This window comes from Ochotona curzoniae, unplaced genomic scaffold (genome assembly GCF_017591425.1).
Source record: "Ochotona curzoniae isolate NIBS_2020 unplaced genomic scaffold, NIBS_Ocur_1.0 contig_3527, whole genome shotgun sequence".
Lineage (NCBI taxonomy): Eukaryota > Metazoa > Chordata > Mammalia > Lagomorpha > Ochotonidae > Ochotona > Ochotona curzoniae.
This window is the reverse complement of record NW_024465897.1, coordinates 1136311-1208399: the sequence shown is the minus strand read 5'-3', so window position 1 is coordinate 1208399 and position 72089 is coordinate 1136311. Positions and strand designations below refer to the sequence as shown.

Genomic DNA, 72089 nt, shown 5'->3' with positions numbered 1-72089 from the left:
TTAAAAAAGATTTATTTACTTTTATTGAAAGGTGGATGTACAGAGGGAGGAGGGAGAGAGGAAGATCTTCCGCTGATGGTTCACTCCCCAATTGACCACAACGGCCGAAACTGAGCCAATCCAAAGCCGGGAGCCAGGAACTCTTCTGGTTCTCCCATGCAGGTGCAGGGTCCCAAAGCCCTGGGACATCCTCAACTGCCGTCCCAGGCCACAAGCAAGGAGCTGGATGGGAAGCAGGCTAGCTGAAATTAGAACCAGCGACCATGGGATCCCAAGAATGCAAGGTGACGACTTTTACTATTAAGTCATCATGCAGATAGCGGCCTTTGTTTCTTAATTCAGTCTAATAATCTATGACATTTGATTAGTTTAACCATTTACATTCAGAGTTTAATGTGTATGGATGGTACTTTGGTCCTGTCATTTTAGGAATGGGTTGTTTATTGGTTTAGTCTTCTGTTGTCATCCTACTGGGATGTTCTTCACATTTGCCTTTGGTTTTGTTGGGTGCTATTCCTCTTCTCTGTCAAGAGAACATCTTGAAGTATCATTTGTAGGGCAGGCTTGAAAGAGGCAAATTCTTTTAACTTTTCTTGACTGTGGAAGAATTTTATTTCATTTTCAAAGACAAAAGAAAACTTTGCTGGATATCTTATCCTAAGCAGACAAATTTATTCTCTTAGAATCTGAAATATGTCACTCCATTCTCTTCTGGCTTGTAGAGTTTCCTCTGAGAGGTCAACTATGAGCTTAATTGGCATCCCTTTATATGTCAATTGATTTTTTTCATGTGCACATTTAAGGATCTTTTCCTTATGTTCAATTGAAGAGAGCTTGATGAACATGTGTCTTGGTGAAGATCGCTTTTGATCAGGCCTGTTGGGTGTTCTGTGTCCCTCCTGGATCTTGTCTCCCAATTCTCTCACTAGATTAGGGAAGTTTTCCCTTATTATTTCATTAAATGCATCTGTAAAATCAGTTTCTTTTCTGCACCTTCTGGGACTCACATAACTCTTGTATTTGGCCTCTAAATAGTGTCTTTCAATTCTTGAATACTTTTTTTGGCCTAATACAGCTCTGCTTTTTGTTTGTTTGCTTCTCCCCTTGATGACAAGAAATATCTTCCAATTCTGAGATTCTTTGTTTTGCTTGCTTCATTCTCTTCTGGAGACTCTCTACTGTACTCTTAATTTGCTCTACTGTGTTCTTAACTTCTGATATATCTGCCTTCAATTGCTTTATTGATGCTCTTGCATGTATAACATATCCTTAAATTCTTTGAACTCTTGTATGTGCTTCTCATTGCTGTTCAGAAGCATTATAATGAGTTTTTTTTAATTCTGTATCCCCCATTTTCTCGATGTCTTCCTCAGTTAACTCTGAGGTTGACATAGGCTTTTGCTCCTTTGCAGGGGAGTTTTCAGTAATATTCACTGTGCCTCTGCATCTTCTTTTGCTCTTGGTCACTGCACTTCTGGTTAGCAGAGTCTTCTCCTTGGTGCAAGTTTCTAAGCTGTGTCACCCACAGATCTACAATATGATTTTACTTATTGCAGTTGGTACACAACTTTTTGGTGCAGCCACTTGTGCCACTCCCTCTAGGGAGTTCCACGTCTGGGTTCTTATGCTAGATTTCCAGAAAGAACCCCACAGCCCTTACTCCTGTCTCACTGGCCTCCACCTCATGTGCTAACATGCCAACGTTACACTGTTGTCTCAGTAACCTTTCTCCCCTTTCCTGTTGGAGCAGGTCCCAGGATTAAGGAGACACCAGGTGTCCTATGTAGCTAGATTGTTGGTGAGGGTGATCTTGCCAGCACCTGTTGGATATTAGGTCTGGGTGTTACACGAACCTATTTTGACCCATACGTTTCCACAGTCGGTACTATTTTCCTGTGGGACCAGTGCAATCCACTGAACTCAGTGAGTTCTCACAAACTCAGCACATGCACACTTCACTGTTGACCCCTGCAATCCTAAAGCTTTTGCCACACTGCACAAAATGTCACCTAACATGCCCTACTAAAGTTCTTGACCTGCTGGCTGTCAGGTCTGAGGCCTCTCAGACCTGTCTTAGGTGGAACCTGAAGAATGCCACGTTCACTGAGTCAGAAATGAGTTCACTCCCAGCTCAGCATATGCTCAGTCCTTTCCCTTGCCTTTGCCTCCTTACGCAAAATGGCTTCCATTCGGCTCTAGGTAGCTGACTAGGCTATGAAATCCACCCTGTTCTTGTACTGCCAATCTGGGGTCTGTTGCTCTGTTTCTTCTCCTGGTCAAATCAAACGGACCAGCAGGATAGACAGTTTTTTGTCTGGGTTCACCTCCCAAGCTCCCAGTGAAAGTCTCTTCCCAACTGGCTGCTGGTGGAGTTCAGATCACCATTAGCTGAATGTCAGTCACTGCAACATCACACCATTGTTTTCACTGTTTTCTGTGTCTGACTGTTCTTTTTATTCGTGGTGTTTATTTTGTTTTATGATTTTTCCTTTAAGGGAATGTGTAGTAACTATGTCATAGAGAGTATCATATTCAGATGTGAAGACACAATACAGTATGCATCTCTACTTTCAAATCAAAGATGGACTCCCAGTGATACTGTTAAATGTGTCTTGACAACAGGACTGTTTGATATTTTCTGTACCCACAATGTCAGGACACAGTTAAATAACAGAAAGATGGAAAATAAGTTGCAGGGAAGGAACTTGGGGAAGGGACAAGGGAAATCCCAGAACCTATGGAATCATCTTATCAAATTTAAAATAAAATAGAAGAAAAAAAGAGAGAGATGAACAAAGGTGGCCTGGTAGCACTCCACTTCCTTTTCAGTTTTCCACAAGATGAACCCTCGTAATGCATCAAAGTTGAGAGGATACAAACAAATTAAACAATGTTTGAATATTTAAAAGAAGACAAAGATGAAGAGGAAGAAGAGCTGCCCATCCTGCTTATCTGCCTGATTCGACCACAAACAGAAGCAGAGTAGCAGAGCCCAAGCAGGTTGATGCCCGAACAGGATGGATTTCACAGCTCAGACCCCCACCAATGCCACATTGAGCAGCAAATCATGTACTAAGGGAAATGCTGTTGGGTCTGGAGGAAAAGAGCAAGCTGCACATGCACGAAGCCAAGTGTGAGCTCAGTTCTGGATCAATGGATGGTACTAGTTCCATAGCAAAAAAGTATTCACTTGGTATCCTACAGGTTCCACCTAAGACAGGTCCAAGTGCCCCCCAAATCTAATGTCCATCACGCCCAGACCTCCACAGAGCCACATTGCCCACCGTTTTCTATACTGAGGAAAAGGCTGTGGGGCTGGAGGAAGAACGGTGAGTTCTACACACGCTAAGTTGGGAGTGAACTCATGTCTGTTTCAGGGCATTACATTGGTGTCACAGGAAAAACAGTACTTACTTGACATCCTACAGGTAACACTCAAAATAGGTCTGGGTAGCCTTCAGATCTAACAGCCAGTAGGTTCCAGCAAGACCAGCACCATAGGCAAGCCAGTGATTTAGGACAGCTGCAGTTTTCCTAATATTGGGAACTGCTCAAACTGGGTATGGGAGAAAAGCTGTGCAGGCAATGGTGCCGCCACAGCACAAGATCACAGGGGATGGATAGAAGTGAGTCAGGAGCTGGGACTACCGAGTATGTGGTGGAAGCCTGGCGTAAGAGTCCAGAACTGAAACTAGCTGGACGTAGTGACACAAGTGACTGCACATGAAGTATCGGTACCAACTGCAATCAGTAACATCGACCTGTTTACAAGTGGGAAACACACATTAGAAATGGGCCCTAAGGAGAGGAATCTGCTAACCAGAATAGCAGTGACAAGGAGCTAAAGACGGCTAAGAGGCACAATGACTATTACTGAAGACTCCCCTGCAAAGGAGCAAATGCCTTTGTCAACCACCAAGTTAACTGAAGAAGATATTTTTTTAAAAAAATGGGAATAAGGAATTTAAAAACCTTGTTATAAAGCTTCTTATCAACAATGAGAAACCCATACAAGAGTTCAAGGGATTCAAGGAATATGTCACACAAGAAATACCAACACTGAAACAAATCAAGCTAAAGGACAGAACATAGCAAATTAAAAATTGAACAAAAGGATCAATAATAGAATGAGTGAGGCAAACGACAGAATCTGAGAATTGGAAGATATTTCCTTCAACAATAGGGAAAAAATCAAAAAGCTGGAAATAGAACTGAGTCAAGCTAACAAAATTATTCAAGAATTAAGAGACACAAATAAAAGGTCAAATATAAGAGCTATGGGAGTTCCAGAAGGTTCTGAAAGAGAATCTTGGTTTAAAGCTGTAGACAATAAAATAATAATGGAAAATGTCTCTAACTTGGAGGAAGAATTGGAAAATAAAACACAGGAGGGCACAGAACTCCCAATAGAGTTGACCAAAAGCAATATTCACCATGATACTGTGATATTCAAGCTCTCTTCAGTTGATCATAGGAAAATGTTTCTTAATATGTACATTAAAAAGTCAATTAACATATAAAGGAATCCCAATCAGACTTTCCTTTCTCTCACAGGAAACTTCGGACCAGAATGGAATAGAAGTGACACATTCTAAACAATAAAAGAGAAAAAAATTTCAGGCCACAATCACTTACCCAGCAGAGCTTTCTTTCATCTTTGAAAATGAGAGAAAATTCTTCCACAGTAAAGCTCAAAGAAGTGACCTCTTCCACCCCTACCCTACAAATGATACTTAAAGATGTTCTCTTGACAGAGAAGAGGAATAGCACCTACCAAAACCAAAGGCAAATATGGAGAATGTCCCAATAAAACAAAAATAGGAGCTTGGCGCAGTGGCATAGCTGCTGAAGTCCTCACCTTGAACGTTCCAGGATCCCCAGTGGGTGCAGGTTCTAATTCTGGCAGCTCCACTTCCCATCCAGTTCTCCTGCTTGTGGCCTGGAAAAGCAGTCGAGGATGGCCCAAGACTTTGGGACCCTGCACTCGTGTAGGAAACCTGAAGAAGTTCCTGGCTCCTGGCTCCGGATTGGTGCAGCATCAGCAGTTGTGGTCACTTGCGGAGTGGATCATCAGACAGAAGATCTTCCTCTCTGTCTCTCCTCCTCTCTGTATATCTGACTTTGCAATAAAAATAAATAAATCTTTTTTTTTTAAATCTTAAAAAAAAACAATAGAAGTCTTAAACAATACACAACCCATTGCTAAAATGACAGGAACAAATTACTACCTGTTGATACTAGCCTTGAATGTAAATGGCTTAAATTCATCAGTTAAGTGTTATTGATTAGCAGACTGGATCAAAGCAAAATCTATCTGTTGCTTACCGGAGACATATCTCATCAACATAGATATGTGGAAACTGAAAGTGAAAGGATGGAAAGAAGATATTTCAGGCTACTGCAAGGGGAAAACAAGCTAGTACAGCCATTCTTATATCAGATGATATCAGATGATATAGACTTTCATGTGCAAACATTAAAAGTGAAGAAGAAAGGCACCATGCAATGATCAATGGATCCATTCAGCAAGAAGAGCTCACCCTTCTAATTTCCTGTGATTTTTTTTCATCTCTAGTTTTACTTGGTTTTCCTTTGCTAGTCTGGCTAAAAGCTTCTTGCTCATATTCTTTAAAAATGATTTTTTGTTGCTATTTGTATTTTTTTCATTTGAATTCCATTTATTTTTGCTGTGATTTTTATGATTTTGTAATTCCTGTCCTTTTTTTCTTTTTGAGTAAATTTTGAGATGCACTCTTAGATTATTTATTTGAGATAAGTCGATTTTTTTATAATTATGTGTTGTGATAACTGTACCTTTCAATATGGTTTTTCTGCATCTTACAGGTTCAGATAATTTGTTATTTTTTCTTCAAAAATTTTTTTCTTATTAATTTCTTCAGTGACTCATAGCTCATACAGTAGCATCATTTTCTTTAAGGTTTTTTATTTTTTTTATTTATTTCTTTAGCAACACATTGGTTATTCAGTAGCATGGTATTTAACTTCATGGTGCTGTAAATTTTTCATTTTTCTTCCTGGTCTTGATTTTGTTTTATGGCTTTTCATTAAGGGGATGTATAGTAACAGTGTAATAGAGAATATCATATCCAGATGTGAAAATACAATGCAGTATGCATCTCTACTTCCAAATCAAAGATGGATTCCCAGTGATATTGTTAAATGTATCTTGAAAATAGGATACTGGACACTCTGCCATTGTCCATGCCTGCAATGTCAGGATACACTTAAATAACAGAATGATGGATTTATGACTGCTCATGAAGGACTATTTTATTGTAATAATATAGGGGAAATCAGTGCATGGATAAGGGGTTGGGGACAGTAGGTAGAAAAATCCCAGAGCCTACGAAGTGTACCATAAAATAATAAATATTTTAAAAATAATAAAATAAAATAAAAATTGTAAATCTAGCTTGGGGGCCTGAACTATTGATAATAAAATTCAAAACTGAAAATGATAAGGGTTTCTGTCTAAAATCCAAATTATTTTATTGTTTTCTATATTAGTTCAATACCCTGATGTCCACCAAACACAGTCCATATTAAAAACATAGAATTGTATCTCCAAGCAAAATTCTGATCATTTGCATCATGGAAGGCATGAAATGAGACTCAAATACTTGGGTACCTACTGCCCACATCATGGGACAAGATTCATAGCCTGTCTTCATACTTTGATCTGCTCCTCTATGGATTCGGTGGACATCAAGGATATAACACTAAATTAAATATCTCTCTGTTTATGTCTCCTTCTGTGTATCTACCTTTGAAAAGAAGTAACACAATAAAAGTATTAAAATGTACCCAAGAAGTAGCACAGAGGTCTAGTAGGGTAAGCAAAAACTTGGAATGACTGCTTCCCACCTTCAGGTGCCTCATGTAATGCCAGCCTACTCCACATTTCCAATCTAACTGCCTCCAAATGTGTGTGGGAGACAACCTCTTCTGACCCACATACTGGGACTTCTGACATGGAGATCCAAATGAAGTAGCTACTTCCTAACATCAGCTAGGCACAGCACCATCTTTTTGACTTGTTTGGGGAGTGAATCCTTAGATAGATCATTTCTGGTGCTCTCTGTCTTTCCTCTCCTTGTGTCACTCTCCCTTTCAAATAAACATAAACATTCTTAAAATATAATCGTCACAACACAAAAGACTCATTGTAATGAGATAATTCCAAGTGCATTACTGATTTATGTAGAGTGATATAAAGTTAGTGGTGGACATGTTTTACAATTATTTCTACTCTAAGGTCACATTCAGTAACATCATACCTTGCATGCAAACTCAGACTGGAGTCTTTATGTGTTGAAAAGTGGTATGAGAGGCTGATGGGGAGGCTCAACAAGGTAGTCTTCCCTCTGTACTGCTGACATCCTATTTGGATGCTGGGTCAAGTCCCGGCTGCTGCACTTCCAGTCCAGCTCCCTTCTCTGGCCTGGGAAAACAGCAGAGGATGGCTCAAGTCCTTGGGCTCCTGCACACACTGGGGAGACATGGCAGAAGTTCCACACTCTTAGCTTTGGATCATTTTAGCTCTTGCCATTGCAGCTGTTTTGGAAATTAACCACTGGATGAAGATCTTTATCTATCTAGCTATCATCTATCTATCATTCCAGCTTTAGCTCACCTTCTCTCTGTATAAAAATGCCTAGCAGATTAAAAAAAAATTTCTAAAAAAAGAAAGTACTATGGAAAACAACTCAAAAATAAGCCCTCGAAAATAGCACGAAAGCATAAAATATTACCTCAAGTATATCATTGAGAGTAATTATGGAGGAGACCGAAACCTTTTGAATGTATCCCTGGTAGAGACATTTCTCAAAGCTTTGGTCTCTGCTGGGCATCTGTCAGTGTCTTGAATAAACAGGAAAATGATGCCAAGTTTGTTTTCACTGATGATTTTTTTTTTTGCTCTCAGCATTTAGGAAAACATAAAATTACAAAAAGAATATTTCTTGATTTCGACATTACATCATTGAAGACAGCATTAAAATACTATGCTCCATGTCTGCTTTTCAATTTCAGGAGGCGACATTTGACAGCCTGTAATGTGCTCCTTTTTAACTGTCACAAGACTTTTGGTTCAGTGGAATCCAGCCTGTGGTCTTCCAGCCGACTGCAGTCTGCCAGAAACCACAACTCTTTCTTTTTCTCTATAATCAGAAACCTGCAAGACAAATGTTGAAACCGAAAGTGCACTTGGTTTCAATAACTTTACTGCAGCAAACAAGTTCCCTTTTCTTCCACTCTAGGGTTTCAAGGGTTTACAGGTCTATCGTTATCACCAGCCTGTGTGTGCAAATAAAAACAATGCATTAAAAGAACAGAGGATGTGGAATTGGGCATATTACTTTATTCTCACTCTGATAGGTTTTTTTCCCCATCATTTGGAACACCAGTTTTTAGCTCAGTCTAAATCCAGTGGTGTAATCAGAGTTCCTCCTACTGAGTCTCAGCGTATCCCTGCACCACAGGATGGACTGTTTCCCTGCTCTCCTACATATGCAGCTCACTGCTGCATCTGTGCTGACTCTGACCCCCTCTCATTTCCAACAGAATCATCCACAAATTCCTGTTCTCTGAATCCATGCATGCTGAACTCCATGTGCAGACACAACTGAGTCATTATAACAGAGACCCTCTACACAAGGGCAAAAGTGCCACCAACAATGAGTGCAGGGAAGAAAAAAGCTGAATTAATGTTGAAGAAGCTTCTTTTCTGGTCTTGCTTATGCCTCTCACTGTATCAACTCTGGGACATTCCAGCATCCTGGGATACCTGTGTGGATTTCCATAACAAAAGAATGGAAAGAAGAAACCTTGGGGGTCCTGCCTTGGCCTAATGTCAAAAGCCGTGGGCAGTGGGATGATGTGTGACACCAAGTGTGTTTCTGCTCTTATTCACTGATTTCTACAGTGGCTGTCTAGAGTCTATTGATGACGTCAAGACCTACTTATGCCCTGAGAATCTACACTCAGAATATCACTTGCCAAATTCAACACATATCTGTGGATAAATAGGAAGGATCGTTCAGAATAGCATAATTTTCACTTGTGTCACATAAAATGCAAGGCCCTGAAGGACTCTGATTCAAGGATCTCACTGGTTATATAACCAAAAAGAACTTATTGGAAAGGAAAGGCCGAGTCACCAACACAATGATTCTAAAAATGTTGGCCCACCTTGATACACCTGTAAATGCAGACTTGCAAATGATTTTTTTTTCTGGGATGCATTGTAAATATTTGAATCAATGGAAAACGATCACCATAACATGTTGTATGCTTTAAAAATGGAAATTACAAAACAAAAATCACTTTACTGGAGGTATCTTATAGCAACTGTTGTGTAATTTAAGATAAATTAAATCTTTGAGTCCAAAAATGTTCAAATCCTTATTAAATCCTGGAAAGGAAACTGTTATTTCACACAAGTTAGCTGGGGATTTATGGTAACAATCCATGGCAAATGCCTTGAAGGAAACCCAATAAACATGCAACAATTCTTTTCTAGTCTTTTCAAAGGTCAAGTGTGATCATCACATGGAAAAATTTATGCTCCATCAATGTGTTGCAAAACAAATATATCACAAATACCCAGATGTCAAACTCAATTTTGAATAATTACATTTGAACGCAATCTCTAGCACTCACAGGAAATTTTAAAAAACACACTTAGACAAATTTGATTTTTTTTCTTCATTCTACCTTATTTACTTTATCTTTAAAAATTGACTGGTATTAACATCTGTACTTCTCTACTTTTCCTCTCTTGAGCACATATGACCACTTCCCTTGGGTCTTTGATACGGGAAGTGTTACCCTGTGCCTTGTGTGCTTGCTTTTTTCTCTGGCCAGAATGGTTATCCAAGTTTCTCCCTGGATAGAGTCCCGCCTGCATCCAAGGCTCAGGTAAACAGCACCTGCTCCTGCAGGATTCCTCACCTGAGACTCCCCATCCTCAGCCAGTAAGTAACTGCATTCGGCTTTGGGAACACTTTGTTGTTATTGCAGAATTTTGATAGGTTACAGTGATTCTGGGAGCATTTCCTCCCTTTTTCAGTACAAAGTAAACTAGGGAAGACTTTAAGACCTGATTGTACTTTTCTTGCATTAAAACTGCAGCAAACAGCACAGCTCATAAACTGGAGAGAGGCTCCACGGCTAAGACTAACATTGAGTACTCCTGGTTGAATAAAGGCATAGATGAAAGCTCAATCTACAAATGAGTGTGTAGTCCTGAGAATTTAATGTAAGACAGTGTGAGGGAAGCTCTAACTGCAACAACTGTCAACTCTACAATGATTATCATTGTTCCATATAAATATTTTCTCTTTCAAAAGTGTCATTGCCCTCTAAATTCCCAAAGGAGAATGAAGAGCAGAGGTTGCTTTAGAATTCTAACCCACATCAGCCTGAACAATGACCACATCACCATCCTATTCAACAACTCCTGCCTTAAGGAATCAGTGGTTCTGCTCATACACTAGAAGGAGCATTTTAAGTACAAGTCAAGAAATAGGCAAAAATGAATTCCAAGAAATACAAAACTGAGTGACTGAAGTCTGAACAGTGAATAGCTAATTTATTTGATTTAACCAGGAGCAGAAACAGAGCAGTAGAACCAAAGCAGGTTATGCGGGAACAGGGTGAATCTCACAGCCCAGACCCTCACAGGAGCCACTTTGGGAACAATTCTGTGCAGCAAGCAAAAGTTGTGGACAGACTGAGCATGCACTGAGCTGGGAAAGAATTCATTTCTGGTTCAGTGAATTGCACCAACATGGCATCCTACAAGTACCACCAAAAATAGGTCTTCATAATCCCCCACACCTAACAGCCAGAAGACACAGATCTCCACCAGCAGCATGTCAGGCACCATTTTGTACAGTGTGGCAAAGGCTATGTGTATGTGCTGAGCTTGGAGAAAAATCACTTGCAGGTCAGTGCATTGCATTGGTCTCACATCAAAAATAATACCACCTTTGGCACCCTATCAATAAAAATAGGTCCAGATGGCCCTCAAACCTAACAGCCAGTCAATTTTGGTAAGATCAGTACCAACAACAACCTAGTTATTTAGGACACCTGGTGTCTCCCTAACCCTGAGAACTGCACAGACTAGAATTGGTAGAAAGCTTGTGCAAAACAATGATACAGCCATAGCCATAGCATGGGATCACAATGTGGAGAGTGGTGATCCAGGTGCTGGAGTTATGAAGAAAATGGTAGAAGTCTGACGCAAGTACCCAGACCTGAAACTTCCTGGAGGAAATGGCACAAGTGACTGCAAACAAAGAACCAGGTACCAAACACAATTAAGTAAAATTGAACTGTAGACCTGTAAGTGACACAGTTTAGAAACCTGCCCTAAGGAGAAGAGCTTCTTCACCAGAAGTACAATGACCAAGAGCAAAAAGAAGAGACAGAGGCACAAGGAACATTACTGAAGACTCCCCCAGAAAGGAACACAAGCCTTTGCCAAGCTGAGAATTAACTCAGGAACACAACAAAGAATGAGGATACAGAATTTAGAAAACCCACTATAAAGCTTCTTATCAACAAGGAGAAGCACATACAAGAGTTCAAGAAATTCAAGGAATATGTCACACAGGAAATAGCAACAATGAAACAAAATCAAGCCAAATTATTGGAAATGAAGGACATATTAGAGCAAATTAAAAATTGAGTGGAAAATTTTAATAGAATGAATGAGGCAGAAGACAAAATCTCAGAATTGGAAGATAGTCCTTTTCACAAGTTGGAAGCAGTCAAACAGCTGGAAGTAGAACTGCTTCAAGCTGAAAAAAAAAAAAGTATTCAAGAATTAAGACACACTAGTAAAAGGCCAAGTATAAGAGTTAGGGGAGTCCCAGACAGTGCAGAAACAGAAGCTGGGTTTCAAAATGTGTCTGAAATAATAAATAGAAACTTCCCTAATCTGGAGAAAGAATTGGGAAACAACATCCAGGAAGGGCACAAAACTCTCAACAGGCTTGGCCAAAAGCTATCTTCACCATGACACATGATCATCAAGCTCTCTTCTATCGAACATAAGGAAAAGATCCATAAATGTGCATGTGAAAAAAACCAATTGACATAGAGAGGAATGTCAATTAGAATCACAGCACCTCTCACGGTAATCTCTGCAGCCCAGAAAAGAATGGAGCAAGATAGTCTAGATTCTAAAAGAAAAGACATTGTCATCCCAGAATAACATACCCAGCAAAGCTTTCTTTGTCTTTGAAAAGGAAATAAACTTCTTCCACAGCAAAGCTCAAAGAATATGCCCCTTCCAGACCTGCCCACAAACAATACTTAAAGATGTTCTCTTGAAAAGGAATAGAACCCACCAAAACCAAAGGCAAATGTGGAGAACATCTCAGTAAAATAACAACAGAAGACTAAATCAAACAATGAACAAACAATTGCTAAAATGACAGGACCAAGTTACCACCTATTCATATTAACCCTGAATGTAAATGGCTTAAACCCATCAATCAAACATCATAGACTGGTAGATTGCATTAAAAAACAAAACCCATTTATTTGGTGCCCACAGAAGACACATCTCACCAACAAAGATCAGTGGAAACTATATCATGGATTTTGATGTTGTCCTTGTTATTTTTATTTCTCCAAAACACTTTTTTTCTCAAATTCTTCAGTGACTCATAGGTCATACTGTAGCATCATTTTCTTCAAGAAGGCTTTTGATTTTCAGCAACACATTAGTCATTCAGTAACATGTTATTTAACTCCATGGTGTTGTTAATTTCTTTTTTCTTCCTGTTGTCGATTTTGTTTTGTGGCTTTTCATTTAAGGGGATGTATAGTAACTGTGTAATGGAGACTATCATGTCCAAATGTGAGGGTACAGTGCAGTATGCATCTGTACTTCCAGATCAAAGATGGACTCCCAGTGAAACTGTTTACTATATCTTGACGATGGGATCCTGGACCCTGCTCTTTCCAGGCCCATGATGATGAACATGCAAATGTGTATGGGCAACTATTGTAATAACAGAGGGGCAATCTGCGTGTGTAGGTGGGAACTTAGGGATTGGGTCCAGGAAATCCCATAGCCTATGAAATTGTATCGTAAAGTAGTAATGATAATAATGATGAAAAAAGGAAGATTAAAGAAAGACCTCAAAAAAATAATAATAACAGGGTTCTTCACAATCTCAATCACCTGTGAGAGTGACATAATCTTTGGGAGACAGACTACAATTTCTATCAACCTTGTCAAGGTGTTAGTGCTCAAACCCCTTAAAAAGTTTTGGGTTTTGGGGAGCACTATGGCATAGTATGCTAAGCCTCTGACCAACATTCCATTAGGGCACCTCTTTGAGTACTGCCTGCTCCATTTCCAATCAAGCTTTCTGCTAATGGACTGGGAAGCACAGTGAGCTTAAACATGTTTTGGTCCCCATTGGGAAGACCCACCCACAAATGTTGCCTGCATCTGCTTCTGACTGGTGCTCCTAGATAAAGCTGCATCTGGTTCATTTCCTTTCTGTAGAGTTCAAGCCCATGGACAAGAATATTTCTTCCCAGATCTCTAGAAAGCTAAATCACATTCCCAAAGTAATTTCGAATTGTGGAATGCAGAGGGACAGCAAGCCACAAGAAGTCACCAAATAAGTGGGGGAAAAAAGCTGGAAAATGTTTTGATGATTGGAAATTAGCAACTTTTACAGCAATCAGAAATTGTGTAGTGCATCCATAATTCTCAGGTAAAAGAAAATGACTCCCGAGGAAACATGATTGAATTTCCCCAGCTCAAATTTTCTATAACACTACATTCAGAAAGGTATGCATTTATGAGGTTTTATATGCATGAGAGGGAAAAGGATATGAACAAATACCATAAGAAGGAGGCAGAGAAGCTTGGTTATCTAGATAGCATTGTATTATATTAGCTTAGAGTATATGAAATCTGTCCCTTTTACACTTAAGAAACCCTATTAAAGCAAGAGGAAGAGGACCAGCATGAAAACCGAAAAAACAAATTACGTGAAGGTAGCAACATCATCACCACAGTTAATATAGAAACAATGATGACAGTACAAGGTCACATCACTGGGTTTAACATGGAAGTAATTTCACTGTGGAAACTAATAGTATTAAATTAAAAATAGAGGCCAACAAACCCGGATGAGTACAAACAATACTGGAACATGTTAATATTGAATTAGAACAACAGATTCTGACACAGCGAAGAACAGATCTAAGTAAATAGCTAACGAACTGAACCAATATTTCCATCAGTGTGAGGATTAAATATTTAAAGTATACGTATCAGATTCAGCCAAGATATGTAAGCCTCCATTTTGGAGAAAGAGTCGAGAACAATTAATTTATCATTCCTGGAACTAGCCCTATCTCTGAGAGTCTCAGAAGATAATGATTGCTTCTTGAAAAGGTGAGCCATGACGAGCCAGGCTGTGCATAGAAGAAGCTCAATTACTTTCTCTATTCATCTCCTATCTCATCAAAACTTCCCAAAACCACAAAATGGAAACAATGGCATTATGACCAGTGTTTCAATGAAAACTGATGCCTGGTTTTAGGATATTTCTCATCTTTACCTTTAAGGCATTATATTGAGATTATTTTATATTTCTCCATAACCTCAGGAGGTTCCCTGCAACATATGCATTAAAGTCTAAAAGATCAGTCAACTTTCCCTCCCTAAATCAATTACACAATTATTTACTGGCAACTTGTGCAAGGTGTAAACTGTAATATTATTTCAACCCCAAACAGCCTGTATCTCATGCAATAAGATATTGTGATGTAACCAATGAACCAACAATCTATGTGAGTCAGACTGCTTATGATCTACATCAAAAAATTGTAAAATCTAATAGACTTTCAAAACCCTGTGCTACTCAGAAATGGGGCGGGAAAGCAGAGAAATCTTCTTTCTCTTTAGAATGTGTGAGGAAGACGTGAAGTATAACTTATCAGGAAATAACAGGTAACTTATAGACAACAGATTCAAATCAGCATTAGACAATAGTAAAACTACAAAGACATACGGGGGAATCAAGAGCAATCCTAACAACCTCTGAACAGAAGGTCATATGCACAGAGCAGAGGGGATTCCAGAGTGGAGCAGGAGGACAGGAAGAGGCTTGTATCCCAACCCTGGAGACTCTCAGATCCTCACCAAGGACTATTAGTACGGACACCAAGGACTACATCCCAACTACCAAAGAGACAACAGGGAATAGGAGTGCCTTTAGAGGCCAAGAACTCTGAGGTTATTCACCCCCTCTTGGATCTACCACATGAGATGGATGAAGCCCAAATCCTTCCTCGCAGGATCCAAGATCATTGGAACAACGCCCAGGAACCCTGAGCAGTCCACAGAAACAGAACAGTAAACTTCCTTCGGGACTAGGGAGAGGAGCTTTCTCTGGTCCTTACTTAGTTCCAACTTTGGCTCCCCACCTTCTCCTGCAATGACCATCAGGGTTGCTCTAGACCCTCCCCCCCAAACACACACACACATTACAATAGACAGGCAGAGAACAACAAGGAAAGCTTAGAATCAGACAGGAAATGGTCAGCATGGACTCACACATACCTAACTAGGTAGGGCACAAATATTAATTACTCCTCACTAAGGTAATAAAGATTTCTCTGCACACCACTCCTAAAATTGTTCTGCACTTCAACTGTTGACATATGCCTTGTTAGAATTATAACCCAGTTTAGACTATCCTAAAATCTGCCAAGTTCAGCAAAATTATGCTTCAACACTATAAACTGCTAAATACTAAAATGAAAATAGACATGAGAGAGCTGAATAGTACCATATGTAGCCATTTTAAGGTGTATAGCAGCCAGTTCTGTGTGTAAACTAAAATTGAAATGTCAATGAAGTAGTCACAGATGTGGTTAAGAATTTGCATTTTTTAAAACATATTGGTTACTCAATACCATGTCAATTAATTGCATAATGTTGCAAATTGTCATTGATGTTATGTTGTGGCTTTAAATTAATCAGGATGATATTCTGCCAGCTCTGCCTTCAGACCAGAAATGGTCTCCCCAAGAAGCCGTTGAATTTACCTGAACAATAAGATGCTAGACTCTATGCTTGGTATACTCTTACAATAAAAGAATCTTGACTGAATTTGAAATGTAATACAGCAACAAGGTGGAGGGATCCACCATGGAGGGAGGGGTTGGGGGATCCCCAGAACCTATGAAACTGTGTCACATAATGCAATGTAATTAAAAATATATAAGAGAGAATTGCAAGGTGTATGACCTGAGGTGTTTGAACTAGGTTAAAGAGACCAGTGGTCAGGGACCTAGAGGTGACAAGAAAGACTGACTCAGAGAACATTCAGATCCTGTGTGTAGTACACACATAGAGATGCAGGAGACAAGACAGAGCTAGGAGAAGACTCCATTTCATGTCCGTTTGGGTCTGAAAAACATGTCTCAGTGCCAAGTGAAAGTGATAATCAGGAGTCCACAGACTTTCAGGGTCTCAAACAGAACAACATGGATCTCTAAGAAAATTCAGCACAAAATTCATTTAGCACAAGAATCTCGGTCTATACACAAAAACAGACCCAATTGAATCTGTAGTTTCCTGGTAACCACCCACTTTGTGTGATGAGTTGAAAGCACTTAGTGAATGCAGAACACTGCACTCATACCTCATCTTCTGCATCCTCACTGTCTCCCAGGGAAGCAAACTTCTATATCAGTGATGTGCTTGCAACAACTAGAGAGAGATGAAGTGCCCACCTCATGGATGATCACACACCCTGGCTGAGTCCTGGCTGTCAGGTGTATGTTTACTGTAATCCCAATCCATTTCATGCCTCTTTCACCCTGAAAGAAAAAGAAGAGAAAATCAGTAAAGACTGGAATGAAAGTGAACATATCACTTAATCGGATTTCAATAAAAGGAAGCATTTGAGTTATTGATAATAATTTTTGCAATGCAACTATTTGATTATGTCAGTCTCTACATTGTCATGGGTCCAAATGCTCCACCTCCTGGTTTCTGCATCCAGATAGGACTGGCTGAATTCCACGTAGGTAGATCTGTGAATCATGGTCCAATCACAAACTAAATATATGAAACTCCTTTCTTCCCTGAAGAATTTGGGTGGCTCCCTAGAGAATAAATACAGCAGGACTCTGTGTTCTCTACACAGTATACCACTTCAACTCGGACACTAACAAGCAAAGATCCAACAACAGCCGCTCAACATGAAGCTGGTCATGGTCCTCATGCTGGCTGCCCTCCCCCTTTACTGCTATGCAGGTGAGTTACGAGCAGGGAAGGCAACATGGGCTACAGCAGATGGTAAATGGAACCATGTTGTAATTCCAGTAACAGGTCAGTTTCAGTACAAAGGGCCAGCTATAATAGACCTATCAATCATCACCACTGTTGGGAAAGAGCTGTGTTTTTATGGATTTTGTCCCTGCCCTGGAGCTGTATGCTATCCAGTGTGCCTCACCATTGAAAATAGTGCGGTAAAACCCAGGATGAATCTCAGGAACATATGTTAAAATATACATTCAGAAGAATTCAGGAAGGGTGTGAAAGAATGGTACCATGACATTGTGTTCACTGTTGACTTTCCTGACTAAGGCACTCGAGAAAATCCTGCACGGTGAGAGAAAAGAGGGGGCCTCTGAGAGAAAAATTCCAAGTGACTGGATGACCCAGTACACCACATTGTCGTTTATTTTTGCAGATGGTGCACAGGAGTGGAAACCTGAAAGGGATTGTGTTGTGGTCAGAATTATGTAAATAAGCTATGCAATGATCCATGAAATGATCTAGTCAGAATCCAAATCCTGACATCTTTCTAACCTTCCCCAAAATACAGGCCAAAGCAGGGGATTCCCAAGCTCTGTGGTCCGCATTGCATTGTTTATAAACAGCAGAGCTAATAGAGCTAGTGCACATATTAAGTTTGAGATCTGTTACCCTTGGAAATCCTGTTGTTGCTCTGAATTATAGTACTGACTTGATATGTTAATTGGGTTTTCATGACTTTACCTAAAATACTTGGTAGTACTTACAGTGTAAGTGGTTACATACCAAACAAGGTTTATCTTGGCTCATGGTGTTGGGGGTTCCAACTGTAAGGTCCAGGAGCCGCGTTGTTCTGGGGTTTGATGAGAAGAGCAGAATGACAACTCAAGGAGGACTGCATGATGAGCTTAGACAGACCGTGGGAGTGCACTGTCTTCCCCACCTCTGTGACTGTAGCATTTTGGATGTAGTCGTTTATGGGAGGGAAGGAGAGACACAGATCCTCTACGGCCGATTCACCGCCCTGTACATTTAAGGTAGAAAATTATGGGGCGATGGCTAATATAACTAGGACTCCCAACCACATTCCACATCAGACTATAAGCTCATTTTCTCATTCTTACTCCCCAGGTCTTGGCTGCCAGTTAATGGGGGACTTGGTCAGTAAGACTGCCGACGAAGCCGTATCGATAGAGGAATACGTAGCATTTGTGTCTGAATTCATAAACACTGATACTGAAAGAGAGGCTGTGGTGAATTTCAAACAGTGTTTCCTCAATCAGGACAACAAGACTCTGGAAAACTTTTTAGCCTTAGAGGTAATGTTGATTATGTTCTATGCTGTAAATCACTCACCAGGAAGACACAAGCTCTTCATCTATCATCAGTAATGACAGTCAGTTACACTCATATCGATTTAGTCAGTTAAATTAATTTTGTTTTTAGTATGATATCCTACTTCACTTCAAATCTACAATCAGTGAACATTTTTAAAATGTAGCAGGTAGAATTAACAAACATCTTTCCTAACACTCACCCAAGTCCATGCACACATGACTATAAAACACACATGAAGAGCTGTGACACAAGCAGAGAGACACGCACACTCTAAACTATTTCACTGAGCAATAATTTTGGAGGAGACTGAAAACTATAGAATGTGTCTCTTGTGGGAGAAATTGCCCTAGAGCACTGGCCTCTCCTAGGCATCCATCATTGCACTCCAAATGTAGAATAAATAATGATTCCAAGTTTGCTTTCAGTGGTAATTTTCCTGCATTTTTTTTTAGAAAAAATTAATAAAATAGCAAGAAATCTTGATTTCAATATTACATTAATGCAGAGAGTGTTGAAAAGCTATGTCACATGTCTGATTTTATTTTGCAGGATATAATAACTGACAGCCTGTACTGTGCTCCTTTTTAATTGTCACAAGGCCTGTTTCTCAGTGGAATCCAGACTACGTTCCCCAACTGTGTGCAGACTGCCAGAAACCACAACTCTGCTTCTTTTTCTTTCTGTAATCATAAAGCTGAAAGACAATTGTTGAAACCTGTAGTACATTTGATTTCAATAAACTTATTGCAAGGAACTGTCAAGTTCCCTTTTCTTCCACCGTAAGGCTGCAAGGGTTTACAGATCTCTGACACTGACCTGTGTGTGCCGAAGATAATGCTGCATCAAAGAACCAAGGACATAGGACTGGGCAGATTGTTTTGATCTTCCTTTGATAGATTTTTGTATTCTCATTGCATTGATCACATTGTTTTCTGAGCGATAATCGTAGGATGAAACATTAGGTGGGATGGGTACATACATTATTGAAAGCAAAGGGCAGTGTTGTCTATAAGCCCCAAAAATCATTTGCGTTTTTGCCTGGGTGACTGACTAGATCCTATCAGAACATTACTTGCCCCAAGATTTCAAGACCCAGCCAGGCATTGTGTATTCAGTCAACTAGGCACTGCTGGGACACTGCTCCCTTCCCTTGCCAGACTGTCTTCCCAGACCTTTGGGGTCACACTGGGCTCATGGTCTTCTGCGCAAGTGTGTCCAGATTGCCCCTATTTAATTTCAAACAGCTGCATTTATCTTCTCCTGGATACAGCTCCTTCTACTGGTTTCTTGATATCCTACCACAGAAGTTTCTCTCTGAATTTTTGGTTCATGTTTATAATTAAGATGGAAAGAAGTCCCCAGGGTTTCCTGGTATGCCTGTATACCAACATTACGTCATTGCCTTCTCTCAATGGAGTTGAATTTTTAACCTTGGTTAACTGTCCATAACAAATATAAAAAAATCAAACTAGTTGATAAATGAGGTCAGCAGAAAGTAGTATAACTATTATTTTCTCTAACTTGAAATCCCCAAGAGTGGAGTAATTTAGCAATTTTTAAAATAATGTGTATTATTTTATTTGAAAGAGTTACTGAAATAGAAGGAGAGACAGAGATAGGGAGACATTCCAATGTTGGTTTACTTCGAAGTGGCCACAATGGCTGGAGCTGGGCCAGTCTATGCTAGGATTCCAGAAATCCATCTGCGTCTCCCATGTGAATATAAGGACCTAAGCATTTGGGCCATCTTCGTTGCTTTGCCAGACACATTAGCAAAGAGTTGGATCAGAAGTGAGGTCATTGGGACTCATACTGATGTCCATACGGGATGTGGGCAGCACAAGTGGAGGATTAGTGTAATACACCATGGTGCTGGACCCCAGCACTATGTCCAGGCACCTGCGTGGTAAGGTAATGATGGAAGGAAAGTTCTGGTTCAGACTGGATGAGTCTGCAACAGAAACACTACTGGTCAGCTGTCATTAAGGCAAAGGGTACCCAATGAAATTTTGTGAATGTGCACAGCTATAGCTACTGTATGGTTCCCAGACCCTTTATTTCCTCAAGTTGTCTCCCAGTTATAGGCATACACCTTAAGATCAGCATTGACACATGAAACAAAGCAAAATCAAACTGTATAGACTAAAGAGAAATAAAATGATGGACTACAGTAAGGACACAAACAGATGCAGAATCATTAGAATGGTGAAGCAGAGAGGCTGTGATCCCAGGACAAGATCATGGCAGAAGAATACCTGGAGGCCTGAGGACACATATAAGCAGCAGAGTCAGCAGAGCAGTGTTGCAGTTACCAGGCACCCCAGCACAGGTCAGCGATTAGTGACCAGAGTTCTCCCAGTGGTCTAGGGAAAAGAGAAGTTCACCAGGAGCTCAGGAAGTAAAGCCAGGAGTAGACATGTCCATCCCCCTGATTTGCCTGGTTTGACCATGAGCACAAGCAGAGTGCAAAGTCCTAGCAAGCAAGTGCTGAAACAGGGTCTATTTCACTGCATATTCCTCCACCAGTGCCACATCAGGTGCCATTTTGAGTACTGAGAAAAAGCTGAGGGGCTGGAGTAACCACAGCAATGGATAAGGGCTAAACCATGAGTGAGTTCATTGCCAACTTGATGCATTGCACCAAGCCCACAAGGGAAAGCACCCATTTTTCATCCTGCAGTTTCCACCCAAGATCGGTCTTCATAGCCCCTAGACCACAGCAGGCCCAGACACCCACCAGTGCTATATTGAAGGCTACCTTGTATATTGAGAAAATAATGGAGAGCTGGAGGTTAATAGTGACCTCCACATGTGCTAATCTGGGAGACAACCCATGTCCAGCTCAACACATTGCACTGATACGGCAGAGAAATCAATACTAACTTGACACCCTGCAGATTTCACTCAAAATAGGTCTGGGTAGCCTCCAAACCTAACAGCTGGCAGGTCCAGACCTCCACCAGTGGCATATTGGATGCCATTTTGTGTAGTGAGGAAAAGAACAAGCTGTACAGATGCTGAGCCAGGAAAGAACTCACTTCCAGTTCAATGCATTGCACACAATGGTCTCACAGAGAAAACAGTACCAACCTGGCATCATGCAGGTTCCACCCAAAATAGATCCAGGTGGCCCTCAGATCTAACACAGAGCAGGTTCCTGCAATCAGCACCATAGATAATCTAGTGGTTTAAGACAACTGGCGTCAAGCTAATCCCAGGCACTGCTCAAACTGGGAGTGGGGGAATGACTCTCCAGGCAATAGTATGGCCATAGCATAGGATCACCAGGGTTGGAAAGTGGTGAGCCAGGAGTTGGCACTATGAAGACCACAGTGGAAGCCAGCATAAGAACCCAAGAATGAAACACACTGGAGGGAGTAACACTAGAGAATCAAATGAAGAACAGGGTACTGAATGCATAAGTACAATTGAACTTCACACAAGTGGGCAACACAATGTAAAAATGGGTCCTATGGAGAAGAATCTGCTAACCAGAATTACAATGACCAATCAAAAGAAGATGAAGAGATACAATGAATATTACTGAAGACTCCCCTGCAAAAGAAGCAGATGCTTTTGTCAACCGCCAATTGAAAAAGATACTTTAAAAATGGGAGATAAGAAATTTAAAAGCTTTGTTATAAAGCTTCTTATCAACAAATGAGAAGCATATACAGGAATCAAGGAATTCAAGCAATATGTCACACGGGAAATAGCAACACTGAAACAAATCAGGCTAAATTATTACAAGTGGAGGGAACAGCAGAGTAAACTTAAAATTCAGTGTAAAGCCTCAATAATAGATGAGTGAGGGGCCCAGTGTGGTGAACTAGTGGCTAAAGTCCAGGATCCCATATGGGTGCCGGTTCTAATCCTGGCTGCCCCGCTTCCCATCCAGCTCCCTGCCTGTGGACTGGGAAAGCAGTCAAGAATGACCCATAGCCTTGGGACACTGCATGGGATACCTGGAAGAAGTTCCTGGATCCTGGCTTTGGATCGGCACAGCACCGGCCATTGCAGTCACTTGGGGAGTGAATCATTGGATGGAAAATCTTCCTCTCTGTCTCTGCTCCTCTCTGTACATCTGACTTTGCAATCAAAAGTAAAACAAATGTTTAAAACAATAATAGATTAGTGAAGCAGAAGAATCTCAGAATGGAAGACAGTTCCTTCAATGATGGGGGAAAAATCAAAAAGATCGAAAAATAACTGAGTCAAGCTAAGAATTCAAGAATAAAGAGATATGGGCTCAGCAGCTTGGCCTAGTGGCTCAAGTCCTCACATTGGATGTTCCAGGATCCCATACAGGCACCGGTTCTAATCCCAGCAGCTCCACTTCCTGTCCAGCTTCCTGCTTGTGGCCTGTAAAAGCAGTCGAGGACAGCCCAATGCTTTGGGACCCTGCACCTGCATGGGAGACCTGGAGGAAGTTCCTGGCTCCTGGCTCTGGATTGGCACAGCACCTGCCATTGCGCTCACCTGGGGAGTGAATCATCAGACAAAAGATCTTCCTCTCTAATTCTCCTCCTCTATATAGATATCTGACTGTAATAAAAATAAATAAATCTTTTTTAAAAAAGAATAACGAGACACTATTAAAAGGCCAAGTATGAGTAGTGGGAGTTCTGGAAGGCACAGAGAGAGAAGCTGGGTTTAAAAATGTATTCAATGAAATAACAAAGGAAAACATCAATAATTTGGAATAAGAATGGGAAAACAACATGCAGGAGGGACACAAAACTCCCAATAGTATTGACCAAATTGATCTTCGCCATGACACATGATAATCAAACTCTCTTCAGTTGATCACAGGGGGAAAGTTCTTTAAATATGAACATGAAAAAAGCCAATTCACATATAGAGGAGCCTCAATCAAACTCACTTCTGACCTCTCACAGAAAATTCTACAGTCCAGAATGGAAAGAATTAAGAAGACTGAAAACAATCCAGGGAAAAAGCCTGGTCTATTCAACAAATGCTGTTGGGACAACTGGATAGCAGCTTGCAGAATTAAGAAGCAAGACCCATACCTGTCACATTATACAAAAATCAATTCTAAATGAATCAAGGATGTAAATCTGCATTCAGAAACCATCAAACCATTAGAAGAAAACATAGGGAGCACTCTCCAAGATATAGGAATGGGGAAAGACTTCTAAGAAAAGACACCAAAAACACAGGCAGTAAAAGATTAAATAAACAAATGGGGCTACATCAAACTAAGAAACTTCTGTATAATAAAGGAAACGATTAACGAAGTGAAAGCACCAAATAGAATGACAGAAGATCTTTGCACACTACACAAATGAAAAGAACATAATATCCAGGATTTACAAAGAGCTTCAGAAACCCAGGGACATAAAAAAAAAAACTGCAAAGAAATGGGTAAAGCAAATGAGCAGGTGTTTTTCAAAAAAACAGTTTCAAATGGCTAACAGACATGTGAAAAACTGCTCAGGCTCCCTGTCAGGTAAATATAATTGAAAACCACATTGAGGTTCCATGTAACACCAATGAGATTGGCTTACATTCAGAAATCTACTAACAACACCTGCTGGCATGGAAAAGTACCCTCTTTCACTGCTGCTGGGAGTGCAGGCTAGTACAACCAGTATAGAAGTCTGTATATAGAGTGCTAAGAGAACTGAAAATTGACCTGCCATATGATCCAGCTATTCCACTGCTGGCAATATATCCAAAGGGAGTGAAATCTACATATGAGAAAGCAATCTATAATCCTATATTTACAGCAGTACAATCTACAACGGCAGCGACATGGAAATAAGCCAAATGCCTATCCAAAGAGGAATGATTAAAGAAGCCATGGTACATTTACTCCATGGAATATTACTCAGCCATTAAAAGAGTGAAATTCTACCATTTGTAACCATATGGTCCAACTAGAGACCATTATGCTCAGTAAAGTAAGTTAAACACATAAGGAAAAATATCATATGTTCTCTCTGATATAAGACAACCCTTATGCAAAATATAAGATCAAAAATACATGTATTTATATTTATATACAGTCTTCTAGAGGAACTATGTAATAGATACTACCGTATCCAGATACAAGATACAATGCAGTATGCACCCTACTTTCAGATCAAAGATGGACTTCCCATGAAACTGGTATATGTATCCTGACAGTAGGATGTCGTCCTTGCCTACAATATCAGGATATAGTTAAATAGCTGAATGATGAACTTATGACTGCTTTAAGGACTGTAGTATAGGACCTGTCACGATAACCTAGTAGCTAAAGTCTTCGCTTCTTATGCACCCAGCATCTCATATGGGTGCCAGTTCGTATCCTGGCTTCTCTACTTTCCATCCAATATCTTGCCTTGGGCCTGGAAAAGCAGTAGAGAATGACCCAAAGTCTTATGACCCTGCACCCAAGTGGGAGACCTGGAAGAAGCTGCAGCAGTTGTGACTACTTAAGGACTGAACCAGATGATGGAAGATATTTTTCTCCTCTCTGAAAAGCTGACTTTCTGATAAAAATAAATATTTTTTTTAAAAAAAGGGCTACATTATAGCAATAAAATAGAGGAAATCAGTGCTGGGGAGAAAAATCTGGCGGAGGACAAAAATCTCAGAGTGTTTGGAATTATATCACAAAATAAATTAATTAACCAAAAAATTGAATTAAGAGATTATGAAAGGAGAAAAAGAGGCTGTTGTAATGTCATGCAAAGAGGCTAATATGCTCCAAGAAAATATTAGGACAAATTGAAATCTACACAGGACTAAACTTAGCATCGTCTGACACATGCATGAAAATTTGATATATTGCTTAAGAACATTAATTATCAAAATGTGTGATAAGACATAGCAACAAACATAAGCAGAGTATATTGCAAAAAATGAGGTAATACTTAATAAGAACACAAAGTATCTTGTCATTATTGCATGAATAAAAATAAAACTCTCCAAAGACTCAAAAGAGAATAAAAACATTTTTCATGGGCATTCCCCAAGTGTGGATGATCCTTCTGAGGAGATAGGGACCCAAGGTGTGATGACCATGCAGAGGAAGATCGAGACACGGGAGGTGCAAAGCAAGTGAAGCAGTACACGCTTTATTAAACTCAACAGGTTACCTAGGCAACCACAGAAAGATAGCCCACAAAGAAATGAAGCAACAATCACCGTAACAGCCAAGGAATAAACATATTTTTCAGGAATGGATTCTATCAAACCAACTAACTGAGGAAGGTGATGTGATTTGCTACAAGCATCTAATGAGAAAGGAGGCACAGAGAGGCACTGCTCATTCCAAACCACGCTTGGCCCGTGAGATAGTCACAGTTCCATACAAGAAGCCTGCTTGCTGCTAGCACTCTCAGCCAGCTGGGAGTGTATGAGTTCTGGGTCCTCTGGCATCTGATGAACTGGTTCAGAGGCACACATCCAAGTATGATGATGATGGTGAAGAAGAGATGACCCAGGGGCACTGAGTGGGATCTAGAAGAAGATAACAAGTAGGAGGAAGTGAAGCGCTTCAGATGTGCGGAGGAGCCTGAGCAGACCCCTGCACCTCAGGGTGATCCCAGAACACTGGGGAACAGAGAGGCCCACACTCCTGCCACCATCTTGCTATTCTGGAACCTACTGTCAGTTCCCTGAGTGTTATTCACTAGTGGTACTCCTCATTGTCCAGCAGAGAAAGTACATTTAGAAAAAAATCTAGTACGGTATGTATACGTGGAGAAAGAAGATTTCCTGTATTTCATTTGCACAATTTTAAGAGTGAAATGATACTTTCCACTCTTTCCCCCCTTCTTCCCACCTCCTTTCTTTTTTTTTTTTGCTCTTTGTAATAGTATTCTTTCCACTTACTTTATAATCACAAGCTTAATTCTCCACTGATTAAAGATTTCAAAATCTGAAAGTAAGCTGCTGAGCTGTAATTGGCGAACGTGAAGCAGAAACCTGATCTTGCACACAGTATTCTAAGGGCAATCATTACCATTTAGCTCTGACAATCAAAACCACATCCAGACCACCTCCACCAGGAAGGTGCATGGGTTATGTACCTTAGTACTGACTTGTTGCTGTAGCAAAGTCTGACTGCCAGTTTCTCTATAAATTTTTCTGATTCCCCTAAAACCTATATATTCACAACTGTGAAAGATCTATAACCAGAAGGATCATATGATCATTGGAAAAAAAAATCCTAACCTAATGGAGAAAGTCTGGTTAGAAAATCAGCAATCTCATGTGGACCATATTAAGCTCAGAACCAAACACTTCACAAAAATGTCAAACCAAAAAAAGTTTGTGGTTTTAGAGGGGGAAGAAAAAACACAAGGAGAGTCATCCAAGGACTGACACCTTGCCCTTTTTCTGCTTCCAAATATGTTTTCTGTGCCAATTCATTAGACACAATGAGGTTAGATCATGTCATTGTAATGGTCACTTCAGAAAGAGAGGGGAACAGAGACCCTTGTCAACCCCGTCTCCAACCACCTCCTCTGCTTATCTCCTTCCTCCGTGACCTCAAGTTCCTCATCCAGGAGCATGACAAGCAGTGTTAGTGCCAAGGACGGCACACTGACATTTAGTGTTGGGATTAGCTTTGACCTGAACCTTTACTAATAATTCAAATTAAATGAGCTCTCCTTTATTAGTAGAACTGGAAACAAAGAAAGTAACACAAACAATGAACATTTTGTTAATGGAGAGTGATCATCATAATACGTCCTATAAAAACGTAGATATTTAAAAAAAAAATCACTTAGGTCTGGTGCCATGGCCTAGCAGCTGAATCCTTCCTTGCCTTGTGTGTCTGGATCCCATATGAGTGCCAGTTCATGTCCCATCTGCTCCTTTTCCTATCCAGCTTCGAATCTGTGGACTAGGAGGGCAATGAAGGATGGCCCAGAACCTTAGGACCCTGTATCCATGTGGGAGACCTAGAGGAGGCTCCTGATCCTGGCTTCAGATTGGCTCAGCTCTGGCCATTGTGGCCACTTAGGGATTGAACCAGCAAATGAAGGGTCTTTCTCTTTGTTTCTCCTTCTTTATGTATATATGTATATATTGGTCTTTTAAAACAAAAAAGCAACCACTCTACTGGAGATACCCTGTAGCCATTGTGGCATATTTTCAAATAAATTAAACATACAAGTCCAGAAATACTCAAGCAGGTCCCCCACTAAATTCTGGAAAGGAAACTGTCTTTTTTTTTTTTTCCATTGCATACATCTTCAGTTGGCTTGGGGTTTAAGGAGGCTATCCATGGTCGATGCTGTAAACCAAATCTCACAAGTATACAATATCACTTTTCTCATCTTCTCCAAGGTCAAGTGTGATCACCACACAGAACAGCACATGCTTCATCACTGTGATGTAAAGAAGTCACAAATGTCCTGGTATCAGACCATTCGTAAATGAGTAATTACAATTGGAGTTCGTACCTCCTGTGAGTTCTGAAACTCTCATGTGAATTGCTTAATCATCTAAGATGTGTTCATTTTTCTTCTGTTTTCCTTACTTTGTCTTGATTAAACTTGGCTGCCGTTTGTATCCTATGTGACTGTTCTTTCCCTGTCTTGACTGCAGGTGGCTTCTTAGCATCCCTGACACTGGAAGTGTCCTTCACCTTCTGGCTTCTGTGCTTACTATTCCCTTTGCCCAAAACAATTTCCAAGTTCTTCCATGGATACAGTCCTACCTTCATCCAATGCTCAGCTAATTGACACTTGATCTTGCAGAATTACTTACTAAAGGTCCTTCCTTATCAACCAGCCTTATCAATTTAGCCTTGGGGTTATTTTCATGTTTTTGAAAGATTTTTATGTGTTTCATATATTGTAGGAGCATATATTTCCTCACTCATATGGAAGTATGTTTTAGATTATATAAGATCTGATCTTACTTGCTCCTGCACTAAACCTGCAGCACACAGCAGTCTGTGCGGGAGAGTTTCCATTGCTGCTACTAACACTGGATGGAGGCACAGATGAAGGCTCCCTCTACAAACAACCTTGCATTCCTGAGAATTTCACATAACAAGTTTTAGTTATGGCAGTCATTAACTCTACAATGACATTCATTGTTCCATATATTTAAAAAGTGGCCTTTCCCCTGTCACTGCCCCCAAATTCATGAGCAGATGTTGCTATCTGCTTGAGCACAAATCACATCCCCAATCACCATTCAATAATTCCTGCCCAAAGGAATAAGTTACTCTGTTCATTCACAATAATCATTGAGGAACTGGAAAGAAAATTCTAAGTAACAAGGAATGGAATAGACAAAAACAAGTTCAGTGATTTATATAACAGTGAAATTCTAAAGTTAAATCAATTACGATTAAAAAAAAGAAACAGGAAAATGCCATTATAATTACATATTAGCAAACTTTGATCCAACCAGAAATCCCATTTAATATTCATAGTCTTCATGTGAAAAAAAAGATAGCTCCCAAAAAAATGTTGTATGATTTCTTCCAGGTCCTCATGTATGCACTCACACCTGGTACAGTCATGAGGGTCTGTTTGCATAAGAGCAAAGAGAAGAACAAAAAAAAAAGTAAAGGAACAGAGGGAAGATGGTTATTTTCTTAGAGTTGTATCCATGAAATGCCTGACATCTTTCCTCTTTGTATCAATAAAAAGGAAGAGTCGGAATATCAGCAGGAAATCCAGGGGAGTGTGTGTGTGGAGGAAAGGAGTCACGGATAACCACAGTAAATATAGAAACAGCGACGACATACCTGCAAAGCAAATTCTCACATCTCTCATGTAAAGAGTCAAAGCCCACAGACTGCCATAACAGGGAGTAAGGATAAATTGTGGTATGCATCTCTATTTCTGAATAAAAGGAAGATTCCCAATGAAACTACTAAATAGATATTGACAATAGGATGCTGGACTCTCTACCATTATCTATACCTACAATGTCAGGACACACTTAAATAGCAGAATGATGGACTTGTGACTGTTGCTGAAACACTTAACTATTGTAATAATATAGGGGCAAACATTGCAGGGGGAGGGGAGAATCAGAGAGGCAGGAGGGGAAATCCTTAAGCCTATGGAACCATAAAAATATATATATGTGTGTGTGTGTATATTATATGTGTGTGTATATTACATGTGTGTGTATGTATACATATAAACTGGTTCTAAAAACAAAAGATACAGAAGTTATTTCATAATAAAATATGATTTATGGATAAAGCCCACATACACAAGGGATTACAATCAGGTGAGAAATGTTGGTATTGAACTAGAACAGCAAATTATTCACACATCTTAGGTTGATGTAAATAGTTAATGAATCAAGCCAAAGCTCATATGGGTTTGAGGATTAAATACTTACGTATACATATCAGGTATAGTCAGGTTGTGTAAAGTTCAAATTTGTGGTGAAGAGACCAAGAAGAACCAATAATTGCCTGGCAACTGATCTTGGTTTTGTTACCTCATCTGCTTGTAGCCCCAAGATGTTGGTGGACCAGGGAGAAATCAAAAAGTAACGCTTGCTAGGGAAAAGGGTATGCCAAGATGACTCAGGCCGCGCATGCAAGCATGCCAGAGCTCACATCTTTCCTCTTTGTATTAATAAAATACTCACTATCTTGTTAGTGAGTAATAAGATACTATCTTCTTCATTCAAGACTCCAAAATCCTCAAGCAGGTGTCAGGACCTAAAATGAAAAGTGAGACTTGATCTTAGAATGCTTGTGAGCAACATTTACCAAGGCTTTCTGTTGAAGCAAATTCCTATCTCACCATCAATCAAGGAAGGTTGTTTGCAAGATACTCATCGAAGTCTTTGAGAATTAGCAGATATTCCTTCCCCAATTTCTTCGCAATGTTTGCATGACAAGTATACATGGACAAAAATGGCAAGGTGTGTGATCTCAGGAATTTGAAGCAGTTGAAGAGGCCAGCAATAAGATTCGTGGCAACAATCTCAGACTTGCTCCGAATGCAATGCAGTATCATGTGCATGGGTAGACACATGCAGATGCAGGAGAAAAGACAGAGCCAAGGAGTAAAGTGTAGTTTATGTCCAGCTGAGACTGAATACGTTGTCTCAATGTAAAGTGACACTGAAAGATGGGAATCCACAGAGTATCTGGGTCTCAAACAGAACAACATGAGTCTCTAAGAATATTCAACATGAATTCCCATAGTACAAGAACACAGTCTGTCCACAACGACTTATCCAAATGAATATGTAGTTCCCTTGTAACAAGCCCTCATTATGTGTGATGACTTGAAAGAACTCTGAAATCAGAACACTGGACTCCATACGTAGGTCTGCTGCTTCTTCATTATCTCTCAGGAAAGAGAAACTATTTATCTGTGTTGTGTTTCTCATAACTGGAAAAAGACGACGTGCCCACCTCAGGGAGAATTGACCACCCATCCCAGTTGAATCAAGGCAGTTAGATGTATGGTTACTGGCATCTAAGACCATTTCATATCTCCTTTCACCCTGAAAGGTGCTCTGGTGCTCCATATATGGGGGTACTGAGGTGCAGATCGAAGGAGACTCATGTGCTTTCTGTCCAATAATCTTGTAATGTGGGCTTGTTTCCATATTTAATTGAATATCCATAGAATATTTTCATGCAATTAAAACACTAGCTTTAGCTTTGCATGCTTGCATTATTAGAATGCTCCAGCTGCTTGATTAAACAAACACCAAAGAGGTCTCAAAGCTGGTTCCACATTGAAAAAAAAAAACTGAAAAACAGAGAAAATAAAGATTAAAGTGAACACAGCAAAAGTCAAGAGGAAGGGAAGAAAAGGAAAGGAAACATTTGAATTTCAGATTGACAACAGTAATCCCAACACAACTTTTCAATTATGATTGTCATGGGTCCAAATTCACTGTCTCCTGGTTTCTGTAAACAGATGGAACTGGCTGGGTTCCATGTGTATAATTTTGTGCTTCCTTGGTAAATTTCAGATTAAACTGTGATTCCTCCGCCTTGTTCCTGGAAGAGGTGAGATTACTGCCTAAAGAATAAATAGAACACATCTCTGTGCTCATCAGCAGAGTAAATTGCTCCACTTCACTAACCAGTGAAGATCCAACAACAGCTGCTCAACATGAAGCTGGTCGTGGTCCTCATGCTGGCTGCACTCCCCCTGTATTGTTATGCAGGTGAGTTCTGGGCAGGGAGGGCCCTTGGGAACTGCTGTTGGTACCTGGATCCACGTGGGTGACATCTTGATTTTTCTACTGCCATACAGGAAAGCCACAGTATAAAGGGCCAGAGCTAATGTTCACCACTAGTCCCTGAGATCACGTAGCTTTGTCATGGGCTTTGTCCCTGCCTTGGAGTTGTATGTGTGTTTTGTTACCATCCAGCATGCCTCACCATTGATACAGTACTATGAAACCCATGAAAACTCTCAGGACCAAATGCTAGGATTCATGTTACAGGGGAATAAAGGAAGAGATTGCTGGAATGGCACCTTGAAATGTTGATCACTGTTGAGTTTCCTGACTTCGAAACTCAAGGAAATTCTTTGCTGTTAAGAAGAAACAAGGGAACTCCCAGGAGATAAGACCCAGGCAGCTGGATGGCCCAGTGTCCCATATTTTCACTTATTCTTGCAGATGAGACACAGGGGGAGAAACCTGAAAAAAAAAGTCATGATCACAATTATTTAGATAAACTATACCAGGGTCCATGATGTGATAAAATCAGATTCCAAATCCTGACATCTTACCCTCCCCACAGTATAAGTCGCAGCAAGGAACTGCCTGAGCACTGCTTTCTGTGTCACGTCACTTATAAATAGCAAAGTCGCTGTAGCTCTTGAACATTTTAATTCAATATACCTACTGTTCTTGGAAATCTTGCTGTCATTCTGAATTATAATACTGAAGTGATGTATTGGTATAATCTTTATGACATTAACTGAAACACTTGGCAGTAGCTTCATACACAGCATGGTTTATTTTGTCTCATGGTTTTGGAGAGTCACAGTGGAGGTTCCCCAAGAGTCCTTCTGCTAAAATTACTGTGATTCCATCATGAGAGCTCTACCATAGCATCCTGTTCTAATTCATCACTTGACGAAGTCCAACACCCAGACACCACAATTGTAAGGGGAGACACGTAGAGCAAGATTTTCAGGAGTCTAGGGACCCAGAGCTTGAGTTTCTCAACCTACAACTGAGAACATTGGACTTCCATACATAACCTTTTTATTATTATTATTACTGGAAAAGTAAATTTAGAAAAATAGAGATAGAAAGAAAGATTTTACATCTACTGGTTCACTCCCTAAATGGCCACAATGACTGGAGATGAGCCAATCCAAAGCCAGGAGTCAGGAGCTTCCTCCAGTCTCCCACGTGGGTGCAAGGTCCTAAGACTCTGGGACGTTCTAAAGTGCTTTCCCAGGCAATAGGCAGGGAGCTGGAAGGAAAGTGGAGCACCCAGGACATGAACCAGCATATGCAAGGCAAAGAAGGATTTAGCCACTACACTACCACTCTGGGCCCACTTCATAACCTTATTGAGCCATAGGTCTAGGACTTCCAGATGGCTCCCATCTCAGGCTCTGTGTCCTTTTCCTCATATTTACTCCCCAGGTTCTGGCTGCCAGCTTCTGGAGGACGTAGTAGAACACACCATCGATCCAGAAGTGTCTGTGGATGAATACACAGAGTATCTTGACCCATACATCCACTCAGATGAAACTAAAGAGGCCGTCGAAGAGTTCAAACAGTGCTTCCTCAGCCAGAGCAATGAGACCCTGGCCAACGTTAGAGTCATGGTGGTAATGTTGATTTATTCATGTTGATCAGGAAGGAGCAGGCTCTAAATCTGTCATCAGTAATGACAAGTAATCAGTGATCAGAACACTCCATTAAATTTGTCACAAGGATGATTTTCCATGTCACTTTAGAAATCCAAAACGAATGACAATTTTTCAAGTCCAATCACGTAAAAGAAATTGGAAATATCTTTGTTAATCAGCATTCGAGTCCATGTACACAAGGACTCAAATACACACATACAGAGGGAGGTGAAACTCCAAAACACAGACAGACAAGTCCACATATGGAAACATCCATAAATATTTTTCTAAGAGGTAAAGTTTGGTGTTCAGAGACATTAATTGCAGGGTAATCAGCAAAGAAATTTCTTATTCAAGAAGTGGCAAAATAAGTATTATTTGTTTGTTATCCAGAAAATAACACTTATGTCAATTCTACATAAACTTTTTTTTTATTGGAAAGAAAGATTTATAGAGAGAGGGAGAGACAGACAGAAAGATCTTCCATCTGCTGGTTCACTCCCCAGAAGAGTTCACTCTGGTTCACAGCCAGGGCCAATCCAAAACCAGGAACCAGGAGCCTCTTCCAGGTTTTTCTTGCTGTAGGCTGTTTTGAAAAAAAAAATGTGAAGAATTATAGAAAACATCTTGGCTTCAATATTAGATCATTGGAGAAAGCACTGAGAGGCTAGGTTATGTGTCTGCTTTTGTATTTCAGCATGCAATTTATGACAGCGTGTACTGTGCTCCTTTCTAACTATCCAAAGAACTTTGGCTCAGAAGAATCCAGACAATGGTCTCCAACCTGTGGACTGCCTGAAACCACAACCTTCTTTCTCTTTGATTGAAAATCTACAAGACAGTTGTTGAAACCTGGAGTATATTTTATGTCAATAAAATCATTGCAGGAAGCTGAAGTTCCGTTTTCTTCCACCATAGGATTTAGAGGCCTCCGCTGTCACCAGCCTGTATGTGCAGATTCAACTAACATACTAAAAGAGCCAAGGGTGTGGGGAAGGCTGTTTTATCCCCCTCAGATAGCTGTGGTGGTTACATGGATCAAATTTCCTTTCTCTGGAACATTACGAAATGGACTTCATTGATTGATGGGCACATTCCATACTGAGGAACAAATATTTGTGTCTATAAGCATAGGTCATTACCTTCTAGTTCAGCTTGGTGACTAGATCCTATCAGAACGTTACTTGCCCCAAGCTTTCAAGACCCAGCCAGGCCCTGTGTATCAACCACCTAGGCACTGCTGGGATATTGCTCCCTTCCCTTGCTTGACTGAAGCTGGGAACCAGACTATCTTTCCAGACCTTTGGGGTCACACTGAGCTCATGGTCTTCTGTGCAAGGGTGTTCAGATCTCCCCTGCTTATTTCCAAATAGCTGCTTAATTCCAAATAGCTCCTGGACACACGGGTCCTTTCTCCAGCTTTATATTTCCCACAGTGGAAGTTTCTCTCTGAGTTTTTGGTCCAATTGTGTCATTCATGAGAGAAAGAAGCTTTCAGAGTTTTCTTCTATGCTTGTTAGCTGACATCACTCCCTTGACTTGCTCTCAATAGCCTGAAAATATTAACCTCTGTACACAGCCCACATAAAACATATACAGTGAAATCATTTGATGAGCAAAGTCAGTGCAGCAACTATTTTCTCCAGAGGCTTCCCCCAGAGTGAAATATTTCAGTTAAAGTGGTGTTGAAAGCTCTTGTTCAGACTGATTGAGTTTGCAACTAAAACACTGCTGGTTAGCTGCCAGGTAGACACTGATATCTTCTGAGTGTGAATGCCAAAAACCAATGTTTGGGTCCCTAGCTTCCCAGATTTCCTCACCTTGCCTTCCTGTTATGGGAATACACCTGTGGATCTATACATTTACCAAGACAAAGTAAGAATGAAAGAAGCTCCAGGCCATGAACACTCTAGGAGTGAGAGCAGAGATACCTCAGGCTGTTGTCTTCAGAAAATGGAGGAAGACTGACACAACTGACGGCATCAACCATCCCTAAGATGGATGCCCAGAAGCCAGGTCTAGAGACCTGCAGGGCAGGCTCAGTAAGGTTCAGTGGGGGTCACTAGTTACACACCGGCCTGGTTTTCATGGTCCCACCGTTTCTGGTGCAGAGGACAAAATTGTCATGGTTTTCTTCTTTCCATCCACTAGGGTGCATTCCCTAAATGCCTTCTCAGTCAGATCCTGCTCTCACCTCACTCTCAGACCCTAGCTGCAGGAGTCATGGGCGGTGTGCCCATCATTTGCTGCATGCTTGTACTTCCCACACTGCTGCACGGCACCCTCCTCTGTCTGTAGAATTTCCCCTTGGAATCCCCCACAAATGAATTTTTTTTAAACATTTTATTGAACTATATTTGAAAATAGCAAGAAATGGACATAAGTGTGCAGATTAATAACATTTAGTTCTCTGGCCACATTCACAACTAACAACCAAATTAAGAACAAATAGGGACCAACATGAAAACTTAACTGGCTAACACTCTAGCTGCAAGTGCTGGCATCCAACATGGGTACCAGTTTGTGTCTCAGCTATTCCACTTCCTATCCAGCTCCATGCTTGTAGCCTGGGGTAACAATAGGAGATGGTCCAAAGCCTTCGGATCCTGCACTCAAGTGGAAGACTCAGGAGAAGCTGCTGACGCTTGGCTTCAGATCATCTCAACTCCTGCCATTGCAGGCATCTGGGGAGGGAACCAACATATGAAAAATCTTTCTGTCTCTCCTTCTCCCTGTAAACCTGCCTTTCCAATAAAAGTAAATAAATCCTTTTTTTAAAAGTCCTTACTATTTCCCCCTCCATTTATTCTTTAACCTGTGAAATAAGAACATACTTTCAGGGCTGGTGCTATGACATATCTGACAGAGCAATCACCTGCTGCACCAGCATCCCATATGGATACCAGTTCAAGACCTGGTTGCTCCACTGCCAATCCAGTCCCCAGCTAATGTGCTTGAGAAAGCAGCAGAAGATGGCCCAAGTATTTTGGACCCAACACCTGTGTGGAAGACATGGATGAAGCCTGGCCCAGCCCTAGCTGTCGTGGCCATTTGGAGAGTTAAGCAGCAGATGAAAGATTCTCTCTCTGCCTTTGCTTCTCCTTCTCCATAACTCTGCTTCTCAAATAAATAAATAAATAAATCTTTATTAAAATCACAATGTATTATCATAAACACGGTATGATTTGATAAGGCACTATTTATAAATATAAACCAAATGATAGGATATTCATACAATTTTATACTCTATACATCAGCTACCAAAAATAGAACACACAAAATTTGTCTTTCTGGTTCTGGCTTATTTCTCCCAGCATAACATTTTCACGTTACATTCATTTTGTTGCAAATGCTGGGATGTCTTTTTTATATGCCAGAATAGTATTCCACCATGCATAAACACCACATTTTCTTTAACATGTCATAAGTTGATGACATCTAAGTTGATTCCATATCTGAACTATTGTGATTCCTGCTGTTATAAATACAGGCATACAGGTAACTCTTTGATGTGCTGATTTTATGCTCTTTGGATATATTCCCAGGAGTGGAATAGGTGGGCTAAAGGGTAGACCTAATTTTAATTTTCTGAGGGCTCTTCATAATACTTTTCATACTAGCAGCATAATTTTGCATTCCGAACAACAGGGTATTAAAGTCTCTTTTCCTCCACATCCTCACCAGGATTTCATGGACTTTTTATTTTTACATAATAACCATTCCATCAACACACAAAATCAGTAGCATACATGTAAACCAGTCTTAAGCTTGGGGACACAGGTATTGTGTGTGGGTCCATTATTGTAGGAGGCAAACTTTTGCATGTAGCATGTTTAACAGCATCTTGGAGCTCTACCCATGGATGCTGTATGACGCTAGGTGCTAGGGACAAAGGTGCAGAACACTGAGAAATACAGAGACAAAGAAAGTTTATTAGATAAATGTAAAGTATATACAGAGCTTTACAATTTAGAAATTGTGGATGTCTCCATCACAAGAATTTCTTAGAACTTCGAGAACAACAATTATCACTTTTATTACCATGTCCTTTATTTCTGTCAAAGAGGGTTGGCTTCCTCTGGAAAGGGTCTGTGAAAGTTTTGTCTGTGTGTCCAGCCACACACATTGTCAATATACACTAAACATGTATACGTGGCCACAGAAAGCTACTGATTTTCTGTTACTTATCAACTTTGTTTGGAACCCTGAGAACTCCTTCTTTAGGAGACACAAGCATGATCCATAACTGAAGTAATGTGCCTCTCTCAGTTAGGGCTGATCATTTAGATGGACTGAGTTACGATTTGATTCATGACAGAATGAGGACCATGATGCTTATTTTAAAACTTGAAAACATCTTTCAACGTGGGTGCCCTGTAACAAAAGGGAGCATTTTCAGATGAAGAAGGAACTCAGACTGTACGTTCTGCAGGTGACAAGACAAACCTGCAAGTTCTAGGACATCAGAATGATACTCTAAGTCCCAGGCACATAAACAACTTCTTCGGTTATCAACCATTCACACTTGGATTTCAAGTAAAGGATTCAGATATGGTTTGTTTGCTGTGTAAAAATACTCACATAATCTTAAAATTCCAATCCTGTCCAAAGTCAATTGTGTTCTCAGCACACAACAACCTGAGCTCCAGCTATTGTACATAAAAATATCACAGGTAATCCAAACAGCAAACAACACATTCACATGTGACTCAGGATGTGACTCAGGATTCACATGTGACTCTGACTCCCACATCTCCTTTTTTTTCGGAAGGCTTAAACTATATTTGTCCCTCTTGTTTTTATTACATTCAGTTCATTCCTAATTAAACTTGGCTGACATTTCCACTGTATATGTTGTGTTTTTCTTTTCCTCCCTTGAGAACACGTGGTCACTCTCTTCCTTGACCTCAACAAAAACCATCTTCTATCAGGATTCTGTACTCGTTTCCCCTCTTCTTAGAACACTCATTCCCCAGCTCTTTCCCTGGAGGTGGTACCCAGTTCATTCACCTGTCAGCTTCACCACCTACATCTCCTCCTATAGGCTGTCCTGAGTTGCTTACAGCAAGACCCTCATCAGTCACTTCATCCTACTTTTGGAATGACTTTGTTCTTCTTGCAGCTTTTGCCGCCTAACCAGAACTCTACTAAACCAGCAGGTTTTCTAGTTGAGTCCCTCATTAGAAAATGAGCTCCAAAAGAGAAAAGACCCAACTGACTTTTTCCTACAACGGCACATACAGCACAAAGATCAGAGTCAGGACAGGGTGTAACCACAGTGATGCTTCACATTGAACAATATTACGGTTGTGTGGTGAATGAACACTCTCTGTATGACTAATCGCTTTTTCATGATTTCCTCATTTATAGCACATAAGAAAGTAACTTTAACCTGTAATTTTTTGTTTGGTTGTTTGTTATTTTTTTTTTTTTTGAACCTGTCATTGATACTGTCTCAACCCAGATGTTTCGAAGAAGGGAACTTGCATTATTTTTAACATATTGTTTACCCAATACTATGTCAATTAATTCCATAATGTTGTATATTGATACTGTGGCCTCGTTGGGGCTTTTAACTGACTGGATCTTTACTCTGTTAGACCTATTTTCAGACCATAGAAGGTCTCCCCAAGAGGCCACTGAACTTATCTGGACAATAAGACGCTGAACTTTATGCTAGGCATGTGTCTGCAAGCAATGAATCTCAACCGAACTTGAACTATGGTTATGCAACAAGGTGGAGGAATCCACCATGGGGGGAGGGGTATGGGAGGGGTGGGGGGAATCCCCAGCGCCTATGAAACTGTACTACACAATACAATGTAAGCAACAATAATAAAAAAAAAAAAAAAAAAAAAAAAAAAAAAGAGATAGGAGGTGGGTAAATTAAAATCTCATGGAGCTCAAAAAAAAAAAAAAAAAAAAAAAAAAAAAAAAAAGAAAGTAACTGTCAGCAGTATAGATGCTTAACATGCATTTTTATAATCATTTCACCCCAAAAAAATCTCACAGACATCAGAACTATCAGTTGCCCCAGAATCACAAACAGTAATTTTTGTGACCGAAATCCGCATCTTCATGACCACAAATCTCAACAACATTCTCTAGCCAGCACTGCCTGCACATAGCAGTCACTCACTCCAGTAACACAGCATCCTTTGAATCACAGCATGGAAAATTCTACAAAACTGTTAGTCGAATATAAAATAAGCTTTCAGATGTATGAGTTGATTTCAACAGTTCAGTTAAGGTAGAGAAGTGGTTATGAGAAAAGAAAAGAAAAAAAAAACTCCAGCTCATTTAGACTTATTTAGACTTGAGTGAATTCTCTGCCAAACTTCAAACACCTTCTGAAAAAGTTGCGTATGGGTGAGGGAAATCTGCCCCCAGAAAGAAGGTCAAAGACTGCATCTAGTCCAGCTCTGTTTTCACTAGAGTGCAAAGTCATACAGTTTCTGAAACTGTTTGCATTATGAAGAAGAAAAGGAGAGAGAAGCAAATAGAAGACTAAGACTAGGAAGTTAGAAAATGGAACAAGGGTTGGGAGGATACGTACTGTGATGTTTACAAAGATTATGAAATGATTAGTTCAGGATAACACAGGTCGCAAAAGCAAAGCAAAATGGGATTCTATCAATCTCAGAAGTTTCTGCACAGCAAAGGAAAGTCATCAATATAAAAGATACCCAACAGAAAAAGGAAAAAATACTTGTGAATTACCTGACAAAGAAGTAATTTACAACCACAATCCAGTCAAGAAATAGGAGATCTCAGTAAACACTTCTCAAGGGGATAAATGCAAATGGTCAACTAATGTATGAAAAAATGTTCAACCTCACTAGCCATCAGAGTAATCAAATCAAATCTCATGAGCGTCCACCTCACTCCCCATCCAAAAGACAGGGAGTAAAAATGTTGTTGGGGATGTGGACAAAGGGAGATTCTTACAATTAGTCCAGTCATTCTGGGAAAGGGTGTGAAGTTTCTTAAAATATGGAACTAGAACTTCCATAGGCTCCAGCAATCAACTTTTAGGTATACACCAAAACGACCAAAAAAAAAAAAAACTGTATCAAAAAACTACCTGTACCAGCATATTTATAGCAGCATTCTTCAGAACAACCAAAATATGGAATCAACCAATGCATCCATCACAGACCAATGGAGAAAGAAAATGTGATATACATGTATATTAGACTATTATCTCCACTATCAAAAAAACAACAAAATTCTACAATTTGCATCAAGCTTCACACAATTGGAAGACATAATGTTGAGTGAAGCAAGCCAGACACAGAAAAGCAAATTTCACATGAGCTCTGCTATATGTGGGAACTGAAATTCAAAAAAGAAAAATATCAGAAGACAAAAGAAAGAGAGATCTCTGTGTATCAATATTGCTGTAGTGCATTTTGCCAAGCTTTGTTTTACACCTTTGTCAAACAGGGATGAAGAATGTTATTCTATTGGAGAATGGTATTGGGGCATAGTGAATAAAGCTACCACCTGTGTGACTGCCGTCCCAGGTGCCAGGGTATGACCCTATTACTCCACTCCTGATCCAGATCCCTGCTAATGGCCAAGGTAAAGCAGCACAAAATGACCAATGTGTTTGGGACGATGCCACTATCATGAAAAACACAGATTAAGTTCCTGATTTGGGGCTTAAGCTTGGCCCAATGCTGACCATTGTTGTCATCTGGGAAGTGAACCAGTGGGCTGAAGATTTCTCTGTCTCTCTCTCTCTATGTATGCATAATTCTGATTTTCAAAATAAAGTAACACACTATCTTGAAAAAATTGTTATTATAAGAAAGATTAAATAATCCATTGAAACCATTGTTCCTTACTGTGCACGCTTTTTCCCTTTTTCTTATACCCTAATATTTCTTTCATTTATATCTTCCAAGCTTCTATATTTTTCTTCATTTTTATTTTAATCAATAACTTAGTTGCACTTACAAATAGGAAAATAAGACCCAAAGTTTCCAAGAGAAATCACTTCTCTTTTGACCTTCTTTAGTGTAGTTGTCTACAAAAGGAAAGAAAGAACGAAAGGAAAGAAGGAAGGGAAGAAGAAAGGAAGGAAGGAAGAAAGAGGAAGAAAAAATAGGAGAGGAGTGAGGAAATGGAGGGAAGTGAGAAGGAAAGAAAGAAAAAAAGCAAAGAGAAAAAGAATATTTTCAGTAGTGAGTTCCCCAGATTTGAGGCAAGAAAACAAAAAAACAAGAGACATACAGCAAAATCAATTCACTTTATCAAGATATAAAACATTCTAATTTTGCAGTGAATGTCCTTGAAAGACAACGGATACTAAATGCAAATATTCTAACAAGATACAAACTTTATTGAAACTGTATTCCTTGAGAAATGAAAAAAAAGGGGGAAAATTAGGTCAAGTGGGTTCACACAGATTAGATGTCAATGAAATCTGTCAACAAAGGCAGAAAGCAAAATGTAACACTATATTGTACTGCTGTGGTAGAACTTTTACAAAGTAAGACAAATTCACACTGAGGCCACCCAGGAAGTAGTTCAGGTTTCTGATGAAGGGAGGAGGATCATAGATTGGGAAGAGCCCCACAGTTTGTCTCTTTGATGTTGCAGAACAATGGACCTTAATTTCTCCATCAATAGTGAAGTTTGGGCAGTCCTGAGGCTAAGAAACCCTGGCAAGCACTGAAAACCCTGGAGTCACTGAATTCAAATGAAGAGAATTCTCCCGTGTGGGATGGGGTCGGGATGGAATTCTGCCTCATGACCCCTGAACATCTTATCACTGAGACTACAGTGTCCTCAGGCACTCCAGGTAATGACAACTACCAAACCTAGGAGGTGATTGATCTCACAGCTAGACTGAAATCATCAACTTTCTGGCCAAAAACATTAACCTTGTCTATATTCACTTGGCACTATAAGACGGAAGACAGCAAGAGTATCCACAAGTTTGCCACGGAGAGCAGACATTGTAACGAAGACATTGTTAATAAGAAGGCCAAGAACACTTGAGAAGGGTCAGAACATCTCTGAGCTGATGCTCACTTAGTATTTTTAGTTTATTTTATTTAAAAAAACACACACACAGCTTAGTAAAGGAACCTACATTTTAGAAATATTTGAGAACCAAAGAAACATTTCTGTGTTTACCAACTTTATTCCAGGGTTATGAGGGGAGAAACGAGGTTAACAGCACCACAGCACCATCACTGTGTATTTTGATAAGCGGGATAGGAGAAAGGGTTTCTGATATCAGAAGACATTTCCAATATAAGGGATCTCTCTTTCCCACTCAGACCATCCAGCAATAATTCTGAGTGTGTGCTAGGTTTACTAAATTTGTTGGCAGTTGGGATGTGGATATGATAACCAGTCACTGCATCCACTGGCTGACTTCCCTGATGAGACGTAGGGCACTAATCGCCTAGGATCTCCTGGCTTCACAGTCAAGGGAATAAATGAGCAAATAACTTCATACAGTATGTCGCTTAAAACAAATTGCTGATTTGTACCCTAATTGAACATTCTTAGAATTTTAACAGCAACGACACATGTGTTTCAACTTTATATGACATTGAAACTTAAAACTTGGATTTTATTATTAATGCATCACTTTATCATGAGAAAGAGGTTTATGTATTTTACATATAGAGAGTGCTTCTTTCATTCTTCAAGTAATGTTATATCATTCATATTTTTCATTCTTACTGATGCAATCGTGCAAGGTTGCCTCAATGGGCATACAAGAAGTGATTGAATCTAATGGAAGTGATGTCATACAGCTCTTTGTATTTCTCCGAGCTTCAATTACAAATCACATTGCAATGTACATCTCTGAATTATTTTACCACCAACCTTTGATCTAATTACAAGAAAGAAAAGGAAATCACTGCATATAGGAAAAGATATAGCCACCTACAGCATAGACACATTATATCTTATAAATTCATAGAATTCTGCTTTTAGAGTCAACACACTTCTTTAATATTCACATTGATGAGTACCATACTTTTGTCTTTGGTAATTAGAGATTAGTCTGATGATTCAAAGAGAATTGCAGTGATATTCGGTGGGATCCTGGTCTTTGACAAGCATGTCTGTTGGATAAGGCATTGGAATGACCTTGTCAAAGACCTCATGAACCAGGGATATGGTCACAAATTTATGATCCAACCGTAAATAATCCCTGGGATTAATTCTCAGCCAAAAGGACATGGGTGACCAAAACATCCTGGTGAGGACAAGCATTGTGTACCCTTGGAAATAATTAATATGTTTCCCTCCAACTTTCAACTTATAAACATGGTTCAGATACTACTACCGAGGATATTATTACTGTAATAAGCTATACAACATATCCAAAATACAATACCATAGAAATCAAAGCACATTATTATTAAGAGTAAATAAAGCACTTTCATTGAAATCCCACATTCATATTTAATTACGTATGTTGGCAAAAAGAGATGACTTATTGTGGAAGACTTACTTTATATGGTTTACTTTTTGTTCGGTGATTATGTCAGCTGACATACACTTAGCTATTGCTCCTATGTTGAATTATGCACAAATTCCACAAATCCTATGAGTTTGTTATTGCCATTTTCATCCTTTATATAGGAAGCAACTGAAGCTGTGAGGGGAAACAATTTGCTGAAATTCCCACCTTCCACCCAACAAAGGCCGGAATTGAGCCTAACAGTAGATGTACAAAATTGGTTCTTCCTAACCTCTCAACTAAGTAATACACTCTTAAATTCTTTTAACACATCTGTGATTGTCAAATAATTCAGAATAGCTGAAATCTTCAATTGTCTAATAATTCTCCAGTATCGATGTATATGATTTGATGATTTGCTCATCTCCGTGAGTAGTTTCATAATTTTCTCATAAATGTTTGCCTATTTACATTTCAATATACTTTTAGTTGAGCTGTTGTCAGAAGTAGTTTTTTCCATTTATTTAGTGATGGTGAAAGTCTGTCTATATGGATTTATTGATGTTCTGTGTTGATTTTACTTCCAGCTAATACGAGCCATTTTCATTAATAACAGTTTTGCAGTTAACAATCTTAGATATGCCTGCTTTTACATAACGTGTCTATAGATGGTGTCTTGTTTTCTCCTGCATCTGTTCAAATGCATCTTCCCCTTTATTTGAAGAAGATGTGCTGATCACACCTTTTCACCTTTTCTGCCACTTTAATGGAATGTCTACTTTAGAGCAATTATCCACTCACTGTTGGGTCAGACAGAAAGTCCAGAGAAATATGCCATCTACCCCTCACACTCAATGTCTCCCACGATATTCTACACCTGTACCGCATCTGACAAACATACAATGGGACATTAATATAATGCAAACGGCAAAGTTAGCATTACCAGTTTGCTCAGATGTGTGCATTTGGGGGCTTGAAAGCAGGAACCATGAGATCTAGTCACCATAGTGGTATTGTAGAGAATAACATCCCTGCTCTACAATCTGCTGTGCTCTGCCCATTCATAACTCCCACTCCACCCCTATGGCAATCGTTTGTCCTTCTGACATCTCCTCACATGCCTTTCAGGTTGTGCTGTAGCTGGTATCATGTACAACCTTCAGATGACCTCATTCAGTCCCGATAGATGCCAGGTGCCAAATGCAGGGATCCAGTCTTTATTTCCCTGGCAGAATATGAGCTCAAATGTTGAAGTGCACTCTATGCCAAGCAGAAGCAAAGACTGATGTTGTCTACCACCCAAAGTCATGGCCTTCATTCTTCCCACATGACTAGACTATTCCAGACTCATCATAGTTCCAAGGCTATGGAAACAGTAGTTGGGCTACTGCTCTGTCTCTAGGATATGCTGGTGCAGCTGAACTGAGCCTTGACGGCCACCCCACCCCTTGCCTAAATGAAGCTGGTAACAGGAGGTGTTTCCTGACGTGTGCTAAAGCACTGGGTAAGCGGCAAACCGTGCAAGGATACATCTACATGAATGTCTCCTATGGTGCACGTGCCTTTCCACTAACTTCCACTTCATATATGATACCAGACATTGAGTTATTAACACCCATGTTTGTGAAGGGTAGAAATCCTCAGAAATTCCTATCATGCTTTCTGAGTGCTACCACACATTAGACTTTCTCTTTCTGAAATGAAAACATGAAGCTCTGTAATTTGTCGATACCACAGTTTAATTGAATATGTCAGAGAGGACTGAGGTTACCAAAAAAGGGAGGCAGCCATTTTCCCCAAACAAAGTCTCAGAAAGCAAGATATTTCAATGATTTTCTTATGTGGTGAAAATGTTGATGGACCATGAGGTGATGAATAGAGAGGTAAAATCTTGTTGAAACTGCAGCAGTGAAAAATACACGATCAACAGCCCTTTCAATAATGTTTTTGCTAAATCTCATTGGTTTTGACATTTTTGCTTTTATTTTCATTTCTTCAAAATGGTTTCTTTTCTCTTTCTAAATTCTTCACTGACTCATATAGGTCATGCAGTAGCATCATTTTCTCCAAAAGGTTTTTTTATTTTCTTTTTCATTTTCTTAACAACACATTAGTCATTCAGTAGCATGTTATTTAACTTCATGGCACTGTAAGTTATTTAACATTCTTCCTGTTGGTTGATTTTGTTTATGACTTTCATTTAAGAGAGTTTATAGTAATTGTGTAATAGAGATTATCATATCCAGATGTGAAGATACAATGCAGTATGTATTTCTACTTTCAAATCAAAGACGGACTCCCAATGAGACTGCTAAGTGTATCTTGACAATAGGATGCTGGACTCTGCAGTGTCACTGTCCATACCTGCAATGTCAGGATACACTTAAATAGTGGAATAATGGACTTATACCTTCTTATGTAGGACTGTGCTATTGTAATGATATGGGGGAAATCAGTGGGAAGAGGAAATTTGGAAAGGGGATAAGGGAAATCTCGGAGACTATGGAATTGTATCATAAAATATAAAATAAAGTAAAAAATAAAATATAGAAAACCCAAAAGAGAGAGAGAAGGAAGGAAGGAAGGAAGGAAAAAGGAAGGAAAGAGAAGCACACTGGATCAGCTGTCACACGGAGGAAATGGGGTAATGGGGTCCCACATGGGGCCTTCTCTGTATCTGTTCTCCTCATTCTGAAGTACACACACTCGCTCACAGCATCCTGTGCCTTCTGCTCTTGTCCTGCTATTATCAGATCATGTGCAAGATTCTTCACTGACAGATACAATAAACATTTAATAATAATGATCTCAAACGCAAACTGAGCAGCACACCTGGAGGACAGAGCAGAACTCTCCAGACTTTCCTCTTGTGTACACTGACAGGTATACAGATTAGCACTGGTGACGATCATCCATGCTTCCTACTAAGGACTCAGAGCCAGGTCTTGTGGCCACCCTCCTCTCTAGTGGGCAGGCCTAAGCAGGCTCACTAAGTACAAATAGCCCTGGGCTTCTGGGACTGGCTTCACCGCCCCTACAGAGAAGGACAAACCCCACACAGTGCCCCAGAAGTGAGAGCTCAGAGCGATGAAGCTGTTGGTGCCTCTCCTGCTGGTCACTCTGGCCATCTGCTTCTATCAGGGTGAGTATCATTTGCAGTGGCTATGGTAGGGTCCTTGTCCACACACCAGGTAATTCTAATGCAAGTGAGGTCTGGGACAAATAACACTTCCAAAGTCTCTTCTTATTTAATAAAAATGGACCTCCAGGATTCAGGCTTCATGATAATCTTCCCATGCTAGGAATCTTGACAAGAAAATCATTGCAGGAAAATTCAGGAAGAGTGATGAGACCGTGACTCCATGGCTGGCATGGAGCCATAGCAGCAGTGGAGTGTGGTGCCTAATCTCAGTATGAATTTGAAGTGCATTGACTTTTAGTCCTGTGACTTAAGACCAAATCTTAACCTGTTCCAGCATCTTCTTGTCCCTCTTATTTACAGCTCACAACGTGAGGGAGAATGAAGTGAGATTAAGGATGGCAAGAATCCAGCTGTAACATAAAGATAGTATTTGTGGTGATCGGGAATTTTTCTCCTCCTACACATGCAGATTTTAATGGATCCCACAGATTCTTACCCATGCATTCAAAGTCATTAAAATTGAAAGAACCTGCTAGAATCCCCAGTCTGAGCAGAACCAGTTGTCCCTGAATCTTTGAGTGAGAATGATGCAAGTGAGTTAGCAAGGGAGACATTAGAATTCCTGGTTTTCTAAGAGTGCTCAGCAATGGTGGTAGACCTATTGTATAGGTTAGCATTATGATTCCTATTTCTATAGAGTTCATGTTGGCCATCCTTTCAGCCATCCCATGCAATAATCATTTTCATGCTCTGAGGAATGATCCAAAGTCTCTCAGACTCACTGAGAACTCTCACTTTGTGAACCTATGCCTGGTTTCTGCATTTTCCCTTTGATTCTATTTTTTCATGTTCTCTCTCATGTTTGGTATTGTTGAGGATGAATCCTACGGGTACCACACTGGAACTTTTCAATGTGCAAGAGGAATACAAAAGCCATGAATTCAAGAGGAAGTAAGATACAGAAAACACATGTTTCCAGGTCTGCCCACAATTCCTGGTAGGATAGAATGATGCAAAGTTCCCTTCACTTATCCTGTTCAGGGATTCAAGACACCAGCACAGAATTAATCAGTGTTTATATGTGGGAAAGATAATCCTGTGTCTCTGAAGTTTAATGTTTAGCTCTGTCTACAGGTAATAGCATAACCTGAGTTTCTTCTGCTTAGTCTCAGAACATCCCCTCCCCACTCACCATTTCACCGGCTGTCCTCCAGATTCTCACTGCTCTGCCTGTGTTGACTCAGACATCTCCTTTCCCTTTGAAGGTGGACCATATCCAAGTCTGCTGAGCATTCACTGAATGCTTCAACAAAACAAAAGGGAATTCCAGCAAGGGAAAGAAGCAGTGAGAAGCAGTGGGTGCATTTTTTAAAAAAAAAATAGATTAATGTTTGAAAAACAGCTTGAACATTTGCTATGCAATTTTTAGGTAATTGCAATATCATCAGAATTTTTTTAATATCATTGCCACTATCATAGGTTGCAAACAAAAAGCCCTGGGGATCCTGTTTTTTGTCCAATACTATAGACCCTGGACAGTAAGAAGACCTGTCAAATGTATGCTTTATTTGACTCTTGTTCTCCAGCTGAAGCAGTGGTCTGTCCAGCCTTCTTAAAAGAAAGCACACTCTTCTTATTTTCTCCGGAATCTGTGCTACGACTTTCACTTTCCAAATACGATGCACCTCAGGAAGCTATTGATGCAAAGGTTGAAATACAGAAATGCACGGATGAGATGTCCTTCGCAGACAAAACAATCATTGCAAAAATACTGGTAATTTCTTTTCTATTTTACACATAGTGGTGTGTTGGGTCACAAGGGGAGGAATTGGATCAGCTAGTTGTCGGATGAGGTGACTCTATGACAGGGCATCTGCTTTGTCGATGGCCCTGTAGAAGGTGATCACAGGCCACTACCAGAACAACTTCCAAGTAAAACCTAGTGGTACATGGCATCTTTCCTAAAGAATTCTCTTTCTCAGGTCATTTATCTAGATGCCATGCTGGTCAAGCAGTACTGACAAAAACAGAATTCCCTGCAAGGATGCTAGGAGGATGCACCCTGTTTGCTCTCTACTTCTGAGCATTCCTGAGCCTGAATGCTACCTCCCAGTGCACCTGGTCGCTGTAGAGTCTCACATGGTGTGTGTGTGTGTGTGTGTGTGTGTGTGTGTGTGTGTGTGTGTGTGTGTGTGTTGGACAGTAAGCCAAAATGGAATGAGGGAATTGGAATTCTCTCCCAGGTCTTGCAGATCCGGGAGCCCAATCCTACTAACTCCTGGCACGGTCACGGGATACCTTCGCTGCTTTGTCTCCTGCAGCTTCCCATCAATGGGCAGCACTTACCTAACGAGTTACCAGGAAATCTGATGATTAGGTTGTCTTTCAGTCTGCCTACCTTGCTTGTGAAGAAGCTTAGCTGCAAAGGCTCACAAATACTGAAGCTCAGTTCGTGAGTCATGAGGCAGAATTGCTACCCTAGGAGCCTGGGCATCTCCTGAACACACAACATCCCCCTCCGAGTTCTCTACAGAATCTCACCACCTTGTGTCACTCCTATAGGGGAGCACACAACAGAGATCTGTAACCCTCAAACCAGAAATAGTAACTGCTGGACCCTTTTGTCTTTTTCTTAATGTTACCTCTTCCATTTAAAACATGCAGTATACTGTGGGTCTTCTCAGACAGTATGCAAGATCTCATCCACAAAGGCATATATATCACCAAAAATTCCTTGTGGATTGAAACTTTTTCTAGCATAATCGAAAGATTTTTAAATTTTCATTGCTATTATTATTTTCCATGATGCAGTTTTGTAAGTACAATGATTCCACTTTCCCTCCTGTGTTCCCCCTCCCGCTATCCCCCCCACACACACTATTACAGTAGTAGAGTCCTTTAGTAACAGCTACCGTTTAACAGTCTGCCATTTAAGTGCATCGTTGAATTGTAGGTATAGCCAGAGGTAGAAAATCCAGCATGATATTGTGAAGGTACATCTGTTTCATTGGGACTCCTCCTTTTATTCAGGAGTGAAGTTGCACACTGCAATGTATCTTCACTTCCTGGGATAGGTTTTTAAATTTTACGTGTCTAAGCCCTTTTGGACGTCCCTTTACAATTCACCTACTTTGAGAAGGCTACCACCACCTGGTGTTTTTATTGGCGATAGCTGCAGCATTCCATGCTCTAGCTTGCCATCCACCCTGTTTTGGGCCCTGTACCTCTTCATAATGCTTTTGGGAATTAAAATTGTACTAACTTCTAAGTTGTTATTAACTATCAGATCTTGGAGCAGTATGGCTGAGCTCAGCTTTTCTTCCTTCTCCCCCTCTGTTTTCAATTTTAGACAAAAGTGACTGTGAAGTGTGGCTTGTGAAAAGTGGACATCATTTGATCGTGGTTTCATTGTCTTTCCCAGGCAGTCTGCTCTTAGTGCAACATGTAAAGGTTTCAATGTCTTGCTTTAATAAATTACTTTCCCTGCACCTCTCCAAGTGTCTCGTTTTTACCCTACACACCTGAAATGGGGCCCACAAATAATGAGTTTGTCTTCAGTGTTAGTAATGTTGAGTTGCAGAGACCCACCAAATTTGTCACCAGTAGCATCCTGAGGTACAGGCAACAATGAAGTCCCTGAAGCAAATTACAGCTTTTACCTTTCTTAACAGATTTTTCATTCACATGACCATGAATGACGAAGCATAAAAAGTAACTCCGCAGTTTTGCTGGTCTTGTCCTCAGAGACGCTAAAACCTCTGTGACTGCCCCATCCCATGGTTTGTATCCAGCACCAGCCCTAAAGTGATGTTCTGGTATGCTACACAGCCAACCTGTTCAGGTCCAGCTCTAGCACATCACTTAAACCTATAGTAAGCCCAGTATTAATTACTTGCCAACTTTCACGGTCCTACATCTGTCTTCAGGTGTCTATCCCACTTGAATACTGAGTCCAAACACAGAGAGTTCAGCAGTGTCAGTCAGCTCACCCAAACCCTGGCAATGCCAATGCTTCTTTCTACATCTCTCATGACAACCGTACAGAGGAGTTAACTGCCAGCCAGAAAAATTCTCTTGAAAAACCCACTCCATCATCACCTCAGAAACTAAAGTATGAAAAGCAAAGGTCCCCAACCTGCTCTACTTGCCACAAATTCCTCCAAGGCCAATGGATCTCGGACAAATGGCCTGACTCAGAAAGAACATGGAGCCATCATAGGCTTCTGGCTTGGATGCCTCCAGTCAATGTAACAAATTACAACTACACCACCATGATGCCTCTGAGGCAGAAATGAGACTCTACCCCCAATTATCCAGAATGACTAGATGGCAAACATTCCTAAGGTTTCCACGTAAGAGGGTTTATTAATAGCACATCTACACTCATGTGTAATACTTACAATTATATCATTGAGAAACGGTCAGTAAGATCCTCATCTGTTAAATATATATATCCCATCATAATGTATTTATGCTTTCTTTTTAAAAAGTTATTTAATTATTTTAAAGAGAGAGAGATTTCTAGTCTGCTCCCCAAATACCCACTATTGATATAGGGCAAAACTGGGAATATAGAACCAAATCAAGGCCTTGCATGCACACAGCAGGAACCCAGTTGGCTTAAGTCATCACTGGTACTACCCACGGTCAGGTATCCTTAACTGATGTCTTGATTCTAGGCCAAATGCACAACTCATTCTCTGTATTTTATAAAATATCACTCAATAGCTCAGTATAAATTTACCATATTGAGGGTCATGTGAAATTCAAAACATTATATTACTTTTTAAATATGTGAAAGATACCATATTCTTTCTATTTAAATGGTTGTATTGATCAAACCTGCTAAGATAGCACCAAGTGCCTAACTATGAAAGAATATCTATTCTCTTTCCAAAGTCATGATTAATGAAAAAATGAAGTAATAATTCATTTTGAAGGAATATTGTATATTTGCTTCATCAAATTATTTAAAAACAAATTCATTGCAAGTTACATTGAATCCCTCACGTTAGTTAGTCCTAACATTTCCTTAAGCATCATTTCCTTAAGCTTACAGAGATGATTAGAACTAGGTTTTCATGCAGCCCTCCCTTAGTGATATGGATTTTTATGATCCTCTCCATATTCATGCTGTATCACTTACTAACTGGGTGCACTTAGACCTTTTTATATACATAAACATTTTATTTTATTTTTGATGATGTTTACACAGCTGATCGAGGTAGAAGACGCAAAAGTTAGGGGGAAATGGGTGTGATCATTGCTTCCAAATTTTATATTTCTTCTTCCTGTTTCTGGGGAGAGAACACAAAGAGAGAAGCCACCTCCCCAGTACCCAGTGACGGGAAACGGCCACCCAATATCAACCTAGGGCCCCCAATATGGCCCATATTCCAAGGGTTCTGCCCAAATGGTCTTGCTAGTTTTGAAATGCTGTTGATCTTGCCAATCCAAGAGTGAGTAAACCTTCCAATGTCCATTGGTTGACACAGTTGACTTTAGAGTCGCCATTCACCCAGATATTTGCTGTCAATGCTTACTCCAGCCAACAGAGCCAGTAACATGGACACAGAGAGGGTCTGGGGATGAAGCACCGACAGGAGACCAGTGATGATGGACTCCTGCGAAGTCTTGCTTTATTGCTTCTTCACCTTTCCTTATATACTCTTCCCTTTACATTCTTATTTAGCAGGATACTGGATACAGATGAGTCCAATTAGTCTAGGTGCTTTTAGCTGCAATCCTATTTCCTATTCCTGCTTAACGAGTGCTAATCAACTCCTTAGCCCACAACAAATGCTTGGCTAGGATAGCTGCCAATTTGTTCTGCTCTCCTTCCTCTGCTTTGATACCAGATGCCCACTGCAGGCCTTGATGGGCTGCCATATCTCCTGGGACAGCCATCCACTATTCTGTCTTTTCCACTGAGATGACCCAGACCTCCAATCCTGGATGTTAGACCCCAGGTCCTTGCATGCCTCCACCTGTGCCATCACCAGACCCCTGCAAACCCACACTCAAGCCCCCACAAGTGTGCCCCTTGGGTGGCCAGATAGCTTGCTTTGATGCCATTGGTGCCCTGGACCACCCAGCCAGGGCCCCACAGGACCTAGCACCCACTGTGCAAGTGGGCACCAGGACTTGGATCAGGTAACTCGGGCCCTACCAGACACCCCTGCCCCTGAGGCTCACGGACCTGGCACCCACCTTGCCCAGACTAGCATGGCTCACCTCACTTCAGCATCCCTAATGGTGTTTTAGCCCAACCTGCAACCCATCCTTGTTCTTTAATTAAATTTAAAAATTAATAATAAAAAAGAAAAACTTACTCATCCCCCCTTTTGCCCATCTCTTAACTGGATTGTATGTTTTGTTGTTGTTGAGTTTCTCGAGTTCTTTATAGATTCTGAATTTTAATCCTTTATCAGCTACACAGTTTACAAATATGTTCTCCCATTCTTTCAGTTGCCTCTTCACTTTGTTGACACTTGGCCTTGTACTACAAAAGCTTCTTAGTTTAATGCCATCCCATTTAGCTATTTTAGCCTTCATTGCCTGTATTCCTGAGTTCTTTTTCAAAAAGGCTTTGCCTATTCCAATGTATTATAGAGGTTCCCTGATGTTTCCTTATAGTAATTTGATGATATCTGGTTGTAGATTTATATCCCTCATCATAGGAAATTAACCAAATAGAGATCAAAACAGTAATTCATAAGATCAATGAATCAAAGAGCTGGTTCTTTGAGAAAATCAATAAAGCAGATACCCCACTAGCCCAACTAATCAAAAAGAGGGAAAGACACAAATCAATAAAATCCAAAAAAAAAAAAGGAAATGTCACAACAGATACCTCGGACATGCCTAGAATAACCAAAAATAAGCAATAATATACCAACAAATCAGAAGAACGAGAAGAAATGGATAGATTCCTGGACACATGCAATCTACCAGAACTGAATCATGAGTTAACCAAAATTCTAAATAGACCTATAACAAGGGTGGATAGTGAATCATGGAAAGTCAAACCTTTGTAGAATGTGAAATTTAAAAATTTATTTCCAATAAATTTTGTTTAAATCATTTGTTTTTCTTTATGTGCATTTTCACTGACTTTTTGAAGATCTCTCTTTTCCACAAACTTGTTTATTTTCAGAAAAATACACTTTATCTTAACTTCCAGCTTGCAAAACCATGTATGTTTGGGAGAAATGTTAGTTGTGAAAAGTGACAATAAAATTCTGAAAAGAGAAGCATCAGAAAAAAACAATCAGCATGATTCAAAACACAGAGATTCGGTTGTATAATGAAAAGGTTATGACAGCATAATCACAAGCATATTTCCTGATAATAGCCACAGGTGAGACGAGATAACACCTACTGCGCATCACACTAGTCTAGGGATATGCACGTTTTAACTCACTGATGCTCCACAATATAGCTGAGGTCTTTCTGTTCCCGTTTACGGGACACACGCAGCATTGCGTCCACTAGGTGTCGCACAGTCAGAGCCATGTCCCCTTTGTAGAACCTTTATCCTTATTTCAGCGCTCTTGTTTCCCTCCGGGACTTTCATTCACCACGTTTGTGTTCTCGAGCTTCAAAGGACCCAAATCTCATGCCACAGGTAAAGTGGTAGAGTTGCATACCACAGTAGGCGGTGCAGCATGTCTGTGGGATGGGGGGAGAGAATGTAAAATGGCTGTTTCCTGGTTGCTGGGAGTTGGCATGCAAACCACAATCTCTCCCCACACTTGATCTTAACCAAAAGGCTGAGAAACGATTACAATCTCTCCATTTTTCAAGCCATTCCTCCAACCAGAGGCCAGTGTTTCTCAGTTATACATGCTCTGCAAGGGATCTGCAGTATTCCTCATCACTCAATCTCAACTCCTTGTCACAATTCTTTAAAACTTTATGTAAGTATTTGAAAGTCACACAGACAGAAAAATTAGTGGAAGAAAGAGAAATTTTCGGGCCTGGCGCAGTGGCCTAGTAGCTAAAGTACTCACCTTGAACACACTGGGATCCCATATGGACACTGGTTTGAATCCCAGCTGCTCCACTTCCCATCCAGCTCCCTGCTTGTGGCCTAGGAAAGCAGACAAGGATGGCCCAAAGCCTTGGGACCCTCAACCCTCATGGAAGAACTGGAAGAGCTCCTGGCTCCTGGCTTAGGATTGGCGCAGTACCTGCTGTTGTCGTCACTTGGGGAGTAAATCATCAGATGAAAGATAGTTTTCTCTGTCTTTCCTCCTCTGTGTGTATAGATCTGACTTTGCAATAAAACTAAATAAATCTTTTAAAAAAGAGAGAGAGAAATTTTCAGTCTGCTAACAAACTGCCCAAATGGCTACAGCAACCATGACTGCATAAGGTTCAAGCCAGGAGCCAGGAATTCCATCCAGATCTCCCTTATAAGAGCCATGTTGCCAAGGTATTTGCCTTACCAAATATGTTAACAGGAGACTAAATCCAAAGCTAGTCAGTATGTGACCCAATACTCCAACATGGGATGCTAGTGTCTCAAGTGGCAGTTTAAACTACTGCATCACCAGTGTACCCTCTTGTCACACTTTTATACACAGTATCCAGAGAAGAAAATCATTTACAGGCTTCTGATGTTCATCACACTTAGTTCCGGTGTGATGAAGTGCTCAGGAAAGGACTAACCAATGAGCAATACTGGCCTGAAATCCAAGCACAGTCCTAGACAAGACAGGTGCTTGGCTGAGGGAAGACCTTGAAGACTTAAACTACGGACATTTCATTGCAATGCAAGATGCTTCTAAGATCAGGCATCATTATGATCTTAGAATGGTTTCTGTCCTTCATATAGGCAAATCTTCCAACAACCTACAGACTTTGAAAACTATCAAGTTGGAAGAAGTCCAGGTCCAAACACATAACCGAAGTCTATGCTTGAACATTCCTGGGATAAAAATGGTGGAACCATATTTCAGAATAAGAAATATCAAAACCAGGAGATATTTTGCCCCAAGAATGGTGGAGAATGTGCACATGGGAAGCTTCCTCATGCAAGAACACACAAGCAATCTTCAAAATAATATTTTCAAGGCTTCGGGAACGAATGCATAAATCACCAGGAAATACAGTTATCAAAAAAGCCAATAGAAGAGTGTTCTATAAGTAAAACAGGTTAAAATATCAGAAAATACACAAATATGTATGTTGAAAGAAGGTAAATTACCAATGATTTTATAGCATAACATGTTTCTCTCAAGGAATCCAGCTCAATCTGAACAGTCCAGTGAAGGACTTATTTGCATAACAAACTTTGCCCAGCAGGGGACTAGTATGTACCTGTCACATAAACACATGATCGTAAAAGACACATGAAAATTCCACTTATTGAAAAAAAACAAGTGAAAACCTCATTGAATTTCCACCTAGTTCCAGTGAGATTGGCCTACATTCTGAACTCTACCAATGATACCTGCTGGCATGGATGTTGGGAGACAGGCACCCTCCTTCACTGTCGGTAGGAGTGCAAACTAGTACAACCGCTGTGGAAGTCAGTATGAGAGTGCTAAGACAAATGGACGCTGATCTACCAGATGACCCAGTTTTCCCACTTCTGTGGACATATCCAACGGAAATGAAATCTGCATATGAGAAAGGGATCTGCAGTGCTGTATTTGCAGAGGTGAAATCTGCAATAGTGAAGACATGCAAACAACCCAGATGTGCATCCAAAGAGGAATGGTTAAAGACACTGTGGTACATCTGCTCCATGTTTACAGCCTATGTCTACACTCTCACAGATTAATAGCTTTTTTTTTTTAACCTAAATATTATGTGCTGACATCTTTGCCTAATGGAGTGATTAAAAGGTAAAATTAAAAAAAAAAAAAGAAAGAAAGAAAATTCCACTTATTGAACTGCATTTAGCTACCTAATCATAATTCATTTATTGGAAGAGAATGGTTGGATCCTCAACATATGAGACTTCCATTTTCTCCCTGTAAATATCGCTGTGCAAATGGACTTTTTTCTGTTGTGTGTGATTATTACTTAACTGAGTAGAAAATGACCACCATAACATGCCCCAATATAACACGAAGGTTAAAGAAGACACAACGCATATGAGGGTAGACACCTGGAAAAATGTGGGAGGTTTTCATGTGAATTAGAAAGTGCTAGTCCAGAAAGATGTGGGCATCAAACAGGTTCTCTTAATCCTGCAAAGAAACTGTCTATATTTTCATTCCCAAAGCAGTTTATTATCTTGGTTTTAAAGTAAATCACTCACTAATAACTATATGAAGCTATGAACATAAGCAAACCACTCCCTTCTAGCATTTTCCAAAGTCAAGGATGAGCTCTGCACAGAACATCTTATGCCACATGAGTGTTGTGTAACAAATAATCCCAACATCATACAAATCATTCATGAGTAATTAATATGAAATTTTATCTTTAACTCACATATGTAGCCCTGTCTTTATTCTTTCTGCTCAATTAACTTTATCCTTAATTAAACTTGGCTGGTATTTCTAGCTTACGTGGCTGTGCTTTCCTCTCTTGACCCAAAGTAGCCAATTCTTTTACTTGCTTGATACTGGCAATCACTCTTCACACTCAGGCCTCTGTGCCAGATCTTCCCTCAGGTCAGAACACACTTTCTGAGTTTGTCACCTGAAGGGGTTGAGTGCATCGGAGGAGAAGGGAGCTACTCACGGGCCAGGAACACCTGGTTTGTGACTGACCTTGGAACACCAAGCAGCAGACCAAATTCCCTAGTGCTATCTCTCCTTTGTGCCTTCCCCTGGTTTAAAATAACAGAACACAGCATCCCTGGCCTCAATACTATCTTTTTCCTCTTGTTTTCCTTGAGTTGTAAATAATGGACCAAAGCATACCAAGACTCTATGTAAATGTCTTCTCCTTTACTTTTTCTAGTTTTGCCAACAGAAGAAAAACTGTTCTAAGACTTTCTAGTTTCACATAAGATAAGGATTAGTGAAAGCTTTTATGTGACAGCTGGGTTCTTTTGGGGGTGTGAAAGTCTATATATTCTTAAACAAAACACATCATCCTGAAAGTGTGAATGAGGGCCGAGTGTGGGTTAATAAAATCTTTTCCCCATTAAGCATCTTCTGTTGTCTGTTTGATTAATCCTGACAGTCACTGGATAGCATCTCCTCCAAATGCACCTGCTCTTACCGGACTACTTACCAGAGATGACATGTCACCATTCAGTCTATCACTTCAATCTTCTTTTGTGATCACATTGTTGCTCTCGTAGGATTCTGGTGTGTTTCATTTTTTTTTTTTTGTAGATGTGTTCATTTACCCTTTCGTTAGATGAAACAGATGATATTTGCTCCTTCATACCACAGGTAAGAGTGCAGGAGGATTCGTGGCTGGGAATAACGTAGAATACAATGATTCATGGGAGTGGATGCATGCATGAAAGGTCCATCTACAATCACTTAGTCCTATTTAATTGTAGACCACAGGATGAAAGGTTTAGTACAGTGTCTATCAACTCTACCAAAACATATGTTCCTGGATTGGCAGATCAACATCATCAAAATGTCCATATTACCAAAAGTAATATACAGATTCAATGCAATCCCAATCAAAATCCCAACAGCATTCTTCTCAGAAATAGAAAAGATGATACAAAAGTTCATCTGGAAACACAAAAGACCATGAATAGCCAAAGCTATCCTGAAAAATAAATACCAAGTTGGGGGAATCACAATTCCAGACTTCAAGACATGCTACAGAGCAATGGTCATTAAAACAGTCTGGTACTGGCACAGAAACAGGGAATCAATGGAACAGAATACAAACACCAGAAGGGAGTCCACACGTGTATGTCCAACTAATCATTGACAAAAAAAGAAAAACTGAAAGCAATCCAGGGGGAAAGCCTGTACCATTCAACAAATGTTGTTGGGACAACTGGATGGCAGCTTGCAGAATTAACAAGCAAGACACACACCTGTCTCACATGATACAAAAATCAGCTTTGAATGGATCAAGAACCTAAATCCACACCCAGAAACCATCAAACTATTATAGGAAAACATAAGAAGCACTCTCCAAGACATAAGAATGGGGAAAGACTTCTTATAAAAAACACCAAAAGCACAAGCAGTAAAAGACTAAATAAACAGGACTACATCAAACTAAGAAGCTCTGTACAGCAAAGAAAATATTTAACAAAGTAAAGAAACAATCAACGGAACGGGAGAAAAATTTTGCACACTACACAAGTGATAGGGAACTAATATCCAGGATTTTAAAAAGAGCTTCAGAAACCCAGGAATATTTTTTAAAAAGTGAAAAAATGGACAACAGAAATGAACAGACATTTTTCAAAAGAACAGATTCAAATGGCTAACAGACATATCAAAAGATGTTCAGGTTTCCTAACCATCAGAGAGATACAAATGGAAACCATATTGAGGTACCAGCTAACTCCAGTCAGATTGGTCTACATTCAGAAATCTACTGACAACACCTGCTGGTGTGGGTGTGGGGAGAAAGGTACCCTCCTTCACTGCTGATGGGTATGCAGGCTAATACAACCACTATGGAAATCAGTATGGAGAGTGCTTAGAGAATTGCAAATAAATCTGCCATATGATCCAGCTAGCCCGCTCCTAGGAATATATTCAAAGGAAATGACATCTGCATGTGAGAATACAATGTGTAATCCTATTTACACTATGGGATTACAACAGCAAAGGCATGGAAACAACCCAGATGCCCAGCAAAAGAGGAGTGACTAAAGAAACTATGGTACATCTACTCCATGGAATATTATTCGGCCATTAAAAATGAAATTATTCAATTTGCAACCAGATGGTCCCAACTAGCAACCATTATGCTCAGCGAAATAAGTCAATCCCAAAAGGACAAATACCATATGTTCAATCTGACATAAGGCAACATGAGTGCAAATTACAAGATCAACAACACTTTCAATACTGTTTTTGCTGCAGGCCGTGGATTTTTATGTTGTGTTCATTTTCATTTCTTCAGAAAAGTTTTTCTCTTATTAAATTCTTCACTGACTCATGGATCACACAGTAGCATCATTTTCTCTAAGAAGCTTTTGTATTTTTATTTTCATTTCTTCACTTACACATTGGTTATTCAGTAACATGTTACTTAACTCCATGGTGCTGTAAATATTTTGTTTTATCTTTATTCCTGATACTGGTCTTGTTTCATGGCTTTTTATTTAAGGGAATATACAGTAACTGCGCAATAGAGATCATCATATCCAGTTGTGAAGATATAGTGCAGAGTGCATCTCTGCTTCCAAATCAAAAATGGACTCACAAGGTAACTGTTGGGTATATCTTAACAATAGCATGCAGAACTGGCTGCCATTATCTGTACCAGCAATGTCAGGACACACTTATATTACAGACTGATAGCCATATGACTGTTTATGAAGTACTGTACTATTGTAATAATATGGGGGAAATAAGTTGAGAGGAAGGTATATGGGGAGGGAGTAGGGGAGTTGATAAGCATGTTCATTACAGTCTTAATCACAATATAACCTGTAAATATCACAATGGCTATTTGTCGATTAAAATTTAAGGGAAAAAAAGTCACCTGTCTTACTCTACCCTCGGGTATCAATGGTTGCCTTCCACACGGAAGAGGGCCTTCCAGCTCCCTCCACTCTGCGGCTATGAGGACCACACCCCATCCTTTGGCACTTAGACCCTGAAGTGAGAGGAAAAGGAAGAAGAAATTCAAATGCAATGGAATAATATTCTTCAAAAATATTCTTCCACACCTACCACAGGCAGGGCCGCAAGGAATTTCCTGCTGCATGGCAGGGCCCAGTGGATGTCTCTGAATGTAGCTCTGAATGTCTGGCATTAACCAGGCCCTAAATGGTCGCCAGCCATTGGCTACTTTTCTCACAGCAGTGCAATACTTGCAAGGTTTCAGGCAACACAGGCAACTGTCTACAGTGAGGATCCATTCCGTTACTATTTTTATTACTGTGTCTGTGTTCCCACCTTACTAAGCTATTTCTGCTTTTTACTTGTGAAGCATGTGTGTTGGAGAAAGTGCTGGGCGGCACGCGGTCAGTGCAGAGGTACACTACCTCCAGATGCAGACACTGACCATGCCTGGGAACCTGGAGGAAAATCAGATTGTCTAGAGTTCATTTAAGCAACTCCTCAAAAAGTTGGTAAAGAAAAAGCTGGCATGAGAATCAAGATGGCATAATAGTGTCACGTCACGTTCAAACGGATGGAGAAACATTTAATCAGGATGAAGCTGAGAGGACATATTTCAGGAAATAGGAGAGGACAGAACAACAGCACAGGGATATCCAGAGACTGACAGACACAGGAAGGCAGCAGGCACAGCGGTGTGGTGCTGCAGTGACTGATACTCCAGTGGCATTCAGCGAACAGCAATCTGAACTCCACCAGCAGCCAGAACTCCACCAGCAACAAGGTAGGAAGGGAATTTCACTGGGAACTTGGAAGGTGAACCCAGACAAAGAACTGTCCATCCTGCTGGTCTGTTTGACTTGACCAGGAACAGAGACAGAGCAGCAGATCCCAGACGGAAAGTGCGAGAACAGGGTGGATTTCACAACCCAGTAAGCTCCTTGGGCTGAATTGGGCACCATTTTGCCTAAGATGGCAAAAGCAAAGGAAAGGACTGAGTGCTGAGCTGGGAGTGAACTCATTTCTGACTCAGTGAACAGCAGCAACAGGATATTCCACAGGTTCTAACCCAAGACAGGTCTGGGTATCCCACAGACCCGACTGACAGCAGATCAAAAATTCTAGGTACAGGCACGTCAGGTGCCATTTTGTACACTGGCAAAAGCTTAGGACTGCAGGGCACAACAGTGAATTATGCATGTGCTGAACATGCGAGAACTCACTGAGTTCAGTGAATTGCACTGGTCCCACAGGAAAATAATGCCGACTGTAACATTGTACAAGTCAAAATAGGTATGTGTGGCACCCAGACCTAATCTCCAACAGGTGCCGGCAAGATCAGCACCATGAAATATCAGGCTATATAGGACGCCTGGTGTCTCCCTAATCCTGGGACCTGCTGCAACTGGAAGTGGGAGAAAGGTTGCAGAGACAACAGTGCAGCCTCAGCACGATACCACAGGAGGTGGAGAGTGGTGAGACCATGGTGGGCATTTAACATAAGAACCCAGACCTGGAATTTGCTGGAGGTAGTGGCACAATTGGGTGCAAGTAAAGTGTTGTGTAAGAAATTGAACTGTAGACCTGTGGGTGACACAGCTTAGAAACCTGCCCCAAAGAGAAGACTCTGTTAACCAGAAGTACAATGATCAAGAGCAAAAGAAGAGACAAAGGCACAATGAATATTACTGAAGACTTCCCTGCAAAGGAGCAAAACTCAATGCCAACCTCACAGTTAACTGAGGAAGACATAGAAAAAATGCAGGACACAGATTTCAGAGAATTCATTATAAAGCTTCTGATCAACAATGAAAAGCACATACAAGAGTTCAAAGAATTTAAGCAGCATTTTATACAAGCAACAGCAGCAATAAAGCAAATCAAGGCTGATATATCAGAAATTAAGAACACAGTAGAGCAAATTAAAAGTACAGTGGAGAGTCTCCAAAATAGAATGAAGCAAGCAGAACAAAGAATCTCAGAATTGGAAGATATTTCCTGTCACAAGGGGAGAAGCAAACAAAAAACTGGAAGCAGAGCTGCATCAGGTCAAAAAAAGTATTCAAGAATTGAAAGACACTACCAAGAGGCAACACATAAGAGTTAGGGGAGTCCCAGAAGGTGCAGAAAAAGAAACAGGTTTTACAGACATATTTAATGAAATAATAAGGGAAAATTTCCCTAATCTGGAGAAAGAATTGGGAAATAACATCCACGAGGGGCACAGAACACCCAACAGGCCTGATCAAAAGTGATCTTCACCAAGACACATGTTCATCAAGCTCTCTTCAATTGAACATAAGGAAAAGATCTTTAAATGTGCACATGAAAAAAGTCAATTGACATATAAAGGAATGCCAATTAAACTCACAGGAGATCTATGTCAGGAAACTCTACAGGCCAGAAGAGAATGGAGTGACATATTCCAGATTCTAAAAGAAAAAAATTGTCAACCCAGGATAACATATCCAGCAAAGCTTTCTTTTGTCTTTGAAAATGAAATAAAATTCTTCCACAGTCAGGAAAAGTTAAAAGAATTTGCCTCTTTCAAACCTGCCCTACAAATGATACTTCAAGATGTTCTCTTGACAGAGAAGAGGAATAGCACTTACCAAAACCAAAGACAAATGGGAAGAACATCCCAGTGAAATGACAACAGAAGACTAAACCAATGAACAATTCATTCCTAAAATAACAAGGCCAAACTACCACCCATACATATTAACCCTGAAAGTAATTGGCTTAAGCTCAATCAAATGTCATAGATTAGTAGACTGGATTGAAAAAGCAAAACCCATCTATTGTTGTCTAGAAGAGACACATTTCACCAACACCCAAAATCAGCGGAAGCTATATCACATGGACTTTGATGTTTTTGTTTTTTTTAGTTTCATCTCTTCAAAGCAATTTCTTCTGATTAAATTAATCAATGATTCATAGATCATACAGTAGCATCATTTTCTTCAAGAAGGTTCTTGATTTTCTTTTTCATTTCTTCAGCAACACATTAGTCAGTCAGTAGCAAGTTATTTAACTTCATGGTGTGGTTAATTTCTTTTTTCTTCCTGTTGTTGTTATTGTTGATATTGTTTTGTGGCTTTTCATTTAAGGGAATGTATAATAGCTGTGTAATGGAGACTGTCATATCTAGCCATGTTATTTAACTTCATGGCAATGTAAATTTCTATTTTTATTTCCTGATGTTGATTTTGTATTGTGGCTTTTCATTTAAGGGGATGTACAGTAACTGTGAAATGGAGACTAACATCCAGATGTGAGGATACAATGTAGTATGCATTTCTACTTCCAGACAAAGATGGACTTACAATGAAACTGTTCACTATATCTTGACAATAGGATGCTGGACCCTCTGCCATTGTCCATGCCTGCAATGATGGGCATATGACTTTGTATGAAGAACTATACTTTAGTACTGACACAGAGGAACTAGCTGTGTGGGGTGGAATTGGGGATTAGATAAAGGAACTCTCAGGAGCCTATGGAACTGTATCATAAAATAATAATAAAAATATTCTTAAAAGATTTGTATACATATCAAAGACGAAGGATTTACAAGAAAAGGGAGAGAGGAAAGGGTCTTTTTCCCTTTGCCAACTGGGAAATTTCCAAAGCCTTTTTTGGAGGTGGAGGAGTGAATGCTTGAAGGATGATTTTATCCTGAAGAGAATGTATAGCCAATAAATAGGTGACCAAGGGACTGGTGAAGCATGTTGGGCTCCTGCCTGCAGCGCTGGTATCCTGTATAGAGGATGGTTTAAGTACTGATTGCTCCACTTCTGATCCAGCTCCCTGCTATGTGCCTGGGAAGGCACCTGCCACCAATGTGAGAGACCTGGGTAGGGCTCAAGGCTCCTGGCTTTGCTCTGCTGCTTTCTAACCCCCACCCTCCTGTATATCTGCCTTCCAAATAAATGTCTTTTTCACTTTAAAAAAAAAATGAAAGAAAAGAAAAAGAAGCTGGCACAAAAAGAAACTCTTTATCCGGCAGTGAATCTGATGACAATTAAAGCAGCAAAGAGATGCTAATGACAAACCAAGAGGCGTGGCCAGCGGCCTTGAGCCTGACCCGCTGGTGGCCCGGACAGCAGTCCCCAGGTGTGGCCAGCGGCCTTGAGCCTGACCCGCTGGTGGCCCGGACAGCAGTGCACAGGCGTGGCCAGCGGCCTTGAGCCTGACCCGCTGGTGGCCCGGACAGCAGTGCACAGGCGTGGCCAGCGGCCTTGAGCCTGACCCGCTGGTGGCCCGGACAGCAGTGCACAGGCGTGGCCAGCGGCCTTGAGCCTGACCTGCTGGTGGCCCGGACAGCAGTGCACAGGCGTGGCCAGCGGCCTGGAGCCTGACCCGCTGGTGGCCCGGACAGCAGTGCAGACTTGCTCTTTTCTCATGAAACAGAAGGATCCTGGTGCTGGTCAAAGAAGCAAATATGAAATGTCCTCAGATTATAATTGCTTTTTATGAAGAGAGACTAAGTCGGCATTCTTGTCCAGAAGCAGCTCAGTAACAGTTTGCAGTGTGTGTGTTTGTGTATAAAATTGGATTTACTGGAGTGAAGAAATAAATACATTTTAGGTCCGGCACAGTCCTAGTGGCTAAAGTCCTTGCCTTGCACTTGCCGGGATCCCATAAGGGCTCTAGTTCGTGTCCCAGCAGCCCTGCTTCCCATCCAGCTCCCTGCTTGTGGCCTGAGAAAGTAGTAGATGACGGCCCAAAGCCTTGGGACCCTGCACCCATGTGCGAGACCCGGAAGAGCTCCTGGCTCCTGGCTTCAGATTAGCTTAGCTCCTGCCATTGCAGCCGCCAGGGGAGCAAATTTGCCTACAGAAGATCTTCCCCTCTGTCTCTCCTCTTCTCTGCATATCTGTCTTTCCAATAAAAATAAATAAATTTTTAAAAAACAGAACTACATTTTTTTCTAAGATTTATTTGAAAGTCAGATATACAGAGAGGAAGAGAGACAGAGAGGAAGATCTTCCGTCCGATAATTCACTCTCCAAGCGAGTGCAACGGCCGAAGCTATGCCGATCTGAAGCAAGAATCCAGGAACCTCTTCCGGGTATCCCATACGGGTGCAGGGTCCCCAAGCTTTGGGCCGTCCTCGACTGCTTTCCCAGGCCACAGGCAGGGAGCTGGATGGGAAGTGGAGCTGCCGGGATAGAACCGGCACCCATATGAGATCCTGGAGCATTCAAGGCAAGGACTTTAGCCACTAGGCTTGGCCACGCTGCCGGGCCCAGAAGAACTACACTCTAATGAAAACCAAGTTTGTTGTGTTGGTTTGAAAGTAGGATTGAGGGAGTTGTGTTTTTGTTTTTGTTTGTTTGTTGCAACCATAGCTCTGGTAACTTCTAATAATGAAAGCTTTCTGCCATTTTCTCTTTATCAGAGAACATTTGATGCATTGGAAAACACTGGAAAATGTTTCCACAGTCATGCGTAAAGGCCATACTGGGTGGCTGTGTGTATGCATAAAATACTTTCATAACTGGTTTCTCTCTTTCTACGTTTTATATTAAAAATAATGGAAAGACTCGTGTTTCTGAGATGTCATTCTGAGGAACCTGAGACATAAGTCCCTTTGGGTTAAACTGAAAAAAATGCTCATGAAATGTTTGTTAAACTGTGACTGTTTACGTCATGTCTGTCAGTCATTTGGACAGGTTACATACTCAGAGAAGCCGTATCAGCATCTGTGTCTCCATCCACAGTCGTAAAGGCAGAGACTGTGAAGTCCATCGTTGTTACTGCTAGTCTCCCCACCCCGGTGAGAAAATCAGACTTCCTGTTGTCCTGTAATAAACTAAGCAAGATAAATAAATACGGGCAATCTCTTTTCGTGAGCCATTACTTTGCCGAAGTCAAAATCCATGTACTATTGTCGACTAAAATGTCATGATCCATGGAGTTTCTAAGACTTGGTTAGCGGCGTGGCCCGTGTAGGGTTGGCTGTCACGGTGGGCAATCAGACTGTTGTGTTCCAAATCTCTGACCTGCGTGTTTTGTGTCTGCCTTGTCTCATTTCTTACCTGGAAGCTCAAACTGTGATGTTTGGGTTCTGGTTCAACAGATGCCAGGGAAAACAATAACTCTGCAATCATTGCAATGTTATCCAACTGTGCATGGTTTATTATTAATAGTGGTTAATGGTGATTAATGGGTTTATAATCCTTTTTAAAAAAATAAGGAGAGATGGCTGAACACACACACATGGACACGCCCTGTCCCTTAGCCGGAGTCAGCCTGCACTTGGGTCTGTGCCAACCAGAAGACCGTCACCAGACGTGGCCCCTCGACTTGGACCTCCAAGACGTGAGCCAAAACAAAACTCTTCTTTCCGTTGCAGTAGCCTGCGTCTGCTTTTTCACTGTAGTCCTCTAAAACCAGCTCACACTGATAGGCTCACGCGGGATAGTTCATCGCGACCTTGCTGAAAGTTCCCGTGGGCAGGTGGAGATGCGCGTCTGGATTTCACATCCGTGGTGCCATGGCTTAGATGGCGCTTTGGATGATCCCCTCCAAGGCCTTTAAAGAAAGGCTTGGTCCCCAGGGGGGCGCTGTTGGGCTACAGTGGAACCATTAGAAGGTGGTTGGAGGTGCTCCCGTAATAGGTGGTCTGCATTGGACCTTTCCAGTTCCACAAAGTCCTACGTCTGACCCGGCAGCTCTCTGCTCTCTGGTTCACCCCTGATCCCCCCATCCCCCGCCCCCGGCTTCATGCACTCACCCCCAATACTTGCCACCCTCACCCGACGACACCAGCACACACAGCCTCCTCGTCTCGCACCCGAACCTCCCCAGCTGTGAACCAAATTACTCTGTTCTCTTCACAGAGTTAGTTCTTATGGCTGTTTCATTGCAGTCATGAAAATCCAGCCCCAGCAATGTCAGGACCAGCAAGATCACCACAAATATGTTTACATTTACCAGGGACTACACACCAAAACCACCCAGAGTATACCTGCGCTGATGCGGGAGGAAGCTCCCCCATCCTCTGGTTAACTTTCAAAATGCCACCTCCACGATGTATTTCTGGATGAGAAGTTACACAAGAGGCTGCTGCTCCCTGCGCGGTCCAATGGAAATCTTAGAAGCCCACGCGGAGGAGGCCACGGGCCTGCCGATCTTTAAGGGAACAGCGCCCCCTTGTGGCCAGCGTGTGGTTCCTGCGTCCAGCACCTCGGAATTGACTAGACACCTGCTTCACCTCAGGCGCCTCTAGCAAGGATGGGAAGAGCTGACGAAGCTCTTCAGCCAGCTCTATAAATCCCAGCCCGAGGACTGTTCAGTTTAGCCATCACAAACAGCTCAGATGCGCATCCTTCTGTCACCACGTTGCTTCCTCATCTTCATTATTTAGCCACACTAGGAACATCACTGAGAACCTGCTTGGTCAAAAGCCTGTGTTAAAACCACCAGGTGGATTCCTCACACAATCCATGCCCAAGAAGCACATGCAGACAAATGTGAGAGAACAATAATGGATTAAAGACCCCAAAAAGTAAAAATTGAAACCATGTGTTAGTAACAAACTACTTAGGTAATAAATCAACTACAAATTAACAGGACAGACAAATCGTGGCATTTACTCATTACATTTTAGTTTTTCCCAAAAAAATATATATTCTGGTGGCTTATAATATTCAAATGCGGGGATTGCTGGCTGGTTCGTGGAGATGGGAGGTCGGAATTCAAACACTAGTGCTAACTCCAGGCTCATGTGAGAATTCTTATGATCCTTTCACCTGGAGATTTTGGGGGCCCCAAATACTAGATGCAGCTCTTTCTGTCAGACCTCTCATGGTGGCACTAAGGGTGACATTAAACTATTCCCCACACAGATCCATAACCACGTGGGGAATCAGATGTTTATAGAATTACCTCTACTAGCGACTGGCACCCATGGTTTAGCAGCTTAAGCTGCACCTACAGCACTGGCATCCTATACAGGCTTTGCTTCGAGTCCTGGCAGCTCCACCTCCAGTCCAGCTCCCTGTTAATGTGCCTGGAAAAGCTGGCAGGGCAGAGCTGGTACAGAAACCAGCTCCCGGGCCCGGCGCGGTGGCGCAAGTGGCTAAGGTCCTTGCCTTACACACCTGGGATCCCATATGGGCGCCAGTTCTAATCCCAGTAGCCCCGCTTCCCTTCCAGCTCCCTGCCTGTGGCCCGGGAAAGCAGTCGAGGACGGCCCAAAGCTTTGGGACCCTGCACCCGCGTGGGAGACCCGGAAGAGGCTCCTGGCTTCGGATCAGCTCAACACTGGCCGTTGCGCTCACTTAGGGAGTGAATCATCGGACGGAAGATCTTCCTCTCTGTCTCTCCTCTCTGTATATCCACCTTTCCAATAAAAAATAATAATAATAAAAATAAATCTTTTTAAAAAAGAAAAAAAACCAGCTCCCATCACTGCGGAGGCCTGGAAGTCCCACATCCACCACCCACAAGCTGGAGAGCCAAACAGGAGACAATGGACACAGCAGAGGTCTCTGGGAGACGGTTGGCCACAGAAATGAGAAGTCACAGCAGGAAAGAGAGGGACCCAAGGACAAAAAGCACCTCAAGGAATTCTTTACAGCACATTTGGGGATTGCAACCACTTGAAGATCCACGAAGACAAACAACGAAAGACAAAGGCCGCGTGCAACAGATCATCATAAAACACAATACACAACAGTGGACACCTTTAACAAAGGAACAATGTGGCAAAAAAAAAAATCTCATTTTTTGACTTTAAAACTTTTTTCCCTTCTGATAGGTAGAGTTACAAAGCAAGAGAGAGACAGAGATCTTCCATCTGCTGGTTTACTCCCCAAATGGTTGCAACAGCTGGATCTGAACTAATCTGAAGCCAGGAGCTTCTTCCAGGTCTCCCACACAAGTGCAGAGGTCCAAGGCCTTGGGCCATCCTCCGGTGCCTTGCCAAGCCACCGGCAGGGAGCTGGATCAGGAATGGAGCTGCCATGACTTGAACCAGCACCTACAGGCAGGGCTTCCCTTGTGCCACCTCAGCATTCGCCTCTCATTCTCTGACTTTTAAGCCAATCTACAGCCAAAGATCGTAACACTTGGCTGCAGGTTGTATTAAAGAAGGGAAGAGACAAAGCAGGGCACGGGAATGAAGGGCAGGATGCAGCGCTGATATCCCGGTTTTAAAGACACCAACAATTTTAATGGATAAAGCTGGAAATTGGGGTAAGTGCAATTCTTATTGTTATAGCAATAGAAACACGTCCCACAAATACGCCCAGTTTTACATGTCAGTTAAAAATAAAAGAAAATGCATTACAATTAACAAGGATGCAATTCAGGAAGAACCAGGCAGGATCAAAGAGCTAAACTCGCATCTAGCTGAGGGAGGAAGAAGACCAAATAAGGAAATAAAACTCTAACACCTGAGTCTTTGTTGTTTTTTTTTTTAACTTAACTGTAATCAACAGAATAAAATTATTCTTCCTCTTTATATTACGATGCCACTTTCAGACACAGCGGAGCACTCTGGGGACAAGGACCACTCAGAAGTCTGTTCACACAGTGACTGAGGGGACAGGCGGCTGAGCCCTGTGGGAGCAGCCCGTCCACGAGTCCCGAGGCAACTTCAGGGAAATATCATTTCTTCGAGCTCTTTCTTCCCCTCTTCCTCCTCCCCTCCCACCCACTTTGTCACTTCGTTCCTGGTCCTAGCCCAGCCCTGCCCACTTCCTCCTTCTCTGGTCCCACTTCCTTTCCCTGACTCTAGAAGACCCCAGTCCCAGTCTCGAGTCTTCTCCTGAAACACCCAGAGCTGCCAGGGTGAGACTCGGCACCTGGGGGCTGTCTTCAACCTCTGATTTTAGTAGTGGCTCACACACGAGGCTCTTCTTCCTCCCAAATGCCGCTAAATTCACAGGACATATTAACAAATGTGTTGCCAACAAAGACAGGTTATTTAGATAGGAGACATTGATACTATAGAAGATCAAAAGAAAACGATGGAATAAAATTCTAATGATATGAGCCAATGAATCAAGTTATTCTGAAGAGTCCCAAGGAGACTCGGGGTTAGAGGCACAGAAATCAGCCAGGTGTGATGGCTCAATTGGCAAATCCTCCCTTTGCAAGCCCTGAGATGCCATATGGGTGCCAGATCGTGCCCCAGCTGTTCCACTTCCCATCCAGCTCACTGCTCATGGCCTGGGAAGGCAGTAGAGGACGGCCCAAAGCCCTGGGACCCTCTACCCACATGGGAGACCTGGAATAAGTTCCTGGCTCCCAGCTTCAGATGGGCCCAGCTCCAACCATTGCAACCATTTGGGGAATGAACCAGTGGATAGATCTTTCTCTCCTTCTCTCTATAAATCTGCCTTTACAATAAAAAAAAAAAATCTTGAAGAAGAAGAGGAGGAGAGAGATCATCCTAGGTGGGCGATAGGCAAGGCAGGTGCTGCCAACGGTCCACTCAACAGCCCATCACCCTTCATTCCTACCAGGGGAGTGTGAATGTATCAAGTGTCTCTTGCTGAAATGCGTATTCCACCTCTCCCCTCCCCCCCCCCAATGTCCCTTACTGGCAGGAGCACCCACGTGACCAGTTCTGGCTGATAGAAGGTTATTGGTTAAACTTCCAAGAATTCTGCAAAGCTTCTCTGAATTAAAGTAGCAAACAGAACTGGCAGGAGCCCTTTGCCCGTTGCTGTTCCCCACCCTTCCTTTGCTGATGGTGATCAGAGGACCAGGGAGGGCCCATGTGCCTGAGAGCTGCATGGTAAGAGTGGCAGAGGCAAAAGACAAAGGGAAATGGGGCACAGTGTCACCTTGGACTTGCTGTACCAACCTGGAGGGTCCCACTGCATTGCTTCCTGTCTTTCTTAAAAAATCAACAGTTACCTGGTTAAACCACCATGCTCAGGGTCCGTCATGGATGGCTGAGCATGCCCTCTAACCGATAAAAGGTTGTTGGTTGAACAGTGATTGTGGAGAAGTGAAATGGTCAGATGCCTTCTCCCTTCCCACAGAGCCAGACAAAAAGACTGGAGGTTGGTTCTCTAGAGAAGGAGTCCAAGAGACTGAACTGGGGGGAGGGACGTCGGAGAACTGGACCAAGGCCCAAGGCTGACATGGAAAGCTCCAGTGGAAACCAACCCCATTCCTGAGACCGCCGGCACCTTCTCCAGCTCTCTGATGGAAACCTCAGTGTCAGATAAATCAGGAAAAATGCAGTGATGGTTTGAGTCAAGTTTAGACACCAGTGGTATTCAAGCTGCTGTAATGAGATGAACACAAGTGACCATGAGCTGTGGTTTCATGAAATGAGCACGTGTTCAAATGCAACGTGTGCTGAAATAATCATCTGGGTGGCTGTGTAGACAGAAAAACGCGT

At 41.1% G+C, this 72089-nt stretch overlaps 2 protein-coding genes across 4 annotated transcripts; both read left to right on the top strand.

Moving 5' to 3' along the window:
- The first annotated feature begins 17204 nt into the window (after positions 1-17204).
- On the top strand, positions 17205-34260 carry LOC121157639 (mammaglobin-B-like). Of its 3 annotated transcripts, none has more exons than XM_040981967.1 (3): positions 17205-17329; positions 18464-18651; positions 19220-19424. In XM_040981967.1, exons 1-3 carry the CDS (start codon positions 17275-17277, stop codon positions 19256-19258), a joined length of 282 nt encoding a protein of 93 aa, XP_040837901.1. In that variant the 5' UTR covers positions 17205-17274; the 3' UTR covers positions 19259-19424. The 3 variants fall into 3 exon arrangements, with proteins under 3 accessions (XP_040837901.1, XP_040837899.1, XP_040837900.1); XM_040981965.1 differs by lacking the exons at positions 18464-18651; positions 19220-19424 and adding exons at positions 33248-33435; positions 34154-34260 and having other exon boundaries at positions 17208-17329; XM_040981966.1 differs by lacking the exons at positions 17205-17329; positions 18464-18651; positions 19220-19424 and adding exons at positions 31707-31804; positions 33248-33435; positions 34154-34260.
- Positions 34261-46913: 12653 nt separating this feature from the next.
- On the top strand, positions 46914-50521 carry LOC121157591 (secretoglobin family 1D member-like). Its single transcript, XM_040981878.1, has 3 exons — positions 46914-47033; positions 48620-48807; positions 50383-50521. The coding sequence occupies exons 1-3, from the start codon at positions 46979-46981 to the stop codon at positions 50410-50412; spliced, it is 273 nt and encodes a 90-aa protein (XP_040837812.1). The 5' UTR covers positions 46914-46978; the 3' UTR covers positions 50413-50521.
- Positions 50522-72089: the final 21568 nt, after the last annotated feature.

Excerpts from the sequence above, each read along its gene's own strand:
- LOC121157639 (XM_040981965.1), top strand. The coding sequence starts at position 17,275 with ATGAAGCTGGTCATGGTCCTCATGCTGGCTGCCCTCCCCCTTTACTGC. Across the intron at positions 17,330-33,247 it reads CCCCCTTTACTGCTATGCAG|GTTCTGGCTGCCAGCTTCTG; the intron begins GTGAGTTACGAG and ends TTTACTCCCCAG. Across the intron at positions 33,436-34,153 it reads CCAACGTTAGAGTCATGGTG|CATGCAATTTATGACAGCGT; the intron begins GTAATGTTGATT and ends TTTGTATTTCAG.
- LOC121157591 (XM_040981878.1), top strand. The coding sequence starts at position 46,979 with ATGAAGCTGTTGGTGCCTCTCCTGCTGGTCACTCTGGCCATCTGCTTC. Across the intron at positions 47,034-48,619 it reads GGCCATCTGCTTCTATCAGG|CTGAAGCAGTGGTCTGTCCA; the intron begins GTGAGTATCATT and ends CTTGTTCTCCAG. Across the intron at positions 48,808-50,382 it reads CAATCATTGCAAAAATACTG|ACAAAAGTGACTGTGAAGTG; the intron begins GTAATTTCTTTT and ends TTTCAATTTTAG.